At 38.7% G+C, this 72,089-nt stretch overlaps 1 protein-coding gene across 2 annotated transcripts; it reads left to right on the top strand.

The window, feature by feature from the left end:
• Nucleotides 1-33,791: 33,791 nt before the first annotated feature.
• Nucleotides 33,792-61,338, top strand: tprg1 (tumor protein p63 regulated 1). 2 transcript variants are annotated; one of them, XM_084128022.1, is made up of 6 exons: nt 33,792-33,992; nt 34,462-34,926; nt 36,055-36,146; nt 42,810-42,986; nt 58,000-58,153; nt 60,574-61,338. In XM_084128022.1, the coding sequence occupies exons 2-6, from the start codon at nt 34,477-34,479 to the stop codon at nt 60,766-60,768; spliced, it is 1,068 nt and encodes a 355-aa protein (XP_083984148.1). In that variant the 5' UTR covers nt 33,792-33,992; nt 34,462-34,476; the 3' UTR covers nt 60,769-61,338. The 2 variants fall into 2 exon arrangements, with proteins under 2 accessions (XP_083984148.1, XP_083984149.1); XM_084128023.1 differs by having other exon boundaries at nt 33,914-33,992; nt 34,471-34,926.
• The last annotated feature ends 10,751 nt before the right edge of the window (nt 61,339-72,089 follow it).

Here is a 72,089-nt window from a genome sequence, read left to right as displayed (position 1 = left end):
AAGCTTGACAAAACAAAAAAGACTCAAAAACCTACATATGTCCCTGTTGCAATGGAAGAACCAAGGCCACTGCATTGGCAACAAGGCCAACACAACCAGAAAAAAAAGAAAAAAGAAAAAGAAAAATGCTCTTGCTAGCTATTTTAGAAGTTCAAGCTGTCTACTCTGCATTGACAACCATTAATCAATTATGAGCCCTGCTAGGGCCCCTCATAAAGATGTACTACCTCGTGTTCATTTAATTCAGTCTGGCTGCACACTCTAACATCAGCGTCCAATGAAAGCAAGAGCTCTTAGTTTTATGGTTTCTTAGTAACTTCAAACTCTTTTCCCAAAACTCAGAACAAAGTAACAGAGAAGTCAGTTGCTACCCACTGAGTCAGGGACCATTAGAGGGTTGAGATATGCTAAGATATTTTTGTTTTCCATGCTTTCACACAATCAGTTTGCCACCCTGTGAGAACCTCTACATTAACGTAACAATGTTCTTCAGTTAAATTTAATGGCTGGTGTTCTGATTGGTATCTTAAAATAATTTTGAAGGCCTAATTTAGGTTTCTTTTGGTAGAACTTGAGGTCAATGCTGAAGTACCTTTTCACCCTTGCCGTTTTAGTCATGCAAGCCCTGACAACGTTCCTAAGTTCATCTCGACTGTAGTGTTCTATAGAATATCATACTACACTGGGAAAATCCAGGCCATTCCAGCTTAAGGTGGTCAAGCTGGGTTTTTTTTAACATGGAAGCTGGTTTAATGTTGATCCAAGGTGGTCTATTAGGTCAAATCTAGGTCCATCAGCTGTTAGTTCATTTGATCGACCAGAGTAGACCATTAAGAAACAAATGTAAAACCAGCTACAAATTGGTTTTACAAAAAAATAAAATGTTATGTCATTATTTACTCAACCTCATGTATATCTAATCAATGAATTAGTTGAACCAGTTCACAAAGACTCGACTGATTCATTCATGAATCAGATAAATGATTTGGTTCTTGACTCAATTTGGTCTTAACAGCCCACCACAGTATTACATTATCGGTGCAGAATTACTTAAACTTCATCCAAGCTTCAGAATTGTTGGAATATGGTGCATAAGTTGTATGGACTGTTTTATGGCACTTTTGCATCCTTTTTAACAGCCCCAGTCCCCATTCACATTAAAAAAAAAAAAAAAAAAAAAAAAAGTCACATGGGGTTGGAAAAACATGACGATGAGTAAATAATGACAAAATTTCCATTTTGTGACGACCTATCCCTTTTGGTTTTGTCATTTTATTTCTTTTTTTCCAGAAGAGTAGACCCACTTTTTTTATCTTCTTTGCTGTGTAATAAAGGATAGCAGACCATTTCTGTCAAGGCATTAATCCTTAGTCACTGCTTCTTATTCAGTGAAATGTGTTTGACAGCTTTCTCTTCTAGCCTGGCCTGCTCAGAAAGGAATGCCTCTGCCCTTCAAAGCAGCTCGATGCGCTTTCCCGTGTCACTCAGTTATGTCCTTACCTTTGATCCTTAATCACATCATCCACTTTCAGCAGCGGCCTGCACTGCACTGTTAAAATATATTCTCACCCATTTACTTTATTTCACTTGATGAGATACAATCGGTAAAAAAAATCTCAGCCCTTTACAACAGCAGGAGTTCGTGAGCAGTTCCTCACTCTCTTCCTGGATCAGCGCAGTCTTTGTGTAACTTTAACTAGTAAGCCGGTCTTGGACGCTGCCTGTTTTATATGCACCTCAAACCGCCCCTTAGATCCTGCTAAGTCCACTGACTTTACCCACCAAAGCACCAGGGGCCTCCGCTCCAGCCCCATCTAAAGCTAATAGAGTCTTCGTAAGTTTACAGAGATCCTTCACTCCATGACCTTCTAACCTTTAAAGACAGCTGCGTATCCGTGTATGTAGTGCTTCATATATTTCCCATCCCCCTCTTGAAAATCCACATTTATTAAAGCATATGAATATTGAATGACCACAGATAAATATGGTGAATAATTTAGCACGGCCGCATGGAACGCACGCTTGATTTAGATGAACTCAGTCACTCGCTGATGAGGTTCACGACACCCATGTGAGGATGCTGGTTGCTGCTGAAATATTCATCCCTTTTATGAAGTGCAATTAAGTTTCTAGATACTTATATGTTTGTGTATAAGTAATGAGATCATAAAACCTCTTTAGCCCTGAGCAGACATATTAATTATTATTCACCGTACCACTGTACTGTTTTTCAAAACATTAACATGCATTTGATCACTCTTGGTTAATTCAGTCTTTTTAAAATTACAGTGCCTTTCAATATGTATGTAATTCATGAACAAAGTGTGTGATTAAATCTAGGCCAGGTTCCTGGAGACCCTTTATCTAATAACCTTAAATAAATCACAGAGCGAGATTATTTTAGGCCGCGCCACTGTAGTACGATCGGATGCATGCATTTATTGTTGGGAGAATGTTCGCTTTGATAATGTGAAATTCTAACAAAATAAATGTTTAACGCTATGAATAATTTAGGTCTTTCTTATGAAGAGCTAAGTTTTTAAACACCCAGGACATAGTTATATATTTGTAATTTTGAAATGAGGAAGGGATAAGGAGCTAAAAGATAGCATGCCCATGTGGCTTGCATAAGTTCTGACAGCTGAGAGTACTAAAACAAGAAGCCTTCTTTGAAAATCCCTGGACTGTGAATTATTTGATCACGCATAATAACTTCAGCCATAAATGGTATTAAAGCTTAAAATGCATATCCTTTGGATAGAGAACAAAGTACGTCGAAACACAGGCGTGATAAATTATTCAGATCAAACTTGTCGAACTTTTCTCCCACCCCATGTTTGAAAGCGCATTGTGCAGAGATGCTTCAAACTCTCATTCTCCTCCCTTCTCTTTGTCTCGTATACACACTGTCTGCCCAATTGCACGTAATTTATGGTGATGCAAATTTTAATCCCTAAAGAGAGCTATGTTGTTAATACTGTGCATATGCAGAGACTTTTGAGAACAACATGCCGAGGATCACGATTAATATTTACAATTGGCCAGACTGGTTCATCTGAATTATTCTCATACTAAATGAAATTTATAAATTATAATCACTGTGTATGTGTATGTGTATGTATGTATATGTATATGTATATGTATATATGTATATGTATATATGTGTGTGTGTGTGTGTGTGTGTGTGTGTGTGTGTGTGTGTGTGTGTGTGTGTGTGTGTGTGTGTGTGTGTGTAACGTAACTTGGACATCTGAATAATAATACTCAACCTAAATTGGATCAATAACAAAAATGATGTATGTCTTCCCTGTGCCTCTGGTTCCCTCCTACACTGAACAGTGACGGTCTTGCTAACAATTTTGTCAAGGATTAAGTGGTCCTGCTTAAGGGGATTGTGGGATTTGGCAGATTACTGCTCTGACATTTGTAAATAAACAGTGGAATTTCAGTTCTTCAGATCCTGACTTGAAATCAGCGGGATGGATTAACCAAGATGCACTAATCAATTAATTAATAAAAACATGCTGACTGCTGGTACTTTTTTTTTTTTTTTTTAACACATATCCTGTTTTTAAGGCTTACGGAATAAAGGCTGTGGGAAAAGTGCTGTGTACAGTATATTGCCTTATCATTGCATCATGAAAGCACAAGGTACAGTTTCTGTATGGGTGGTCGCCCCAGTTTTAAAGAGTTTTAGGCAAAGGATATAAACAGTCTAGGGAGATACAACACTGGCCAGTTTGACACCAAGTCCTAGACTGCTTTATCAGCTAGTAGCTCTTTCCTGTATACAAATGCCTTATTGAAGTGTTAGTACAAGTGAACAAAGCTGGAATACTTTATAGATCAACCAGAACTCACAATGGAGACTATCAAGAGGGAGCTTGTTCTCTAAGAGGTTTTATGAGCATTTTGGTAACACTTTATTTTACAGTGTCCTTGTTACACATCTTGTGAGGTGCATTCAAGTCACTTTCATCGGAGCAAGATGGTGGTATACCTTCTCATAATTAACTACACATAAATACAGCAAGGTTCTTTTAAAACTATTTTTAGAAAATGAAGAACAATCAGGTGTGTTTTGCTTTTTTATGTTTTTCATTAATTTAGTCACTTTAAACTTTAGCGTATTGTTATTACAATGCTATCATATTTTGTGCAGGCAATTGGCTTATTTTGGTGTAAATATCACTGTGAAATAACTGTAAGTTTTGTGGCAATCTGCCATGCTACAGATCGGGGCTCAAAGAAAATCCTAAGCGTCCCACAGGTATTTATGACTTTGTGTTCATGTGTGTTCAACTCGTAAATACAATCTTTCCGACATGACTTGAACGGACCATTTGTACATGCTGTTCATTAATATTACTCAGTACTTAAATGTATAATTACAGTGTAAAAAGGACAGCATAAAATAAAGGGTAACACTTTATTTTACAGTGTCCTTGTTACATATGTTACATGTACTTACCATAGTAATAACAGTAAATTATGCATAATTACATGCGACTAACCCTCAACCAAATCCTAATCCTACCCTAATCCTATAGTAAGTACATGTAGTTGCTTAATAGTACTTAAATATATAATTACACTGTAACAGTGACACCTTAAAATAAAGTGTAACCAAATAAAGTGTAACCAGATTTTTTTTTTAACCAAGTGAACCTTTTGTGCAGTTGTTTGGTGTAACAGTTTTTCACTTGCTGTTTAGAGAAGATGTGAAACATGATGACTGTTCACAAGATGAACATCTGGTTATGCCAACCCACCAGCAATTTGTTCAAAGGTATTTTCAGCTGCAATTTTCATCAAAATCTTTCCCTCACCATGCTATCTCCCAGTCTTTCATAAGATGTTGTTATATATGCAAGACATGATTATAAGATTGTCTGTTTCATGACCCTCTTCTGCTTGTGTGAGGGAGTTGCCTGTGGCTTTGTTACAAAGGAATCTTTTCCTAAGGATATATAAATCAGCTGTATTTTACAAAGGCTTCATTCTTCAAAGTTTAGAGAGCATTGGGTTGTTTTCCCTCTTTTTCCTCATTCTTTCTGTAAGATTCAGATGCATGCATGAAAGTCTGTCTGTTTATGATTGTGCTTTATTAATTTGCAGTATAATCCAAACAAAGGCTTCCTCCAAATGCAATCACTAAATACCTAGCTGTAGAGGTGATGCTTTTTATAGTCTCACATAAATGTTCAACTCTCTAGCCTTATGAAACGCTCAAACTTGGCTTTTGTTTGCTTCTGAAAGACTCTTTTGAAAGCTGAATTTGCAGATGATTGGGCTGCTAGATTTTTTTTTCTTAATGTAGAACATTTATGTTTACATATTTAAAATGATTTATTTATTTTTTTCTTAGAAAATACATTTTAAGCACACCCCCTAAACCTCCATTCCTTCAGTCCATCTAAACTCCTTTCTGTCACAATGCTGGATCAATCCAGTCTGATAAAACCTTCATGCTCCTAGTCCATGTATTTGTCAGTCTTCTCTGTGACAGAGGATCTACCCTCTCTACAATAATTAGCTGCGCTCCGATTCACAGGGTCCCTACACTGCTTACACTGCTCCCAACACACTAAGCAGGGAATATCTGTAGTTCACTTGACTTGACAAAATTTGTTCATTGAAGGTAATGCCCTACAACGGCATCTACAATAACACAGACAAAAGTCACATTTGAGTAGAGGTGGGGTTTAGAATATAATGCCATAATATTTGTAGTAATACATATAAATTGATTATACTGTATATTAAGTATGGTAATTTGTATATTCATATATTGCAGTTTAAAAGTTTGGAGTCAGTTAGATATTTAAATGTTTCTGAAAGAACTCTCTTTTATGCTCACATTCAATAGCAGATTCAGCAGATTCAATAGTCTTTTCTTCTCTAATGTGACGTATATACAAATGAAACGGCTTCTAGAATTAGATAAAATGTAGGGCAGGACTGGATTTCGTCCTCGGAAATGAATAGGATCGTAGGAAGTTGGGCATTGCTACCTTAATGGAGGCAGATCTGAATGTCAGTTTGTGGGGGATATTTAGCCACACCCTTTGTAAGTCATACGTCATGAAGGGAACAGGGCTGCGGCTTATCAGGCAATGACTTTGCAGGCAGTGTTGTGCATGAAGTTACCTCACAAAATTTCGGACGTGACTTCTGAGGCAGCATAATGGTTTAATGATTAGAGATTTGATGAAAACTAAACGAATACTATTACTACAATAGTAATTTCTCGCTAGAAATGACATAAAAATTGGAAACTGTTGGTCAAAAACATACATTTACACACACACTGACCACCAACCGCAAATTTCAGACACCATCTTTCTTTTTTGGAAAGCACAGGATTGTGGGATATCAAAGGCAGCGAAGGATACATCTATGCTGCCTTTAAAAATTGATCAGATGAAGGTATCTCAGGAGACCGGAAGTGAAGCTAACATCTGATTGCGACATGTCTTGATGCAGTCCTACCTTGTAATGCATCCTCCGAATCCGAAGGCAGCATTTTTAAAGGGATAGTTCACCAAAAAATGAAAATTCTGTCAGTAATTACTCACCCTCATGTTCTTCCAACCCAGTAAAACTTTCGTTCATCTTCCGAACACAAATTAAGATATTTTTGATGAAATCTGAGAGCTGTCTCACTCTTCCATAGGCTTCTAAGGGATCGAAACTTGCAAACCCAGAAAGTTAGTAAAGACATTGTGAAAATAGTCCAAGTGACTACAGTGGCTCAACCATAAGTTTATCAAGTGACGAGAATACTTTTTGTGCGCAAAAAACAACAAAAATAAAAACTTTATTCAACTATTAATTTTCATCTGTGTGGGCCTGAATGAATTCACGTAGTGTAACAGCGCAGCTCTTCTGTGTTGTACATCACACGCATCACACACATGACTAGCGTTGGCCAATAGTGAGCCTATGTGGTGACGTACAACATAGACGCGCTGCGCTGTTACACTACGTGAATTCATTCAGGCCCACACAGATGAAAATGAATAGGTGAATGAAGTCATTATTTTTGTTGTTTTTTGCACGCAAAAAGTATTCTTGACGCTTGATAAACTTGTGGTTGAGCCACTGTAGTCACTTGGACTATTTTAACAATGTCTTTACTAACTTTTCTGGGCTGGCAAGTTTTGATCCCATAGATGCCTATGGAGGAGTGAGACAGCTCTCAGATTTCATCGAAAATATCTTAATTTGTGTTCCGAAGATTAACGAAAGTCTTACGGGGTTGGAACAACATGAGGGTGAGTGATTACTGACAGAATTTTCATTTTTGGGTGAACTATCCCTTTAAGCTTTCAGACGCAGCCCAGATGTCATTTAGAGGGGGAGGGGAGGTTTGTTTTTGATTAAAGATTAAAGATTTAAAAAAAAAATATGTGCACAGATAAATCATTTATTATAAAAACGGTCGGCAACATTCTGTAAAAATGTAAGAATTGTACATTTTGATTTCATGGTGACTGAAAATGTCACCTAATATGACTGAGTTCCCTGTGAATTCAACTTTGCATGGCACAACTGGTTGACTGGAACATACCTGTGTTGTGTCTCTGGCTCTCCATATCCAGGATCAAGACACAAGCAGGTGGCCAAGAAGGGATGTAACAACAGAGCACTCCAGGCAGTGCATGATAAAGTGCACCTGATGCTTGTTCTGCTTCGTCACCACTGCCATAAATCCAGCATTGTGTCTGTCCTTTGCAGTGACTTGTTTCCCCACACATGGCCCAGGTGTTGTTGAGATCCACATACACTAGCATCAGGGACACAAAAAAATGAAATCAATATTTAAAAAAAAATAAAAATAAAATTCTATCTTCAAAAATACTTATTTTCACTTGCCCCTGGAGCACTTTTCCTGCACAACCCAACATCAACATGCCAATCATTAATGCTAATTAATGGGAATAACTTAAGGATGGTGTTTTGGTATCCAAACCGTACAGAGTATATATCTGGTAAATGGGCTCATACACTAGCACTGATCATTCACTATTCTCACCATCCAGAGAATATTTGCATTTGAAAGATACTATTTTCAACTTGAGATCAGCTGGTGCGCATAGACAGATGCAGAGTCCACATTACAATGTAATTAGTCTTGCTTGTTTTTGCCACAGACACATTCACACTCATTATTGGACTTTTAATTTCATAACTCCTTATGTGGCTGCAAATGATGGTCAGTAATTGTGAACACAAACTGTGCAAGTTAAAGCCCCCTCTATGTCGAACAGCAGTCAGGTGTGTTGGGGGAATGTAGTTATAAACAAGAAAACATGTTCCTACAAGAAATCTCATCCGGACATGAATTGCCTTGACCTTTCAGTTGCTAGGGTGCACTGTTAATTCTAATATGTAACTATGACAACCCCCGCCTCTGCGAGCTGCTATGACGCACTGGCCAAATCGATAACACGTTGTTCGTAAATGTGCCCTGGCTTAACCTCTGGGTTCTTCAATTTATGTTCATTCACACTGCCTTACACACACACACAGAGCCAGGCAAGTCATCACTTAGCAGTGGCTTGCTTTTCTGCTTATCACACACATTATCTGAAGGATGTTTTCTGCAGCAATGCGATTGGTTCAGTCCTATTATTCGGAGACACAAGTGCCTTCCTTTTATTTTTGTGAAATGTTCATAGAGCCAATCAATAAGCAGTTCAGGGGGATCCATTCAGGAGCAGAAATTCCAGTCACAAATCTTGATTGTTTTTAAGTCTCATCCTATGCTTTGAAACTGAATGCACACCAATGCTAGTGAGTAAAAAAGATGAAAGGGTGTGAGTGTTTAATACTGGAATCTTGACTGAGCCCCTTCAGTGACACAGCCTTAAAAGATCCAAATCGCTTCATGCCTTGGGGGTCACGCTGTCAACATTTCATACAAGACATGCTTAAATATTCCTGACACCTTTTATCCTCCAGACTAGAGTGCATCTCTATGTTCTAAAAGGCTAGCTTCAGATGCCTTACATCGGCTTTGTGGGAACACATCGGATCTTGTCAAGTCTTGTTAATTATTCAGTTGACGAATGAAACAGCATCATCTTGGTCTTCATATCTTTCTGTCCTTTTTCGCTGTTTTTTTTTTTTTTTTCAGTCATCTTCATCCCTGCGTCACGTGAGCAAAGGTTTGTCACTTCTGTCTTGTTTGTTATTAGATTACACATGAAGTTGTTTCTCGAGTGTAGATGGATCATTTGATGGGACATTCACTGCTCAAAATTGACTTGGCAGCCATAAGCCCCCTGAACCCTTTGCCCTTTTAAAGTTTAATGGTGTCTCATGGGGCAATTCTGATTTCCGTGTTGTGCTGGTTACTCATATCCCATGCTGGCCAAGCATGTTTGGAATGCTCCTCATCTTCATGGTAAATCATTCAGAAGCTACATGATCAAAGACATCTGAAGATGTTGATAGCGGTTTAGGGTATGCGCAGTAAAGTGTTTCATTCCTCCCTTTTCCCAGCCGTGTGGCAGACTCCATACTTAAAAACCAATGGTGTGGATTAATCTCTACATTACACCTTGGAAGTACTGTACATCTTTAACATTTTTTTCTTCTTCTTACTGTAGTCTTGGGCAACCCTTGATGTGTTTCCCCCAAAACTATTTGTGGCATAATTTCCTAAATACAAAATTATACCACAAATGTTGCAGTCGGTCTGGCACAATCCGGAAATATTCTTGTTTAAGTTCCAATCAGTTCCCAAAGAATAAAATAAAAGTCCCACCCTGGGAATTTACTTCTCATTGAATATTGTGTCAGAGGGCCCTATTTTAATGATCTGAAACGCAAGTATCAAGCGCGAAACGCAAGTAACTTTGTGGGCGGGTCTTGGGCGCTGTTGCTATTATACCGGCGGGATAAATTACTCTTGCGCCCGACGCAAATCTAAAATGGGTTGGTCTGAAGTAGCTTCATTATTCATAGGTGTGGTTTGGGCGTAACGTGAAATAAACCAATCAGAGCTACATTGATTATGGCCAAGCATGCGCCCTTAAAATAGCATATGAATAACATGCGCAACGCGCCACTGACTTTAGACTAGGTTTTTCCTGGTCAGTGGCGGAATTGTTTTCTAAACCTGCAAAATAGCATCAGGGAACGTTTGCGCCGGAACACGCCTCCTCTTTGCGCTGAACCGCCCCAGGGAGCGCAAGTGTATTTCCTAGTTTACCAACATGCGTCTGTGAAGGGAAAAGTCCGCTGTGCGCGGGTGCAAAATAGGAATGATACATGCGTCGGTGTACAAAGTCAATTCACCCTTCGCAGGGTGCTTGATTGACAGGCGATCTAACCAATCATAATCCGCCATCCGCCATTTTGTCCGACAAAGCAGTCAGGAGAGATAGCAGATTAACATGGGAGGATTTGAATTTAAAAAACGGAATGTACTGACGCCTTTCCGCGGTTTAAAACAACATTCCTTCTTATGTTCATTCATGTTTATTTGATGCTATAAATGAACTAGAAGGAAGAGATGATCGGTTCACGAGCAGCTTTAACTGATGCTCTACAGCGATCTGTCAGACACATTTAAGAGCCACAAAACGGTATGTATCGTTTAAATTTCTTTTAAAAAATGACCAAATTTGAAAGGTGAGACTTTGTTTAATATGTTTAATATCAAAAGTTACCGAAAAGTAACCTGGTCTGTCCTGTCTGTCAGCGTGTTGTCAGTCTCCTCTCTGCTCCGCGATGTATTTTTCACTGCGTGAGAACATGGTGTGGCGTGAGAGCAGCATAGCTTGTCGGACATAGCGACAGTAACTAAGGGGGGCGGGTCTTTGCAAAGGGTCAATTGCGCTGGGTGCAAGATAGAGCCCACAGTCTCTTTCTCTTTAGGTAATGTATTTAATTTTCCAAGAAACATATCATGGGTTGCACAAGTCTACTCTACAGTACAGTTAGTAATTATTTCTCAATGTGTTCATACCTATTCATTCAACAGAAATAGCTGTTTCACAAAGTCAGACAAAATATTTAATAAATATTAATAATTCTCAGCTCATGCACATAGATGTATGGAATATCACATCTTTACAGAAGGTTGCCTTTTGAGTAGATATAGTATTTCAGCATAACCAAAGTTCCAATCAGATCCAAAAATCATGCATTCACAGCTGGTCGGAACTCCACTTAGACCCTTTTTTTTGTAAGTGTATTTGGTTGCATATGGTAATTCACATTTAAAGGAATAGTTCAGAAAATGTAAATTCTGTCATCAATAACTCATGCTCATGTTGTTCCAAAAACTGTATGTTTTTTTGTTTTTGTTTATACAATGGAAGCTAATGGGTACCAGTACTGTTTAATTACCAACATTCTTAAATAATACCTCCTTTTATGTTCCACAGAAGAAAGGAACAGGTTTGGAATGACATGAATGGGAGTAAATAATGGCAGAATTGTCTATCCCTTTTAAGTGAGGTCAAGGTACCAACTACAAATGTGCAGAGACGCCGCTAGAGGGCTGAAATTTCTTCTTTTAGACGAATACGATTGGAGTTATATTAATAAACACCCTGACGCTTCAGAGCTTTGTAATGGCAGTGGATTGCAACCATTGCAATTGGACTCCACACGGCTCTGGGGGATTAATAAAGGCCTTCTGAAGCAAAATGATGAGTTTGTGTAAGAAAAATATTCATATTTAACACGCTACAAAGTAAAATTCTAGCTTCCGGCCAAACGAACGTACGCAGTCTACTTGCGTATAAAGCACCTACGCAACTTGTGACGTCGGAAGTATCGTAGTGCATCATGGCAAAGCGTAAATATCAGCAGTACGTCACATTACTCGCATAAGTTGCGCTTTACACTTGAGTCAAATCCATATGTTCGTTTGGCCAGAAGCTAGTTATTTAAACTTTATAAAGTTTTAAATATGAATGAATATTTTTCTTACAAAAACTCATCGTTTTGCTTCAGAACTCCTTTATTTAATTTAATCTTGAAATATTTCGACTTTATTCTCAAAATGCTAGAATTATTTATTTTTTATGTTGCGGGGGTTGCATAGTTTATAACTTCTACCTCTAATCACCAATTATATAATTCATTCATGCATTTTGCCAGGTTAGAGTTAGACACAAATTTTCTTTCATGTTCTCTGGAGCCCCTAAATTAGCCTTAGCCCCCCCATATGTAAAACTCTAGTTCGGGCATTGGAAATGTGCCTATGTTTATTTGTCTAATCTGTTTTCTGAGAGTATTGACTTGCAGTTTAATCTCTCACAAAACCTCATTTTGATCATGAGTGCTTTAATGTTGCACAGCCTTTGTTTTCCTGGAAGGCTTGTTGCAGAATGTTTCTGATGTGAACTCAAAGTTCCCGTTCAATGATTAGTTGTGTTTGGTTGGTTTGGTCGATTGGTTTGCATTTTGTCCAACAGGATGAGAAGAGGGCTTCAGGCTCCCAGCCCAGAGGAGGATTTATAAGGGGTGTATTCCAACACACACTTGTACACGTGTGCACGTACTATCTGTATGTTCCCTGGCCACGTCATTTTTAGTCTCAGCATTTAGTGATCTGCACAAACATCTTTAAGTTTGTCAGAGTTAAAGAAAGAGAGAAAAACTGCTGCTGTTGTGGACAAGGAGTGAGCTGTTGAGTAACAGTCTAAAGGTTAAAATAATAAAGAAGAAATTGCACTTTCCTAATTTTTGTGAATTGATTTCTATGCCAATGCACTGTTCTGTTTCCATACATTTATGTGTATGTATGTTTTGTTGGTGAGTATATATACCTGTTGTTATTGTCAAAGTTCTAATTCTTCCCAGTTGTCCCCTTTTCATGTTCCTGTGCTCAGTTCTGGCCTTGCTCCAGGGTACAACTTGTACTTGGCTTCAAATGATGGCCAAACTATGACATCTATAAAACACACACACACACACCACCCAGCCAAAATAAAATGAGAACAGTAAGTTAAAAGAATGCTTCACCAAAGAATGAAATTTCTGTCATCATTTAATGACCCTGATTCATCTCTTCCTACTCCTTTCTTGCAACTGGCCAGTGCTGGAAGTTAGGGACATTTTTGCAAAAGTTTGCTTTAATAGCCAAAACTTCAACACTGGAATCAGATTTGCATGCAGGGCTATAACAGGGGCAGCTAAGTGTCAATTTTGTCTCAAAGTCTGTCTCAAAGAGGTTAAAAAAAAGTTCCTGAAATTCTTAAGAGCTCAAGTTCTTCTGTTTAGTTTTTTACCATGTGAAGCTTTTCAGCAATTCTATCATTTCTGTAATTGATTTAAATATCTTTATGAGGTTTTATTGTGTAAATGTCAAATACAGAAAGTCCTCTTTCCTGTTAAATTGCTAGTCTATTTGCAGCAGACTTAATACAATTATTCCCCTGCCGTGACCTATTTAAACCAAGACTGCTGCCAGCCATTAGTGTTGTGAGAATTCTCTAAGTTGCCACGTTGAGAGGTTCTGAGGGGTTGTATTTTTCAAGTACACACGTAGGTGGAGGTTCAGAGACCTACTGTTTGTCATCATTTAAACTGTATTTTTTCTGTTGCTATGGAAACATGCTTCCTTTTTTACCCTTTTATGAAATGGATTTGCTGCACCTCAAAGCATCCTTGTTGTTGGATGAGAATACAGGTATGAATTAAGTCTGGTTCAGTACTTATCCTGTGCTTTTATGCAATATTAACTGGTTAATAGCCAGTGACCGTGTGGTAATGAAGATTAATTGCCTGTTTAAGGCTGAAATGATAAGCCATAAAAATTTAACCTTAGGTTGATTTAAATGATTGGCTCATTTTTCCAGTAGAATGTGTCTACTACAGATCCACACACAATCCTAGGCCTTGATATGATACATGACCTACCTTTATGTGTAGTAACTTCTCTGTTAATATCTCATTAAATCAAACTAAGTCTGTATAATATAGTGCCAGTTATCCATGGAAATGCAGACCAGCTCACGATACGCATAATTTAAACTGCTTTAATCATTTAATTGTTGTTGCTAATTAAACAGAAATCAGGCACTCCATTTTACTTTTAATGTCTCTTTATTTGTGTTTACAACTTAGCAAGATTGCTCTAATTTCATAGGGTGACATTCCTGGAACTCTCTGGAATCTTTGAATTAATAATGAATTATGCTTCAGGAATTTCCTAGACCTTTATCTCCTCCCAAAGGGCAGAAACTGGTCAGCAGATGGTTTCAAATATAGCAATATGAGCAGATTCTTGGTGTATTGCAGTCATACTTTGATTTAGGTTTGGTTTGCTTAGATATAATGACTCATATTGACTAAAATTCAGGATACAGATTGTATGACCTTCACTCCAAAAACAAAAAAAGTTGTAAGTTGTATGTAACTTAGCTACTGTATTTTCTGTATCAAGCAGACTTGAATATCATTGGTAAAATACAACATGGTCAGATGAGAATACTCCACTTTACTTTTGTATTCCTCTAAGACGAGAAACGTTCAACTTTACCCATATGGATAATTAGCTACTGTTGTGCTTCCGAATCAATAAAAAATCATTAACGTACGTGTGTGTGTGTGTGTGTGTGTGTGTGTGTGTGTGTGTGTGTGTGTGTGTGTGTGTGTGTTGTTTATCCTTTCTTGTGAATGATATTCATTGAAGACCAAAAGACGAAATTGTAAACTAAACAACTATGCTTAAGCAATATTGCACGAGCAAGAGAGAGAGTTGTTTTCAAGAATAGAACGGAATCATCAGGTCACAGGTACGATGATATTAGGACAAGCAGCACAAATGCGAGTGTATGTTTCTTTTAACAGTTCAAAATAAAATAATAATAATAATGATACTTACATGTAGCCAGTTTCTGGTCTGTTTTTGTTACGCCAACGAAAATAATTCCAAACGAAGACAAAGCAACGTGAATCCTTCTCTGCAACGAATAGTGTGTTTCGTTCAGTTGTCGCCACCTACTGGCGTAATGGTAACCTGCGGAACTAGTCACTGAACAATGCATACTGAACACGCAAGCATAGACAAACATTAAAGTCACCATGAAATCAAAATGGACAAGTCTCTTTTTAATGAAATATTGCAGTATTTATTTAGAAGATTTAGCAATTTATCTATGCACATTCATAGATTGTGATGATGCATTTAACAGTCATCAGCATAAATCCTGCAAAGTTTTTTATATTTTCTTTTTTTTTTTTATGTATGTATATTTATAACACTATACTTTGTATTATATTACCTTTGCATCAATTGAAAAAAGGGGAAAAAAGTGTTAAAAAGTTAACACTGCTGTGAGGGTGTTTCTAATACAGTGGCTGTGAGAGTGACCGTCAAGTTGACATCTTTCTCTCTTCTGACTGTCGTTATCAATCACTCCATTGTTTTGTTCTTTTTGAAGTTGTGAAAACACTATTGTGGAGGGTTTTTTTTCTTTTTGGGCACACAAAATGTATCTATATTTAGTCTCTCATTCATTGCTATAGAAGTTTACACAACTTTGACAACTTTGCCCTTGTTATCTTTAATCAAAATAACTTCCACTCCCTCTTGCAATGACATCTCTTATGTTCTCTGATGACCTGTTTACTAGCACAAGGGTGGGACAACTAGTGATGGATGGGGAGTCGACTCCAAAAGTCGAGGGTCTGTCCAGCTAGCTTCCCTTATCCACTTGACAAAGTTGAATGAACTTCAAAATGGCGATGGGGACTCCCCAAATGGGAAAGTGCTAAGGGAAGTTCATGAGTGTATGTCTAATATTGTGGATTTAGTGTGTGTTAAGTGTACTTCGCTTTGGCATTTTTCTCAGACCTGGGACAGTCTTGTGCATGTCAAGTGGCCAAAACTGGGTATTTGGATAGGCCAATGACCTACTTTCTGGTTTATTTCATTCTGACATAACATTTGCTCACTGCTGTTTCTTGTGACCTCTGTAAAATATGTTTCTGCAACAACTTGGTAACGAGGTTGATTTCTACTCAAAATGTGTCATTCTACTCAAAAGGTTATGTCATCGTTAAATTTGACTAATTTCAACGCATGGACTGTCACGACTCCAGTCTTGTATTATTATAGACCCTTTTTTTATGTTAAGTTAATTGAGTCAAGGAGTCGATTCCATGGACTCCTATATGGTGGGAGTTGGGAGTCAGAGTTCCAGGTTTTGACTCCCAGAGTCGTTTGGAGTCAAAATCTGAAATCAAACATCCCTGTCACATGCGATTGCAAATTCAACCCTACATTATTTCTTGTTCGAGAAGCAGTTTCACTCGGATATACATCACAATATTCCCCGAGTTGTTGGAATGTGTATTAGCGCTCTTGTAAACACCAAGTGGCCAAACACATTTGCGGAACTGTTCTAATGCTTCTTGAATGTTTATGCAAACTTCTATAATAAAATGGTGTGCTCCTGAAATGCTTGAAATGTCTGTATGTGCATTTTGCTTTTATTTAAATGGGACAATTTATGAATGATAAAGGATTTCCTAATTTCCACAGAAATTCATTATTTATGTTTCATGAATAAGACACTACCTGCAAGTCCCAGCATACACTGCTGTTGTGTTACTGAGAGGCATAGAACTTACCCTTGGGGCTGAGTGTAAACACACACATGTCAGAGTATCGAAGCCCAGAGGGGCAATGAGCCTCCCACTTTCCTGACCTGCCTGTTGAATTGACTGGTTTCACTATCAAATCACATGAGCGAGCAAGAGAAGGAAAACTACAACAGGAAACAGTCCATCTTCTTGGAGATTCCTCAAATAAGAAGATCATTTCATGCTCAAGTCATTTAAAATGCAGGGTTACGTTACATAAGCCCAAGACTGATTGCTAATTTCTTATGGTTCTTCTTCATCTCCACATCCTGAGTTGCTCAGGTTGACAGGTTGCATTTATTAACAACAGGACTAAGAAAGAGTGTGGAGGACGGAGGAGACTGCAGGAGGTGTCATTTTTCATCGCCCGTGGTAAACTCATCGGTCAGAACAGAATCCGACAAGCATGTCAGAGCAATCTCCTCAGTGCCGATATCTCCGACTTCCCTTTTACTGCTGCCCTGCTCCGCGTCTCACGGCGCATCAGGTCCCAGAGGGCAAAAAGATGTGGAAACACAACAACAGTCAACAAACACAACCCTAGCTGGCTGATATACCCTCCTTACACCTGTCACAAAACCACTCTGCCTCCTGTGATTCTTCATCATGAGCAAAACAAGTTTTAGGTACCCAATCTGATTTCCCAAATAAACACTCTGAACAATTTTGAAGCTTTTCTCGCCTTTCTGTTTATTTCAAGCAAACAATACACATGAATCCTAAAGGAAAAGTAGGTCACTGGAAGGTTATTTTTAGAACCTAACGCACACTCCTTATAAATGGGCAACTGCAGATGCGGAGTTTCTGTACGAGACATCAGCCGAATGTATCAGGCGAACATACAGAGAGTCGAGATTTTCAATTTGCCGGCGAGTCGAGTTAGCTATTAATCCGGTTTCAAACTTTAATGCCCTCCTGCGGGGATGAGAGGCCATGTCAGAGCATAGTGCACGTGCATGTGCGTGTGAGGGGAGAGCTGCGTGGATTGTCTTTGATGGTCGAGGGACGTGTAGGATTTGTTAAACCCTCTAAGTGGACCTCTGTTTCATCAGCCTCTCAGCTCTTTTCCTGCTGAGGTGTTGTACTTTCACTTTGCTTTAGAAGGAGATGCTCTCATGTTTGCTGTCAGGTTTTTAGCTGACTGATTAAGGATGACACAGACATGAATCGGGGAGACATACCCTACAATTTGGCTGCCCAAATGCAGTTAGGCCACACTGTCAGAAATATATATAGGTGAGAGTATTACTTTGTTATACAGTGCATTACCACAGCCTATCCAGTCATCCAGCACACTGCAACCACACACAGTTACATACCCCAGCGCTTCAAACATATAAGGAGCCCAGGCCCAGTAGAGCGGAATACAAGTGGGCAACCAGGCTGAAAATGTACCGTAATCCTATAGGCATTGTGTAGCCCACAACACAAGCATCTGCCATTAAATCCAGAGATGCCGAATTAGCCTTATTCGAACCAGTTGGAGAATTTCTTGGACTGCTGAGCATTTACATTTACATGTGTCTGTGTCGACTTCCTCTTGTTTTGGGGAAATGAATATTTGACTTCAATAAAGGAGCATATTGTTCTTTTCACCATTATTTACGCACAGATCACCTCAGACTAAGCAGCGAGCGTGGAGAAAACTGGTTATTTGCATACATGCTCCACAAAGAGCAGGTGCAGGTATGTTTGTAGTTTGCCGTTGCCATCCAAAGGGTTGTGCGCACACATTTACAGAGTTTAACAGCAAGACAAGTGCAGCTGTGTATGGGACCATCTGGTCACGGAAAGAGGGTCAGTACACTTAGATACCTCAAGGTAAATACACATCTCACAGCAGATCACTCGTGCAAGAAGGAGAAGTCATTTAAAAAGGAAGCTTCCCTCAAAATCCCCCCAAAAACACTTTTGTTAATTACTCTGTGCCTAAATCTCACCAGTTTACACCACCTGACTAGCACTGACTTTTTTTTAATGCTTTGTTTGTTTACCTCAGGCCAAAAAAGTCAAATGAAGTGGAGAGATACTATGTGGGCCAGTGCAATAAGATGCAGCCGGAGTGAAATGAGGCAGAAATGCACAACCTTAAGCTGGCTTAGAGCAGATCTGGAGTTCTTGAAAAGGGTCAAAAAGTTACTCCGTCACCCAGAAATGACCTCAAAACAGGCAAGGGTCACAGCAGTGCTGTGCGTCAAACAAATCAGATGTGCCGCACAACATAGCTTAATTTTTTTGTGGACTTTGGGACAGAAGCTGCCTGATGTTCAGCACAAGGTGCACAGCCTCTAAGGTCAAAACAGGCCTGTATGATATTAAATCAGTTCATAACAGATCAGCATTTGGAGGATGAGATATTCTTTGTAATTTTTCTGCCTCATCAAAGCTTATTTTCATCATCGGATATTTTTAAGGGCAGGGATTAATCATCATGAGAGATTTTCATTAGGAATGTAAAGATATCGTGGATAGATTTATTTGACCCATGTCCCCCACAGCAGAGTCCATTCCAAACTTCTAATAGTAATCAGACCAGATCATCTCAGCGGAGGCCTGATCCATTCAGGTCAATGAGAGTCAACAGTATATTAGCAGCAGCAGAGGCAGCTCGAGCGCTCCCTCCTCAGTGTCTGGGTGGTGTACGAATCAAACTTGAGAGAACACTGCCACCCTGTGCCCACTGCAGGAACGAATCTCAGATCTGCTTCTTATGTGTGTTAGAATTGAGACCAGCTGCAGTTTTCTGATACTACACGCATTTTGTCTTCAATGAGTGCTGGCTTACTGGGGTTTTGGCCAGAGGTCAGCGTTTAGACAACGATAAATAACAAAAACCATGAAGCCTGGGTGTTATTCACCATTCATGTTTTCAGTTTCTATCTATGGAAATGCTGAGAGAGGAAAAGTATGTCAGGGTTTTCTATTCTTTAATGGTATAAATAGAAACAGATGGTTCTTTTAACAGCTTGATGCCTTCTAAGGAGGTTCAGTTCTGACATGTAATATTCATATGAATTCCTATCCTCTCTATTAATAATATAAATATATAATTCAAGAATATGGAATTATTCTGTTTTAGGAACAGCAATGAAATTTTTCTACAACACTTTACAATAAGGTTTGATTCTTTAACTTTAGTTAATGCATTAGGTATTATAAACTATTATTGTATCGCATTTATTAATCTGGGTTAATGCTAATGTCATTATCCAACTCAGTTCACTTCAAATTGTGTTCTCTTCCCATAATGTCAGGGCAGTGAAATCAATAATATTACAAAATATCACTTGTCTTTTAAACCCCAACTGTGCAAGCAACAATGAACAATGACAATATTGAGCAATAGAATGTGAAATAAATGACATAACCTAAATTAATAAATAAAAATGGAGATTAATTGCTGTCTATTATTTATAAAATGTCACCAGTGATTCACATTTTAAAGATTTATTGTTCATTTGCAATCATTTGTCACATTCTGTCATAGTGCAGCAGACTAAGTGCATCACATCAGCTTGTGCAACATTGTTTACCTTCCTGGACATACTGACTGACTCTGAGGAGCTGCTTTCAGGAGAGGTAGCTGTCAGCAGTCATTTGGAAGAGATCTCTCTGGTCAAATGTTCTTGTTCTCCACGTACAGGGATATACCGCTGTGCTCGGTAGCTTGTCTGCCCCTTACATGTCTTCCACTCTAGTGTTGATGCGATACATTCAAGTGGAATACAGATGGATGAGCATGAAACTGTACCCTCCAGACATATCAGGGCAAGACCACGGTGCTGAAGAGGCAGGTTACTGCACGGTCAGAACCCTGGAAGCAGTGATGATATGGGTCAGAGTGCTAGCATAATTAGCTCTGCATGTGTTAGACAAAATTGTTCAGAAAATTAATCCACATGCAGTTTTACCCCTGTACTCAATTCCATATTGTCTCCAGTCCATATAGGCCTACACAACATTGGGACACTTAATGATTTTATTAATAATATAATAGGCTATAATATAAAAGGCTATAATATAATTGTCATGTTTTGTGTTTTTCTGTTCATGTCTGAGTTTTGTAATTAGTTTTCATAGTGTTCAGTTCATGATTGCCTGTGTGCCCGTTAATTTGATCTAGTTTCCCAATGTGTCTTGTTGATTTATTCCTGTCACCTGTTCCTCAATTAACTTGTTAGTCTTGTCAGCTGTGTCTCGTTTCCTTGATTAATCCCTGTGAATATAAGCCCTGTGTTTGGTTCAGTTTAGTTAGCGTTGCGTTTGGATGGTTGTTCTGTTTTGTGTTATCCTGAGGTCATTGTTATTATTAACAATGAACTCAGGATAACACAAAACAGAACAACCCTTAAAAGTGCACATTTTACTGCTGCACTTGGATCCTGTTCCTACTTACCCTGCCTGCAACCACTGTGTGACAGAATAACAGACCGTTTAAATGGATCCAGCAGCTGCTAAAAGAATCATCCTCCTCATGCAGGGGAACCAGTCCCCAGAGAGGTACACACAGGTGTGTCTGGACCTTTGCCATGTCCCTTATGATGACGACTGCCTGTGTGTGCTTTTCCGGACAAGCCTCAATGCAGAGACAAGAATGCACTTACCTGGAAAGGAGAGTCTAGGGACTTTCACGAGGAACGTGGAGTGGGTTTTTCTCAATAATGGTTACCCATTCACCATCTGTGAGTGAGGAGGAAACCAGCGTGCCAGTCGCAGAGTCTGTTCCTGTGAGAGAAATTCCAGAATCTGTTCCTGAGAGAAATTCCAGAATCTGTTCCTGTGAGAAATTCTCCAGGCCGACCCTACCTGGCTTCCTGAACTGCCGACACTGCCCTGGCACCCTGAACTACCGGATCCACCCTTTATGGTGTGAGGACGCGCCTTCCAGGAGGGCGGGGTACTGTCAAGTTTTGTGCTTTTCTGTTCATTAGTTTTGTAATTAGTTTTCATTGTGTTCAGTTAATGTTTGCCTGTGTGCCTGTTAATTTGATCCAGTTTCTCATTGATTTAATCCTGTCACCTGTTCCTCTAACTCGTTAGTCTTGTCAGCTGTCTCATTTCCTTGTTTAGTCCCTGTGTATTTAAGCCCTGTGTTTGGTTTAGTTGTCTGTTAGCGTTGGGTTTGGATGGTGGTTCTGTTCCATGTTTGTTATCCTGAGTTTATTGTTAATAAACCTTTTACTGTTGCACTTGAATCCTGTCCCTACTTGCCCTGCAACTACTGTGTGATTTATAATAGGCTATAATTTAATACAATGTGTTGAGAAAAGCGCAGTATAAATCTGTGTATATATATATCAATTTCTATAAATCTGATCTTGTGTATATACAAACTTGACTTGATTTATCAGTTAAAATTAGCAATAATGTCTTTAAAAACAGTTTACAGAGTGGGGGTGGTAAATAAATCTCCCCCAATAAATGCATATATTCAAAAAAACAATGTATATTTGTTTTCTGATAATCTCACTGTAAACAGTTTTTCAAGGTTAGAAACTTTGGTAACACTTCAGTTTAGGGTCCAATTCTAACTACGGTTGCTTATTAGCATGCATATTACTAGGATATTGGCTGTCTATTGGTACATATAAAACACATATTAATTCCTTATTCTGCATGACCATAGTCTACATCCATAATCCTACCCCATGCCTAAACTACTTAAGCAGTTATTAAGAGTTTGAGGTTCAATAATTTGTTTATTGAACCAAATAAATTCAAACAATTATTGAATCGTTGACCGACTGTCAACCTACCCTGTTCGCTGCCGATTGATGATGTTGATAGTTCGTTTATAATGAAAATTGGACCCTATCCTGTGGAGGCAGTAAATGCTGAATCATTGGAGTGCACTCTCAATTTAGAACCCAGAAGAATAAAACAGCACCTCCTAAATCATAAGAAAACGCAGAGCAGGGGTTACGGGCGGAGATGCATCAGAGACAAAATGTGACATATTCGGCTAAAGAGGGAATGATTACTGCATTGCGCATGGTGTTGCTGGATGTCATCCAACTGAGTGATCAACTGCAAAGTTAATGAGGCCTCATAACCATGTTTTTACACCCCTGCACAACATAATCAGTGGCAAGGGTCACTCTGCATAAGAAACCCTGTGCGCACACACCCAAGCTTATAATCTTCATATCAAACAATAAATACAGTCGCACAAATGCAAACAACGGACATTCCCACCACACTCATGCATGCCCATGAATACACACCGAGTTCAGCTCATTCTTGCTCAGTAAACACAGCTGTGGACACCCTGGGGCATTTAAGGTTGTACAGCATCTGCTGATCAGGCACACTGTCCTGAACTTCATTTAAGCTTCACTGGCATTTGGCCCAACAAAGATAAACATGCAGTCGTATAATTGAATTACAGCGTCTCCGCCTGTACAGAGAAGACAGAAGATCGCCACATGCTTAAACTGTGCAACGAGGCATTTGAGCAGCAAGTGAACACATGGCTTTTGCAAAGGTTTGCTATTGCCAAAAAAGCAGTTGTGCACAGTGAACATAACACAAAACACATGTTCAGTGTGCACACAAATAAATGATTCCGCAGTACCTAAAGGGCACATAAAGGGGTCATGTGATCATGCAAATGTCTTTGACAGGTAAAGAGTTATACAGTATATGAGGTTTTAATTGTTTTCTGCTCTGAAAATCCACAGCCTCATTTGTCTATATACAAACAGTTTTGATGTTGAAGTGATGCTGCAATGGTGTATATAGGAAAATTAACAACCGTGTTGAGCAGATGGTAAAACATGGTCCAGTGTTTTTGTTAGAGATTATTATTCAGCTGCACTGAGCCTGTTCATTTCAATTAAGCTGAATTTACAATGTCTGACAATCCAGAATGAGATGTCACATTTCCTCAAGTTCCCTCTTGCGTGCTGTCATTTACTTGACCAAATAAGCATAATTTATAGTGTTTCTCCATGGTTAATAAAGTTATTTTATTCCTTGCTCCTGGGGAAATTTCCTCGCTTTATGGGTCATCAAATTTGATCCTGTTTAACATCACGCATATGGAGGATGCGTATTGTGGATAAACAAAATACAGACGTTATACGTTCCCAAGCATCAGAGTTCAAATAACATAATATGACAAAGCAGGGGTAGATGTAAACAGTAGTTCTCAGTGACCCATAAGATCTGTGTTATAGGAATACAACAAGAATGATACAAGATGCAGTTTGATCTGTAGACCACAGACAATATATCTTGTTTGAAGAATGCTCCATCAGTCTTCTTTCTAGAAAGCCATCTGCCTTGGAAGAGTCAGGATCTATTATGTTAGAGTAATGAGATAATTACTGACACAATATTTAGTTTGCAAACTAATAAGAGTTCGTGACAAAGCAATTTGGACTTGAGCTGAATGCAAAAGCTGCTCTGTGGTGGCTGCTGAGTGTATTTACTTAGATAAAGCATTTGAAAATAGAATCTTATCATGCGGGGGAGTGAGAAAAAAAAAACATTACAAAGTGTCTCTCTCACATGCACACAGTTATGCTTTTGAAAGGGAATTGTTACTGCACAGATTAATTTTTTTATTCTTTTTATTCCCATCCAGCAAGCTTTCTCTAACAGGCCAGTTAAAGAGCGACGTGTGGCCACGAAGCATGTCACGTCAAAAGCGATTAGCAGGAATGGAAAATGACACCTGAATAGTAAAGCCTTTTGATGCATTATGGGAGGCTCTAATGCTCAAGAAAGCAAACCCCAAACATCCCACTCAAATAATTGTTTGACTGAACATTTGAGGGATTTGATCGGCTGCTTGAATTGATATTTTTGGGAGGACACGTCTAAGGTGGAACATGAGCGTAAAATAAGAGTAAACTGCACAATGTACTATCTGAGGCCAGTGTGTGTGAAAAGCATGCAGGACAAATTGTACCCATGCCCCTCTCTGCCAGAAGATTAAGCATAAGTGTGAAATCCTAAATGCTGTCGAGAAAAATACAGTTGCCAGTTATGTCTTATTGTGTATCTGGAGAAATGTGGGTGGTTTGGGCTAGTTGAATTATTGATGTCAAAGATGGGAAAGTAAAAGCCTGTGTTCCCAGTCTGATTGGTTATTCAAGGTGTCCAGAATTAGATATTGAGATGAAGAGATTTATGAACTAATTGGTTCTACATAAAAAATCCTGTTGCTTGTGGTTGGAATCAATATGCTTTAGCCTACATAGCCTACTGCACAGCGAGGCAGCTACGACCAAAGCAATCGCCTCACTGTGCAGTAGGGAGGTTTCGTGTTCTGTTCAACGCCCATGGCCGTTTCTCAGTATGCGTTCTTGTCTGTACTTATGTTCTTGTGGACTTGTGAAACGTCATCAGTCGCTGCCCAAGTACTGTTCCAATTCAAAGTTCATCTTGCCAAGGCTGTTTCTCAATTCCAAGAACGCAATTTTCCCGCAAGGGTAGGACGCTAGGACACAGAACGCACCCTTGTGAGAATTGAGATGATCTGTGATCTTGCTGCTTAACTGACCATCTCAGCAAATAGTGATTAACGCACAATAAATACAACATAACATCACAACCAAATATCACAACCTATTAAACATTTATTTCATATTATTATAGACATTGTTTTCATATAAGTTAATATCTTTTTTATTTTACTGTATTTATGAGTAGCGTATGTGTTACCTATGCTTTGTCAATGTTAAAATTAATGTCAATAAAAATACAGCCGCTTTCTTAAAAATTAAGCAAGAGACGAACGAATGTTTATTTTCACGAGCTGTCATAGAACGAGAAGTTTAAAGTTACAAGCTTCCATACGTTGACCACCCGCAGCGCCTTCTGCGATTTTTTTAACGTTTCGATTCGTCTACATTCGATGTATCCTTGTTATCAAGAACACACCCGTGTACTTTCTTTTTTTTTTTTTTTTGTGATCAATTATTTATTTATTTTCTTACACAATGGAGAGGAAACACCTTCACAAGATAAAGAGAAGACCTTAGACTGATTACATCATCATTGAAAATAAAACAGAGCGCAATTAAAATATTGCTTATTCTGGTGTCTGTTTCTCTTCCCCTCTCCATATCCTACCCATCCCAAGCCCACCCTCCAACCCCTAACAAGATTCGCTCAAGGTATTGAACAATTAATAACAACAACGAAAAAAAAAAAAAAAAACCTGCGTCCCCTGTACTTGCGTTCTTGAGTATTAGAATTGAACTTTGACGGTTGAAGATGACGTAGTATGAGAACACAAGGATGCAAGATCGCTGAAGAACGTATATTGAAAAACAGCTTAAGTAGGCTACAGTTTTTCATCCCCGGATGTGTTCTTGATCCGCCCCTCTTATTGAGGATGCATTGAGAGGTGACTTGTGCAGACTTGAGTCAGCCAGGTATCCCAGAATGCATCTCGCACCAACCAGCAAGTGTCAATAGCGGGCAAATTCCAAACGGCACTGGCCCTGGCCCTGGCCCAAATGACACACTTTTTATGCACTTTCGATCTTGTGGACTTACAATGGCTGCCGCGTGCGCGTGTCCTTTAAGTCCATGAGACCGGATGGTGTCCCAAGTCCCATTTGTCATTTTGCAGACTTCTTCCCGACAGTCGGCGTTACATCACGAAAGTGCGGACAGGAAGACCACAAGTTCTTAGGGTGCCATTTGGGACAGGGCCATTTTTGTGAACCTAAAAGGGCACTTTGGGAAGGGGACGCCATTTGTAGGGTTGTTCCAAATGAAAGTGAACAACTGGATCCCTTCACGCGGGCCCTTCCAGGCCGTTGGCGAAGGGTAGGCTACTTCAAGGAAGTAAATTTAGTATTTATGGTCATGTGACCCAGCAAATACTTTAAAGCTAGATGCGGGAGAGTTTAAGTTAACTTACAAACAAAGCAATTCAAGTTGTTTTGTTTTGTTTGTGATATTTCAAACATTTTTGTCATGTTGTTCAAATAAGTTTCATATATAAGAAATGTGTTAATGCAGGGTCCAAAGATGAGACGGCAAGTTTTAAAGTTGAGAGCAGATCAATACACTCACACACACATATATAACGCATAATTTAAAACCTTTTTTTTTAAATGTGTATTTATTTGCAACAGTTATGTTAACATCAATAATAAGAAAATGTATGTCGTAAGAACAGCTTATGGACACCGTGCTGCATTCTCATGGGAACATCCGTGAAGATAATAGAGAAATTTGCTCCCTTCCCCAAGTGCCTTCCTAATGGCTACATAACGGCACGCAAGTGCCCTGCTCACTCCAAAGTCCCACTCCGCACTTAGGGCTCTGCCCTTCGAAGGGAGTAGGCGGGCATACAGTAGGGATGCTCACTTCCGTTTGGAATTTGCCCGTAGGCGATATTTTTTTTCCCAGGACGGTAGGGGAAGACTCATGAATATTCATTACGGAAGTCATCCCTGATTGGTCTTAACCCCAGTGACGGGTAGGTTTAGGGGCGGGGTTAGGGAGGTCATAAGACCCCCAGTGGCAGGTAGGTTTAGGGGTGGGGTTAGGGGTAGGTCATCAGACCAATCAGGGATGACTTCCCTAATGAATATTCATGAGTCTTCCCCTACCGTCCTGGGAAAAAAAATATTGTTGCCCGTAGTAAGTTAAAGTCTGCGTGAACCGGAAGTTGCAAACGACTTTTCTCCAGTGTTGTGACGTATTTCCCAGTGAAAAGGAATATTGAACAGAGGGCAGGGTTTTACTCTAGCGCTCCTCCTCTCCATCTCTGCTCATAGCAGACTAACGGTTTGAGGGGAGTGGTTAAGCGTTTCCCAACCCAAGCCGTCAAACCTATGTAACGTGAGGGTTCGGTATGTGGTGGTATCACTCTTTATGATAATAAACAGCAGAATGGAGACAGAAGACTTTCTCAAGCGGCACTTTTACTGAACACCGTCACAACAACAACACTTCCTTATACAGCCTTTCACGTGACGTCACTAACCAATCAGAAGTAAGAACTTAGACTGAAGGCTTGTTCGACTTCATACAGCTCTGCGCAGACCGATCGGCAGCTGACTTGAAGCATTGCATGCCGGTTAGAAATTTTGTCCGACTTGATACAGCGCCGACGCCACGTGACTGTGACGTGTTCCATCAAAGTACCGCAAGAGCGATTCTAGAGTAGCCGGAGAACTCAGCCAGCGCAGCTTCTCGAGAGCGGCTGCACTGGGCTGCACGAGGGCTGATGACGACACAGCTGTTTCACGATTGGCCGAATTCACTGCATGACAACGATCACGTGTGTTTCGTGTTTATTCGAACACCTTTAGTTCCTCTAAAGCTCACAAATCAGTTTTATATAACAGTAAACACTCTTTCATGTAGTTGCGATGGTATATTGTGCGTCATGTTTATCAAATGAAAACTGATTAAAAAACTCCACTTCATTCATAGTAGCTTATGTTGAACTTTATTCTTGTTCAAACAGACGCTGTATGAAGCTGTACATAAAGTATTGAATGAAAATGTCTCTGTGTATTATTTGGCAAATATTGCATTTATTTCACTTCAGCTGTTGTAAAGTATGCAAACACCACGTGAGCAGTCACTACGGGAACCAGAAAGTGTCCTCGCGTCTCCGTTTGCAGCTCCTCCCCTATTTTTTTTACAGTCTATGGGCTACTCTCGCCGATCGGTTACATCCAGCCGCAGCCGATGTCGAACCCACCTTGAGATAAACGTGAGTGAATCAGAGGCAGATTCAGCAGAATATCCTTACTGTATTAAATATGTAAACACATAAATATGTAAATAATTAACTGATTAAACATTGTAAATATACTTCTAGTAAATTAACTCAAATATAAATCATATTAAATTCTAAGCATTACAACTTTACAATATGAAATATGAACTCCACTTCTAAACCTTACACCTACATCATCAGAGAATGAACGCCATTCCAGACCGGAAGTAACTTTTCAGACTTTGATTAAAGATTACGACGGCAAACAATTTTTTTCTGTGTATTAACTTGCACGGATTAATTTTTCACCACAAGACTATATGCGCTAAAAAAAGTAAATAGGGTCAATTTTGATTTCAGTTAAACATGCCCCTGCGGGGCCCATACTGGCTTTTTGCTGGCACAGTGGGCTAGGGCCAGCCCACACCAAACCTAAACAGGCCCAGTGTGGGCTTGCCCAGGTGAGGCCCACAGCTTTGGGCTCACCGCGGGCTAACTGTGAGCAGCCCACACTAGCGGGCTGCCCACATTAAGCCCATGATGGCCCATTGTGGGCCAGCCCGTTCGGGCCCAGAGCAGCTTTTGTACCTTTGGGTCCATGCAGGTTTTGTTTAGGTAGCCCACTTTCATTACGTTTTGGCTGCTTTTTAAAATTGAATGTGAAATTCAATAAGACCTTCCATTTATAACTCTGCTCAGCAGGAAGAAAAAGAAAAAATCCATTATTTGCATTGGATTGTGTCTACAAGACAACGCATGATCCCTTAAAAACTCTAAGAACAAATCTTACTTTAAAAAGCCTATTATTTTTACTGGATATGATGTTTGTAATGTAATTCAAAATTAACAGTGTACGATGCAATTGGTGGTAAAAATCTGGCTGCCTCATAATTTTAAAAAAAATCTACCAACCTAGTTCATTTTGAATCCTGCATATCAGGAATAAAACAATAGGCTTTTAATTTATTTGAGAAGGTCAAAATGTAAAGTTATTGATGGTACAGAGATATGAAGAAGAATAATTAATAATAATTAATAGGCTATAATTTGTCTAATGAAATATCTATTTAAGTATCTATTTTTCTATCCTTAACTCGGCATTACAGTTTAAATTACATTAAATAAAAGATAAATACATGCGTGTTAAAAGTATCCAATTCCGCGCATGCGTCGAACATCAACTACGTATTTGACTAATCAACGTCATCGCGCTACAGGCTGCAGTCGTCACTTGCCGAAGTTGCCGCCTTCCTAACGGTTGTTTCTGCTTTCACAGTGGAATTCTCCTGACTCTGAGGTGAGTTTTAATTGTAAATTGAGTATTATCTTTAACAGTAAATATTTGCCATAGTGTGTGTTTTCTGCTATTATTGTATTTTAAGTACCTATTGTTTTTTTTGTTAATCCAGACCATATGTTTTTGTCGAATGACAACGGAGTAACACGTTAGGTTGTCAATAAACTAAAGTTAACGTTAGTTAGCTTATATAGGCTAAATATTGTCCTTTTCATCCCGTTTACCATATTCTGTATGTTACCACGTCAGATTGTCACAGTAAACTGCTAAAGTCTAAGGAAAAAAGTTCTTAAGTTATAACTACGTTCGTCTAACGGCTGTGCTCTGAGCACACGAATTTTGAATGTGGACGATTAAAATGGCTCCACGATCTGCTTTTGAAGATGGTAGTATCGTGCTACAGCTGGTTATGTGATATGTCTATAGTGAAAGTAAACATTTGAGATAAAACTACTCGGTTACTATCGTAACCTCGGTTCCCTATACGCAGTGGAGAAACTCCTTTTCCTCGATTTACTGAAGCCTATAATGTAAATGCATTTTTGCTGCGGCACAGCACATCCAATGGCGCGGGCGCATCTGACGTGTGCGCCAATGAGCTAGCATCACGCCCATTACACGTCAGAGCCCGCCAAGGGGGCGCGGCCTTAGCCTATATTAGTCCCCGAAAAACGCCATTTTAGCAGAAAACATTTGAGAGAAAACTGGATGCGTGGCTGTATAGAGCAGCATACAGGTCTTAAAATGACAGCATCCTAATATTAAACATGCTGTCGCTTGTCCTTAAAGGGATAGTTCACCCAAAAATGTCATTATTTACTCACTGTAATGTTGTTTCAAACCTGTATTAATTTCTTTATTGTGCAGAACACAAAATACGATATTTTGAAGAATGTGGGTAACCAAACAGTTGCTGGTCCCCATTGACTTCCAATGTAGAAAAAACATATACTAGCCACTGTGGACCAGCAACTGTCTGGTTACCCACATTCTTCAAAATAACTTTTTTCAACAGAAGAAAATCATTAGGGTTTAAAACAATTTGAGAGAGTAAATAACAGATTTTTGGGGGTAAAACAGTTAACTATCCCTAATATAACAAAACACAAAGAGAAAATCACCCACTGCTCTTGACTAAGATCTTTAACACAGTAGATTTATTAAGAATCTATGTATAATTTATACAGTGAAGTCTAGTGTTTTATTGTTATATTTGTTAATTTAATTTTGTACTTGAATGCTACTGTTAAATACACCTAAGGTAGCTGAAAAAAATAAAGCACTGTTGATTTAATTTGATTTCATCCTCCACCAGCGAGCCACCCTCCACCAGCGAGCCACCCTCCACCAGCGAGCCACCCTCCACCAGCGAACCACCCTCCACCAGCGAGCCACCCTCCACCAGCGAGCCACCTTGCACCAGCGAGCCACCCTCCACCAGCGAGCCACCCTCCACCAGCGAGCCACCTTGCACCAGCGAACCACCCTCCATTAATAAATTGTTACTTTTTTTGTATGTTTTGCTCACATCAGGTGCACAGTGGTTAAAGACTCCATGTGTGTCAGAGAATATACTGCAGTGCACACTACACTACACACTACAGAAGACAGCTGTCTATACCCTCACCAGTCAGCACTTACATTGCAGTACACACTACAGTGTTCAACACCTGTTATAGATGATGTGTAAACGCATGAATAAATCATTTACAACACTCTGCATCCCCTAATCTAAAGTGTACACTATTCATCACTTGTAAATGTGTTACACAGCATTCGTAGATAAGATTTGTTGATCTTATGCCTTATTGAGTCTTGAAGTGGTAATCTACAAATGAAGTGTAACACATTTACAAGTGATGAATAGTTTACACTTTAGATTAGAGGATGCAGAAAGTGTTGTAAATTATTTATTCATGCATTTACACATTGTGTTGAACACTTAGGGGCTGTTTACACCTGGCCACTTCATGCGTTTTCTCAGATCGGATAGCTATCTGATTTATCAAAACGATTCCATTTACACCTGGTCACATAAATGTGTTTTTGCGAAACGGATTTAAATCCGATCTTCAATTCCCGCACTATATGCAGATTTAATGGAGTTCACATCAAAATCAAAGATAGAAATCAAAATCAATAAGAGAGAGCGGCAACATTCCTGGTAAGATCATTTTGTTTCTTTACTTTTAATGATGATGATTGTGTGTTAAGCGCCAATGACTTACTTTGATTTGCGTTAGTTTGCACGTTGGCTTATATGAATAGATGCTCAGCTTCTCATCTGCGGTGATGCGTGTTCCAGTAGCGTCATCATATCTGGCTATAACATTACATATAGCCTATAACGCGCTCTCACGTTTATTTTTTTAGCATTTTTGGGAGGAGTACAATTTACATATGTGTTTTCAACAACCAGATGCATTTACACTTGTCCAGTTTTGTCTGGAATGCGGCCCAGACCTCCTCCTGAAGTGGTTTGAGCGATCGGATTCAAATCCGTCTCGAATGCGTTTCGGAGGGCATTTACACCTGATCTCTTCACGATCGGATAGCTATACGATCAGAGAAAACGCATGAAGTGGCCAGGTGTAAACAGCCCTCCTTACCTGTTACAAATGATCTGTATGTGTATACAAGGCATTTACAACACTGTCTGCACCCTCTAATTGCTACATACATACAAAAACCCCCCCCATAATTTATTAAACATTTATGAAACGCATATTCATGTTTTGTAAATGATTAGTTAATCATTAACTAATCAAATGTAAATGACTGTATACAGTAATTAACATAACTTATTAATCATTTATGAACGCATAGTCATGTTTCGTAAATAATTAGTTAATCATTTACTAATCACTTGTAAATGACTTGTAATGGAATTTACAAAACATACATAAAATGTTAGTATATCACTTGCTAATCATTTATGAATGTTTTGTAAATGATTAGTTCATCATTAACTAACCACTTATACATGACTTACAACTGAACGTTATTATAAAGTTACCAGTATTTTTTATTTTTGTTTATATGAATTATTTTATATTTGTATAGATAATTTTTAGTCCCTTTCAGAGTGTTAAATTAGTTTTATTAACCTGTATTAACCTGAATGTTTTATATTTTGTAATTAATAAATACATTGATTTGAAATCCCTTTGACTACTGTACATTTTTTGACAATACAGACATTAGTTATGTGGTGACTGCATCCATTTCAGATGTATAGAATAATTGTTTTTCCAAAAGACTTAGTTATAGTAGCCGAAAAGTATTTAAAGTGAAAGTGATTTATTGTTGTAGATTAATAGTGCGGGCCCTGTGTGGGCTTAGTGAGGGCTTCCTGGGGGCTAAGTGAGGGCTGCCCGTGCAGGGCCAGCGCTAAGGGGCCAACGTTTTGCCAATGAGCAAATTCTCATGGGCGCTGGCAGCCCGCTGGGGGTCCTTAGGCTAGCCCTAAGTGGGCCCGTAAAGGGCCAATGCAGGCTTGTTTGCAGTAATACAAAAATACTAAATTAAATACCCGCGTAATTTAAAAATACTACTGTTATAATGTGTCACGAAATGTAGTTTTAAGAGTTTTTCAGGGAATAATGTAGCTGTTTAAACGTCGAGCCAGTGGTTGATTTAGAAATATAATGCATATTTGAACATTTGATCTGATGTTTTCGGAGTTAATCACCGGGCGCTTAGCGCTCATGTAACGTTACGTTACCCCGCCGAGAACAGTATTAGGCTAATCTTTGGTCTCATGAATCTATATCCCTGCTAATCGTTTTGGCTGAAGGGCAAATTTAGGCTCTGTAACTTGACTTGTTTGCTTGTCTTTATTTCTTATTGTATAGCTTCTTATTCATTTTACTACTTTTAAAACGGCTATTATTGATAATTAAAACGTGACGTTTAACAAAAAGAGAAAGGGTTGTTTAGGTCATATTTCATTTTATTATCAGATTATATGCACATATTAATATGTTTTATATTTTTCAAATGTAAAAGAGGCAGGGTTGTGTTTATATTATGTTTTATAAATACATGCAGTGAAGCCTAATCAATGTACGCTTTGCCTGAACCACATTTGTGTGGCTATGTTTTAAGATTTTTAAAATGAAAACGAAAGGAGGTAGCGTGCTGTTTTATAACATATTTCGTTTTATTGTTGACTAAAATATACGAGCGAGCTGAGAGACGCCATCAAGAACGCTGCTGTTCCATTTGCAGAGGTTCGTTCTCCTGAGTCGGCCCTGACAAGTCCAAACTTTGCGTACTTTGCGAAACGCCCATCTCTTCAGATCACGGAAGCAGGAAATAGTTTCTGGTGCTCCTGACGCAGAGTCAAACCGTCTAGTAGCCTAAAACATTCAGCCATCGGTAAGATACAACATTTATTGCCCTCATTTTATAACAAATCTATAATAGTAGTCCTATACCTAACTTAAGCGGTGTCATATAAGTTACTTCAATTGTTGTTACAGAATAGATATGGAAATTGTAAGAATTAGGCTACATGGTTTAGATTGGGATATTTCATTCTTTTAATAGTGAGGGCAAAACATAAATAAATAAACGTTTACGACATTTACAGCCTTCAACAGGTGTTTTAATTCATTATAAAAAAAATCGGTTCATAAGAGTTTGGATATCGGACTGCTTATTCACTTAAAAGAACCGACACAAAAGATTTATTGTCTGGGAATCGAACTATTGTCGAACTGCATGTTTCATGCCGTTGAATACGTTTTGCTTCTTAAACTTAGGCCTATAAATATTATTTATCATTTATGCTTTATGTATGTTTTTAATGACAGCTTAATCTTAATTATCTTTTCAAACGAACTAGGCTTTTTAGGTCACTATGTCTGAGAGAGATGAGGAAACATTCAAGTCTGTGGACTTGAAGCAGCAAACTCAAAAGTCTCCAGTCACTATGTCAGAGAAAGATGAGGAGACATTCAACTCTGTGGACTTGGAGCAGCAAACTCAAAAGTCTCCGGTCACTGTGTCAGAGAAAGATGAGGAGACATTCAACTCTGTGGACTTGGAGCAGCAAACTCAAAAGTCTCCGGTCACTATGTCAGAGAAAGATGAGGAAACATTCAAGTCTGTGGACTTGAAGCAGCAAACTCAAAAGTCTCCGGAACCAGACATCCATCCTCAACAATCTCCCAGTGAAACAGAAAAACCCAGCACACCTGCTGCAGAGGCCAAGGCAGAAACCACCCCCTCTCCACGTGCCTCTGCAGTCAAAGCTAAATGGAAAACATCTGCAGAACAGTTTAAAGTCAAGAAATTTTTTGTTCTTAGGGTAATGTCTACTTTCTTTTAAAGTCTCATCGAAGTCTCTGTTTTCTGTGTTGACCGCAAATCGATGTTCTACTGTGTTTATAATCATTCTGACACATAATCTACACTTCTTTCGTATGTTGAGTGGTGTGGGGCAAACAAACCATGGTTGCTCTGCAGTACAATAGAAAACTGCTGACCACACCTTTTGTATGAATATCCTCAACACCTATTTAGCAAACAATGATAGTCTTAATACTCTTCACTCGTCGAGTACTGACATATGTCTGCCAATATTCAGTCAAACATATATTCCTCACCTGCAGAGATCACTGAAAGCTGTCTTCCTGTTTTCTGTTTCCTCAGTCTACCTGAGGACATTTGATTAGCAAATAGTATCTGTTGGCCTGCTCAAAGACCAGATTTTGTTTTGTAAAACTGGTGAAATGGGATCACTCATCCATCAAAACCATTGTTCCCACTTACTCTAAAATAGAAATCCATTTTTATGACTAAGCACTATATTGTATTGTGTTTATTGTAATCAGTGGCATCTTTGTCTCTGTATTCATGGTGTGGTACAACACTTAACAAATTAATAGTTATTGTCATAGTAGTTAGAATCAAATCTTATAATATTTAATTTAAATCAAACTTATTTTGAATCAAACTGACTCGCCAATGAATGTTGCTTGTAGATAATTTGTAGGAACTTTTCAGGTTACATCTGGCATACAAAGCACATCAAGGCTTATTATTTTTAAGTTTTAATCCATTTCAATGTTTCTTTCATATGGACACAATGTGCACAAGAATATTATGAAATGCTAATATTTGGTCAGTGTCAAACACACCTTTTTGAAAAACATTTTTTATATGAACATTGGAAGAACATTGTGAACGTGACATTCTCCACTTCTCCAATGATTTACTGAAACAAATGTGTACAGTTATATGGCTTCAACATCACAGACATTGTTTAAAAAATAGTTTCACATAATAAAATTGTCTTGTTAAAGGAACTTAGAACAAGTTTAGTTTGCGGAAAAACATATTTTAATGTGAGCACCCTCTAGTGGGTCCTGGCCCCTAATGCACAGATGTCACTGGCTGTAATATGTTGTAATTGTTGTGCTATGTCACATTTTAGCCCGGAACATTGGACCAAGGCATTGAAGATGTTAAATCTCTGGTGGATCCCACAGAAGATGGTGCTGTCCAGGGTGTTTGGCTCATGGCTGAGTAAGTTTTTTTTTCTTTTCTTTTTTTTCTCTAAAAAAAAAACACCCTAGTTTAAGAGCACTTTTGAAGTAACCAAATATTGACTGCTCTGCTAATGTGCAACATTCACGTGGAGTAAGAGAATCTCAGTTCTTTCATCACATGGCACTCATTCCAGGACGCAATCCATTATCTCGCTCTGTGTTCTGTAAATAAGTAAAATGTACAGGAAATAAAGTGAAATAAACAGGGAGCAGAATGGAGCTGCTAAAATACATTTTGATAAATGTGTTGGCAGATGACAACTTCTATCTGTCTGTGAGCAGGCTTTCAGGGAACAGTTTGAAGGCTTTGCTCTGATAATTAATAATATATATTATATTTCCCATGGTTTGAGCTTAGGCTTGAAACAAAAAATGAAGTTCGTGGAATTCATTATTTTTGACTGATATAAATTTATTATGATAGACATTGTAAGAAATAGCTTTAGCTGTACCTTGCCTTTTCGTGCTGTCAGAACAAAGACACTTAATAGGCATAATAGGTTAGTTGCGTTAAATTAGCTTTAAATATTCTTGTATTCCACATGTGTTCATTATCAAAGGATTCCTATAATTAAATGCATTATCTTGCCCTGTGCATGATTATGTGCATAATTTAAAATAAATGTAAAATAAGCTCATACAAAAATTTACAGTACCATGTAAAAGTTTGATATACTTTTACTTCCTTATAGTAATACATGAAGTAATACCATTTCATTGCATTTTTAATTTAAAAAGATACATTATTATTTGAGGCTTAATCACAAAGCCTTGTATGTGAACAGTCGTCCAACTCTTTGAAAATCTAGCAGTAATTTAGGGCTCCAGACTAACATTTGGGAGCAGTAGCACTGGTGCCACTAAGTTCTACAGATGGTGGTGCCGGCTCCTGATTCGGTAGTGCTGGGGGAATTTTTAATCATAGTTAATTTACTCATAAAATTACTACTGTTTTGCATTAATAAGTACAGTTACTAATAATACTATTACACATTTGTTTATTGGAAATTCAACAGTAAAACACTGAGCTTGAATTGAGATGCAGATAAAATTAACTTATTAACAACAGTAACTTGCAAAAACCTAAAATTTTTGTAGGGAAAAATTTAATATTCTACGATTATTAAACGTACCATTTTTCTTCTACATTATCATACTGAACTGACCGACAGCTTCAGTGATTATAAAAGGAGCGCTCTTTACTTTTACTTCAGTTTGTGTAATTCAGTCACAATTTGAAGAAACGTCCAACTCTTCCACTCAATAAGTGCTCCTTTGCCCCCATCTACTGGTTATAGTGGTCATTTCATGTCTTTTTTTAAAAAATAAAAGTGTTTCTCTGCCACAAAGTGTTAGGGCCATATTTTACAATCTAAGCGCATGGTCTAAAGCGCACTGAAATCCACTTTTGCTAGACGGGAAAAATGGTCGGCATGCCAGGCGCATGGTCTAAAAGGGTTGTCCCTATTCTCTTAATGAGTAATGGGTGTGTTTTGGGCTTTACATGCAATAAACCAATCAGAGTCTCATCTCCTATTCCCTTTAAATGCCAGCTGCGCTCGCGCCATGGCGGATTCGCCATTTACATGTCGGAATTTGATAGTGGAAAGACTGAACGCGTCTCTAGAGAGCAAACGGATCTGCTCGTGCGCGAGGTTAAAGAGCGCGAGCAGACCATCTACGGGACAAGCCGGATTCCATCATATACTGTATTAATGTACACAATAATAATATTTTACATTGTAATCCTTTTATTTTTAATATTTGGCATGTTTGTGTGATGCTGCGCAAGCAGAGTGTATGCGCGTTGTGGACCCGCCTATAGGTGCACATTACTAACGCGCTCTTTAAATGACAAAAAAAAATATTGCGCCATTGACTTTAGACCAGGTTTCAGGTGGTCAATGGCACAGTCTATTTCAGTTGCCTCAAAATAGCAATGCGCCATCATTGCGCCTGCCCTGAACACACCTCGTTTTCAGACCAGCACGCCCATGGGCGCACAAATGGGCGCAAATGCATTTGCTATTTAAACAACGTGGCGCTGGACTAGAAAATGATAACTGCGTCGGGCTGAAACTAGCAAAAAACACTCGCGTCGCGCCTGGTGATATATTGCGCCGGGTGTATGATAGGGCCCATGGTTTTCTTAAAAGACATATTTAAAAGATATGATACTGGATCTGAATGAATTGATAAAGCAGGCTCGCTCGGCTTATTTTTCCAATCTTATGTCAGGTAATAAGAAAAATCCTAAGGTCTTGTTTGACACCATCGATAATCTAACTGCACCTTCAGCTCCTCTTGTGCCTGTGTACACACATGAGGACTGTAACAACTTTTTGTCGTTTTTTGTGAGCAAAGTACAAGACATTAGGGCCAGTGTTAAAGTTCCCCTAATCACTGTGTGTTCTACTGAATTCTCAATGGTGTTGTCTTGGTCGTCCTTCACTCCTGTCAGCCTACAGGATGTGAAGACCTTAATAGGAAATATGAAACCGTCTTCAAGCCCCGTTGACATTGTCCCAACACCCCTGTTGTTAAAAATGTTCGATATTGTTGGCCCCTGTGTGATAAAAATAATTAACCTGTCACTTGCATCTGGCTCAGTCCCCAGCTACTTCAAACACGCTGTGGTAAACCCGATCCTTAAAAAGCCCAATCTTGACCCTTCAGAACCTAATAACTATAGGCCCATATCAAAACTTCTATTTATTTCAAAAATTTTGGAAAAAGTAGTGGCATGCCAGCTGACCTCCTTTATGGAGCAGCACAACTTGTTTGATATTTTTCAGTCTGGTTTTCGAAAATTGCACTCCACTGAAACAGCTCTTATCAAAGTCTCTAGTGATGTGATGATGGCAGCGGACACTGGCTGCTACACTGTACTTGTACTTCTCGATTTGACTTCTGCTTTTGACACGGTAGATCACAGTATACTGATCAACCGGCTTCATAATGAGATGGGACTATCTGGATCTGTCCTCCAGTGGTTCTCTTCCTATATTCATGACAGAACCTTTAATGTTGCTATAAACAATGTACAGTCAGATGTGACCAATTTGTCCTGCGGAGTGGCACAAGGGTCAGTTTTGGGCCCTATTTTGTTTTTACTGTACATTTTGCCACTTGGTCATATTATGGGTTGTTTTAAAGATGTATCGTATCATCTCTATGCCGACGATGTCCAGTTGTACTGTTCTTTCAATGATGCTGAGTTCCATCGTTTGTCACTGTTCTTAGAGTGTGTGTCCTCCATCAAAGACTGGCTGGCCAATAACTTTTTGCAGATAAATGCAAGTAAGACTGAAACACTGATCTTTGCTCCAGACCACAAGATCCCGCTGATCAAACAGCACCTTGGCTATCTTGGCTCCTCTGTCAAATCCAGCCTCAGAAACCTGGGGGTTGTGTTTGACCAGGCCATGTCTTTGGAGATACACTCAAAACAGCTTGTCCGAAACTGCTTTTATCACCTTAGGAATATCTCTAAAATACGCAAAATGTTGTCAAAGAATGATCTGGAAATTATTATTCATGCTTTCATATCAACTATACTTGATTATTGCAACTCTGTCTTTACCTTCTTGAATAAGTCAGCTCTGAACAAACTGCAAATGGTTCAAAATTCTGCTGCTAGACTATTAACTGGTGCCCCCAGAAGGTCGCATATCACTCCCGTTTTGTTGGCTCTCCATTGGCTCCCTGTAAAATTCAGGATTGATTTTAAGATTTTAGTGCTGACTTTCAGGGCCTTAAACAGTCAGGCCCCACAGTACATCAAGGACCTTTTGAACCCGTACTCCTCTAGCCGCACTCTTCGGTCCTCTGGCCAGAACCTGCTTATGGTCCCCAAGACTCGTTATAAGACCCGAGGGGACCTGTCTTTTCAGTCTGTTGCCCCCAGACTGTGGAACGCCCTGCCCCTGTCTCTGCGTCTGGCAGACTCTGTTGACTCTTTTAAAAAAGATCTGAAGACTTGTTTATTTAAGAAAGCTTTTGGTTGATGGGTTTTCACTAGTGTCACTTTGATTTTACATATGTATATACATTTTTTATATTTTTTTGTTTTACCTTTCTCGTGTACAGCACTTTGTGATTTTATCTGTGAAAAGCGCTTTAGAAATAAACTTTACTTACTTTACTTACTTTCTTACATCTTTTAGTTTTACAAATCATCACATTAAAAATAACATTTAAATTGGATAATATTTAGAGCTTTGAAGTTCTGTAATAGTGTGAAGCACTAATTCACTCTCAAGAGGTTTTAAGAACCCTGAGATGAATAATGGAAAAAAAATGAAAAAATTCTGCCACAATACCATGGTTACAGTTAGCATTACTACATTAAATCTATGGTGAATGTTGGTGATTTGTGGACTGGAAAAGCCTTCTATTACTTGTTCATTCATGGCACAATGTTTCTCCTGGTTTCCATGTCAGCACTGTTTGATCTGATATCTGTAAATTTGAATGCTTCCTACAAGATCTCGCTGTGATGTTGTTAATTCTGCGACGAATTCCAACGCTTTCTCGCTGGATCTCCCAGCGCTGTGTAGTAATGGTGTCGCGTGTCTATTATTGCTACGAGCTGATAAACGGTCCACACTGCACAGCTCAAACGAGTGGCACGGTTTCGTTCCACTTTTGTTTCATTTGCTGTTTGATATTTCTCATATGCAACAGAAATAGCACATCTCAGTTGGGTAACGTGATGGTGGAACCAGTGCGACCTCTAACAAAATTTAGTCGCACTGGCAGAATTTTTTTCCGCAAAAAGTCTGGAGCCCTGTAATTTAGGGGTAACGGAAGACTGTAGAGTTTAACAAGTCTTGTGACATCAAGGGCAACTCTTACACTATGCTTGCAGTATTACATCCAAAGGCCTTGGGGCACCGCTGAGAGTCAGAGGGCCTGTTAGTTGTGTTTGTGTCTATGTGGTGTGAAAATGTTTGTGCTCTTTCACACCTATTGTACGTCATCGGACCAACATACTCAGCCAAGGTGAAATTATTCCATTTGCCTTGTCAGAAGTAAACAAGTAAAAAGTATACCTAAATAAGACACCAGGGTGCATAAAGGCCCTTTATTTTAGTAAGATTCTCATGTGTTGTTTCTGTCACTGTCCAGATCTGATGTTGGGAGTAAGGGACAATACATTCAAAGTCTTATGTGTTTTTACCTTACCTTATTTTACCTTACCTTACCATCACTGAGTAAGTTTCACAATTCCTTGCTGAGAGAAAGTTTTAAGAAATGGAGAACATGTACAGCCTCTCGCTGTCTTTGTCTCATGGGCAGGAGCTCTCCATACATTCAACGTAAGGCACTTTTCACTCGCCAATTGGGGCGAAAGCTCCTCAAAGAAATGAGATTTGGTGTTTTGACAAAAAAAAAAGAAAAAAATCATATAAAAAGTAGCTTATGCATTAGTTATGCATTTTCCAAGCACATATCTTTGTTTTGACATAACATTGGGATCTAAAAATGTGGGCATACATATTTTAAGAAGAATGCCAAAGGCAATTGCAGATATGTTGTAGCTTTTAGAATATGTAGGCCTATATAATTGAAACCCACATGCTTATAGAAAATTTAGTGTGGATGAACATAAAATAAAATAGTTTGGTCTCTTTTTCTTACTAAATAGGCTGTAGGTTCAAACAGACCTACTGCAGCTTACAAATATGTAATGTTTCTCTCTAAAAAAAAAAAAGTATTAACATCTTCAATGAGTTTTCAAATTGGGGTCCGGGGAAATGCTAGGGGATCCATGGAAAATTTGAAAGAAAAAATGCATTCTATTGGCAACCATAGATTTTAACAGTAAGAACCAAAAGCATATAATCACATTTGCATTGTTTTGTTAAAAAAAATCCCATTACTTCTGACAGTGAAGTTGAATGCTTGATTTTGTTGTAGCCATGTTTTTAAAGACAGTATTCTGCCTTGAACTGTACTCTTATATTGGATAGAATAAAAGATACACTGTCAGTTTAATACAAAGTAAATATTTTCACAAACATACTTGACATGGAAAAGCCTGCTGTTGCCATTTAGAATAACTGGTATAGAAACAATACTGTGATCTATGTGTGCCAAACTAATCTGTCAAACTCTAAATTAACATAAGCCCAAGCACTTGTTTTAGAATTCTTCTGTGCTTGATCAAAGCTGTGGAAGGATTGTGAGCAACAGATTTATGGGAATGTAGGCCGGAGCTGGTGTAGTTACATTGATGTACTGTATGCAACACAGCAGAGGTCTGCAGTCGGGCCCAGTAGGGGACCCATGCTAACATGTTTCAAATAATTAAACTCATGTTAATTAAAGATGCTGTAAACGATTAAGCACTGTGAAGTTCCTGCCAGACTACCACAAACATACTGTTGAGACATATTTCAGGGTGAAGCAGCAGAGCACTAGTACGTCATCTCAGTGTTGTCAGAGTAGTCTAAAGCAACAGTTGCAGAAAAGTAGCAACTGCTTATGAAGTTGAGTATTGTTCAAGGTGCTACTGCATCATCTATCAGAGTACTGCCCTCAAGGCTTTGGCTCTGACATTGGCCAGAATTTTAATATTGTGCATCTTTACAAGTAATACCCATATTTTTAATGCTCTCTCCCTTTTCCTGTGTAGGATCGATCATTGGAACAATGAGAAAGAGCGTTTGGTGCTCATCACAGAGAACACCCTTCTCATCTGCAAGTATGACTTCATCATGCTTCACTGTCAGCAGATCCAGAAGATTCCACTCAACTTCATCGACCGCATCTGCCATGGTACCTTCTGCTTTCCACCAAATTCCCTCCTGAAGTGAGTAACACCCTTTCCTTCATCAGTATCATTTCATTCCTTGTTGAAAAGGTCACATCTCCCTAATGCAACAAAAAGATTCTGAACGTTCTTCATTTGCCAGCAGTTCCTCAACTTTTAACCGTACATCTGATTTTCATAGTTTCTGATCAACTGTGACCATCAGAACCAAAAATACAAGCACGAATATTTTTCTATGCTTCACTGATTGTTATTGTGCCACCTGTTGCCATGTGTAATGAAGCCTTGTACATTCAAGAACCCTCAGAAGGTCTTTTTCTAAGAAACATCTTCCACACTGGCTTATTGCCAGTTCTGCTAATCAGTTGCAAATTCCTCCCCGCCTTTTGCATGTCATGCTTAATTACATGATAAGAGGAAAGTCTGGGGAGAGATAGAGCACAAAGAGAGGTGCTCCATATGTAGATGACAAACTTGCAGGGCTTGTCGAGAATGAGAGATGGACTTCTGTTCTGCTTCAGTAAGGACATTGTGGATGTGATAACTGCAAGTAAACAGAAGCCAGTGTTACTTTATCTGCTTGGTGGTCTTAATAATAGCTGGACAGTGGACACCTGGTTGAAAATAGTTGGTTATTGAAAATAAATATGATTATTAGATACACTACTGTTCAAAAGGTTTGGGGTCAGTACAATATTATTATTCTTTTTTTGCCATACTTTTATTCAGCAAAATTGACTTTTGCATTGTTACAAAAATAAATAAATAAATATAATCAAATAAATGTTGTTCTTTTACTTTCTTTTCATTAAATAATTCTAAACATTTTCTATTTATATTTTAAAAAGTTATACAATATTACTGTTTTTAATGTATTTTTTATTTTATTACTGTAGTAAATGCAAAATTGATTTATATTATATCATTTTTTGTTATATACTGTTATTGCACATCAAAATTAATTAATTACTGAATTAAGTCATTGGATTTATGTCAGTAACATTTTCATAAGACTCATAACTTTGAGTTGCCACTGAAGTACCCAGGTGTTCCAACTGGCATCAGTTACCTGGAATATTCTCACATTAAAGCACTTTGTATGTTTGTGAATATTTAAGCCAATGGCTTTTGACTCTCATTCATTTCTGTACATTTCTCCATCCTCCATAAAGCCTTAAACAGACAAATGAGGAAAGTCTGAGACCATGAGTCATTTTTCCTAACCGTATTAGCAGTTTTTACAGGGTGATAATACCCACAATGCAGCAGGATTTGACAAATGGTATCAGAGGGGAAGGAGGCCAGAGCCTCTTTTCTTCTCTTAATTTTTTTGTGGAGGGATTATGTGAATAGAAATGGGATGTAAGGAGGACTTTATAATGCAGGGAGGGGAGAGCTGTCAGTATAGCTCTTGTGTAACCGATTAGTGGTAGAAATTAATGTAGTCCTTTCATCCAAACCTTTTAAAGCTGGCTCAGGGGACACCAACCCAAGTAAAACTAATTTGATGAATAAAACGTAATGTGGCATGAAGTGCTTAGGAGAGGCAGGCCGTATTGGGCTGCCTTTATCTCCCCACATTACATTCAATTATAAATAAAACGCCAATGAAAACCACCCCAGAGTGCTGGAGGAGAAAGGCAAGCTTTAAAGCCACTCTCTTTCTTTTTCCTTTTCCTTCCATTTTTGCTTAATTTCTTTCCATCTCCCTCATTATTTTGTCTTTTCGCAAACTTAATCTCATGCTCAAGCCGTCTGCACTTCTTTCTTTTAAACAACTATGCATGCAGTTCTCCCCTCATGTTCTCCTTTTTACTCTCAACACACCACTTAAATATTATTCTTATTGATAATAGGCTGTCATTTCAACTACATTTATTTGGTCTCTTCAGCTTTAATCACTCCAGTTGATGAGTCCTTCATTCTGTTATTGTCAGTCACCTGTTAGATGTTTTTGTACAGAACCCAATTTACAGTACAGTAGTGGGACAGCAGTCATTGTCCAGCATCAGTCCGATGAATTAGTGAATATTGAGTGAATGGAATAAATCATGTATACAGCATTGTGTTGCCCCCACATCACAATATAGTTGCATGCATTTGTGCATTCTAAGGAAACTTAAGGTGTGTTCACACTTCAATTTTCTTGTTCTTTTGGCCAAAGGAAATTTAACTTTAAAATTTAAATTTAAAATACATTTAACGTTGGTTCACTTAGTGTTCACACTGTCATTTTTAAGACCGAACCTAAAGATACAAAACAAAAAGATACAGCTTTTATGACATATATTTTGAGACGGAACTTACCGAACATCTAAACCAATACTGTGTGCTGGGCTAAATGCGCTAGTTGTAAGTGCGTACATGGTATTTTTACCAGCTGAGAACTCGTGAAGAGCTTATAAAATGTGTAAAGGAGTCAAAACTACCAAACTAATGGGTAACATAGCTCCTTTGATGAGAAAAACTGTGTCCGAAATTGCAAACTGTCTGAGTAGGTACTACATTTGAGGGAAGTATATGATTTTGGACACAGCGCAGGTATGCTTGAGTATTCTGTCCTTTTTAGGGTCGCATATTGTGACATCACATCCTGTTTTTGGATAGTTTAGATGTCATTTGTCTTTTGCATTTGTATTTCAGTCAAATCGCACCTTTTCTTTGGAAATTGACCCTTTCAGTGGTCTCGGTATGCTTGTTTGGTATGCACCAGGTTTCAAACTTATTCAAATGGACCGCACTAACAGAGTAATCGATCGCACCAGCCCTTACGAAAAAGAAGTATACTTCAAGTTGAAGTACACTTAAGTAATGTTCAAGTATATTTTTAAGTATACTTTATGTAGTAAGTATACTAATATCAATGTGTACTTGTAGTAAACTTGTAAGTGTACTATTTCAATACTGCTTGGGACTAAATTGGCCCACTTTTAGTATATAAAAGTATATGTTTAAGAGTAAGTGTAAGAGTAGTAAACTTTAAGTACACAACTAGGTTTCTCATTTGTAATGCATACTACAAGTGAACTTATAAGTATACTAGTAGTTTACTATTCTAATACAAGTTTCATAAAGAAAGGCAACATTTTAATAGACTACGCCTTGATCAGATTCAGAACGATGATCAAAACACAGATGGAGTAGATCGAGTCCGACACCCCCAGAGCTTCACAGTCGTTTTCTCTTCATTGGTTACGCTTCATTTCATTTGGTAACATTAAGCAGTTTTAATTTACACGCTGTTTAATGTTTGATGATCACGTTATTTTACATTTGAGTGAGCAATCTTCTATCACTTGTTTCAGCTTCTTCTTCTCCTGTGTTTTGATCCGGAGATTCTGTACTAGTAGAAGATGTGTCATAGCGCCCCCTACCGTATAACAGTGAAAACATGGATAGCTGGAAAATTCAGTCAATGGTGGGGAAAGAGTAAAGTAGAATTAAAGTAAATTCCTATACACTACCAGTGGACTAGCCTACACAAAAATCCAGATACGCAGAATTAGAAACATATCTGTTTCATATCAATATCCTAATCAACATTTTCAAACAATGTAAGCTTCATAAGACTGTAAATGAAAAACTATGTAAAAAAAATATTTAACAGGCTACTTGATCAACAGAGTTAACACAACTACAAGCCAAGTATACTTTGAATACTTAATTATACTTTAAGTATATCTCGATCAAAAGATTGAGTACTAGTACAGGCCAAATATACTTGGACTTTTCTCTCAGTATAAGTCAAGTACACTTAAGTGTAATTTTAAGTATATTTCTGAGAAGTACATAAAGTATATTTTTGAGAAGTATATAAAATGTAGACTGAAAGTATACTTTCTTATTTTTAGTCTAAAAGAAGTATACTAATAGAACACTTGAATAAACTACTTTTTTGTAAGGGAGAGTCTGTTTAAGTTGAACCAAACACACCCTCAACACACCCTTGGTGTGTGACGTTTTGTGCAACTGTGTTTGTGTTGCTTTGAGCAATTGGATGTTGACACTTGGGTCATTAGTTTATCAAAGTATCAGCTGAATATTATTGTAATATCCCAGACAGGATGATCAGGACCCCATGGGTTTTGTATCATCTGACAAATTTTCTGCTACCACTATGAGTATATTACTGGAATATATTACCATTTTGTTACCGATATGGATGTGTTCTTTATTAATTTGTCAGTATCAGTCAAGATTAACTACCATTCAAAAGTTTAGTGAAATATTACAATTTTAAACAGCTGTTTGTAACATATTTCGAAATGTAATTTATTCCTGTGATGGCAATAGCTGAATTTTCAGCATCATTACTCCAAACTTCAGTGTCACATGATCCTTGACAAGCCATTCTTAAATGTTGATTTGGTGCTTTAGAAACATTTCTTATTATTATCAATGTAAACTGTGATTGTTTTTTTTCTGTGATTCTTTGATGATTCACAGAAGCATTTATTTGACAAATATTTTGTAACATTACAAATGTCTTTACTTTCACTTCTGATCAATTTATTGTATCCTTGCTGAATAAAATTATTAATTTCTTTAAAAAATCGTAGTGACCCCTAACTTTTAAATGGTAGTGTATATCTGCCAATATTGTATATTTATGTCCACCTGTTTTCACATTTAGGTTACCTTTATTGTCATCTCTAATAGTATTTTTATGTACTGCATAATTTTAGAAGATCTCAATATGAATATCCATTTTTCATATTGTACGTAACGTTGTGATGCCTAAATTCAGCTGTAGAATTTAAAACTATTGATTTTAATTTTGTGTATAGTATTTTTTACTTTTTTTAAAGTAGTATAGAATTTAATTAATAACATTAAAATAATTAACTATATCAGCCAGAATTTGAATGTGCATTCCTATATTCTCAGCTCTGAGAATAAACATTTACTCATACATAAAACCTTCAAGCCATCAGATTTCCAATAATCAGTGCAGAACATGTGGGAAAAAAGTGTGCTGATTATGTGTGGGCTTTTGCCATGGGTCATTACAGTGATAAATGATTGGACTACTGAGAATGAGAGAGACAAGCAATTCCAGAGGACAAATCCCTTTCTGTTTTTAATTTCTAAGCTTCTAAGACAGTACACCTCTTAAGAAAGAGCACTGGATGGATATTCATACAGTCCAGTAATTTTTTTTATTTTATTTTTTGCATGATAATCAGATTTATTTACAGTGCAGCCCCAAAAATGCAGTGGCTCCACCATGACCAAGTTCTATAGTAAGGGTTTACTCCAGATGTCTGTAGGCCACTGATACCTTCCCTTAACTGCAGGGAGAATGGTTCACAGTGGTTTTGAATGAGTCTTAGCCTCAGCGTGGTGCAAAGAGAGTTCATTCACTGTGGCTGTTTTCAAAAAGTGCTTTTCACCCAGACTGTCTAGACAAGGTAATTACCCATCTACCCTGCACATCACTCATGTGTCCTCGGTAGCTCGTGCTGACAAGAGCCTTTTTTTGTGTGACTTTTTTTGACGGAATGTTGCTATAAAAATATATCTAGCATTTGAGGTGTAAAGAGGATGTTTATGAAACATAAAATGTGTCAGACTTGGAGGCAATTTTCAGCTTTCTGTCAAATGAAAACATACAGAAAACGAAATATGAAATTAAGCATGAAGATTGTCATTACAAAACTTGGATAGGCAAAGCGATAACCGTATATTTCCACAGAGAAGACGTAGAGAACAACTAGTTTTCTATGTTAATATACTTTAAAATGTAATTTATTCCTGTGATGGCAAAGCTGAATTTTCAGCAGCCATTACTCCAGTCTTCAGTGTCACATGAAGTCTTTCTAAAAACTTTGATGCTCAAGAAAGTTTTCTTGTTGTTCAAGAAGTTCTTGTTGAGTAGAAAGTTCAAAAGACTGTATTGGGTGGAATATATGAAGAGTTCAGATGCAAAAGCCTCTAAGTGCTATCTGAAATTTTCTTCTAGAATGATCATTTTTATCAAGCTTGTATATTTAAGTTCAGTAATTTCACTTTAATGGCAATGAAAATGCCCTATGAATTGTCATTTAAGTGAAATTACTGAACTTAAATATACAAGCTTGATAAAAATGATCATTCTAGAAGAAAATTTCAGATGGCACTTGTAGGCTTTTGCATCTGAACTCTTCATATATATATATATATATATAATATTCCACCCCACCACATTATTGGACATTTGATAATGAATCATTTTGTCAGCAGAGGGGGCAATTTCACACATTTAGACCAGCTGTGCACAACGTCCTCATCCAGTTCATATCCTCCCACAATTGCACCGTAACTAAAACCAACTTGCACACATTACCTGATTAAGAACAACATTGCCGATATAACTTCTGAATTACTTTAAGCTTTTTAATTTTTCAGATTTCCTAGACCTTGCAATCAATCTGAGCTGTTTCCATTAAGTGCACTGGGTGGGGTAAAAACTACACAAACAACAGAACTGTATTGAAGCATTCATTGTGATTGACTTCCTGGGAAGGATTAGCTAAAGTTTACATAGGGATTTGTTAACCATTTCTTAACTATGTGTCAACATGCTAGTGCTTGCCAGGTCATTTACTGTATTGACTGTGTCCACTGCGCGCATGTAGAATAATGTGTCAGCACTGTTTGGACCTGAGAGACTCTAGTTTGATTTGTCATTGTCAGGAAATGGAAGCATAGCGCTAAATCTCTAAATCTTGTGGTGTTTTACAGTATATGGAGAGCGCTGATTAATGCCTAATTGCAATAAGATATGCCTACGTAAAACAGAAGCATTATGATGCATAATTTCTTGGCATTTACTTTCCTGGATCTTCACCTCCTGACGGAAATTAGTCACTGGGATAAAGCCCCACCTATTTTTGCCTCTCACCCTTATTCTCTTGCTCTGAAATATTTTGCATGAATTTTGTTTTACGATCATGTCAAGTAAAAGACTGGTTCACGGATGGCCCACCACAGTGAATGGCCGTGCTGCTCAATCGTAGTATCTATTGAGCAATCTGGGGATTTGTTTGTTGGCTCTGGCACTCCGTGAGCCACTTGCCCTGACAGCTGTAGCAGACCTCTGATATTCATCTAGTGTGTTGACTTACTAGTCCTCAGCCATACATAAGTGCAGTCGACCGCTACAGGAATTTCAAGACGCTGCACCAGAGATTAACTAAGAATACATTTGAGTGTGTGTGTGTGTTTCTTGTTGTGTTTATTTTTGAGTCATTCTACAATTGAGGTGACATTTCAATCTGGAAGTTGTTCAAAAACTAAACTCATCAATGATAAATTAAACCAATTGTGCTATTTGATTTGAATAATTGTATCTTCTTGTGTCATTCCAGATTATGATAAATGATTATAGTTAAAACAATTTACCATTGACTGCTATGTTCTTGTCAGTGAGATTGCTCCTTATTAAAGCTAATAGCAACTAGTAACATTTGTGACTTCGCAAAAATATATAACTCATTAGGCGTTCAGTGGCACTGATGTAATGAGGAATGAAGCTTTTTTCTATAAAGGTTCTTTTTGGTGTATTGCAATAGACTAGATTCTAGCACTGAAGGATGAAATGGCATTCGAAAATTTCTCCAATGACCCTAACAAGTATCCGGTAAGCCAACCATATAAGGGCCCTGATGTCACTGAATCACTTTCAGAGATTTACTTGTCACCATTTGCAGATACCTTTGAAATCAATGAGTAATTGCGTATAATGAATCACAACTGTTGCATAAGTGTCCAAAATCTCTAAATAAACCACAGTTGTTGTTTTTTTGTAAGACTCCAAAACACAGAGTAAAGATTATGTGTATTTGGCAAATTTTTGCCCGAACCCAGAGTACTCCCCCCATTGTTGTAAGAGTATTTAGGACTAGAGGTGAGGAGATGGGGTGGTGGAGAGATGCTGTTAAACTGTCAACGAATGGAGGTAAGTTTGCTGTATATATACACCTCTTAACTCGTTGATTGGGTTGATTAACAGAGTGTGCTCCACTCGTTTCTAATTAGGTTTGATTATCTGAATGTGCTCCACCTGGGTTTAATTAGGTTTAATTATCTGAACGTGCTCCTCCCGAACTTTGTTAATAAAACATCATTTAGAGCAGGGTTCACCAATCTCGGTCGTGGAGGGCCGCTGTCCCTGCAGAGTTTAGCTCCAACCAGCTCCAACACACCTGTTTGAAAGTTTCTAGTATGCCTAGTGAGACCTTGATTAGCTGGTTAAGGTGTGTTTAATTGGGGTTGGAGCTAAACTCTGCAGGACAGCGGCCCTCCAGGACCGAGATGGGTGAACCCTGATTTAGAGTGACAGTTGCTTTTGTGTAAATATGAAAAATAAATAAATATTAGTGCTGTCAATCAATTAAAAAATTAAGCAATCAATCACACATTTTTCTGTAATTAATCACGATTAATCACACCTAACATTAAAGTTTTTAATATATTTTTATATTAATAATTTCACATGTAGAAACAACAAAGACAGTAGCCTATATTTTAAATATTTGTTTAATGTCATATTTTTATGAAAGGCATCACCGATACCAATACTGCTAGTGATGTGTCTATGAAATAGATTTTTTTTCTCAATTTTAGCCAATAATCATAGCTATTTATCATTACAGTCTAATTGAAAGCCAAACATTTCTTAAAAAGCTTAATATTTATTAAAAAAATCTAAATTTTTTAATTTAAGTGAAGTTAAAACAATATTCACATAAACCCATTATAATTAATGTCACATATACATGTGCCCTTCAATATATCAGGGCTCAGTTTTTTCTATTGGCCCAGTCAGACCAGTTCAGATTTTTTCTTGCCCTGTCAAAATGCACAAAAAGTTATTATTTTCATTGTTTTTGACCCGTGTAACCTTGTAAATAATGCTTTAAGATTTTTAGGTAGGTCTAAGGATATATACAGAAATTTAATAGTTATAAAATACCTCAGTCTTCACTGCATAAATTATAAATTAAATGTAGATTAATCCTTATTAAAGCTACAAATGTTATTCAGTCAAGAGCAGTGAGTGATTTTCTCTTTTTCCTTTGTTCTTTGATTATCCTTAATGACGAACAACAGCAGGTTTATTGGGCTACTGTCACTTTAAAACTTGCCGCTCATGATGCGGATTTGACACACATCTCATTTTCTCACTACTCTTCACATTCATTTAAGACTTTATGTAACTAATTTAAGACTGTGCTTGCGAGGATACTCCACAAAACAGGCATTTTGGCATAATTTTGTTTTTGTCCGTTCAGGCGCTGTCTGAAGTGGCTTTCTGTGCGCACGAGTCGTGTGTGTAGGTCGTAATTACTGCAATTACGTGATTTGTAAAAACTTGTAAAAAGAAATCACGTCCTCGTAGAGCTTGTAATTGCAGCTTGTAAGATGGGAATTGTCTGAGAGTTCCTACTTGTACCATGCGACTACTGTACCACCTGACCACCGCAGATTTAGTGGTGCCATAGAAACGCCAGTAATTCCCAGTCCGAGGACGTGAACAGCTCTGAATATAATTTCACGTGTTGTCATCTCGAGACTATGGTAATAACGACATGGCATGAATGCAGCATAGGTCACACAGACAGGAAATTCACAGACGCGCCAGTACAGCACTACTTTCTCTTTTGTGTCTTATCGCGCTTGAATGGTTTAAAAGCATTTGCATGAATAAGACTCTCGTCATATAATGTAACGCTAGCCAATGGGTGACAGGGAAAAAAACGGATGCTGCTTTAATTGAGTTAAATATTTTAAAGTTAAACTGAAAAAATGAATCATGTGTTACGGCATAGACTGTAAAAAAAAAAAACATGGACGTAGTGTCTGTGACGTCACCCGTAGGTTTCTGAAGAGCATTTTTGAAGGCCAAAGTGGGCGGAGCCTGGCGTCGACATCTTGGCAGCATGTCACCGCGTGTCACTCCCGGATAACTGAAAATGGGCAAAGAGGCGGGATTAGCTGAGGTGACGGCTAACAGACAGCAGACCTGTCACTCAAGTGGCCACACCCTAATTATGCAGAACTTTAAGGCTTAATATAATTTAAAGGAGTGGTATAATGCCCCTTTTCACAAGATGTAAAATAAGTCTTTGATGTCCCCAGAGTGTGTATGTGAAGTTTTAGCTCAAAATACCCCACAGATTATTTTTTACAGCATATTAAAATTGTCCCTTTTGAGGGTGAGCAAAAACGTGTCGTTTTGTGTGTGTCCCTTTAAATGCAAATGAGCTGCTGCTCCTTCAAGAAGAGGGCGGAGCTACAACAGCTCGTGTCCTTAGCCGCTTGCAGACATGCACTAAAATGTTAGAAACTGTTCTGCCTTTTATGTTCAAAGTCGGACAATGATGGAGAGACTCTTGAAGAAGTGACATGTAGAATGCAACAGGACGTTTTTGAATGGTTAGTTGATGAATTTATGTTGCTGATGTGGAGTTAACTATCTTCAAGTCTTTGATTAGCATATTCTGTCATGATAATCTATAAAATCGCTCGTGTGGGAACTGTTGTAAGATGCCTACAGAGTGACATGCTATTGCATTTGTGTTACGTACTGTATTGCATGTGAAAAGATGGATGCGGCAGCTTGAGCAGACTCACAAATGTGCTCTAATACAACAACTCTTCCTCTTCTCAACATGGACTGCGTGTTCCTGGGGGCGGGGTCTATGTAAATTATAGGGTTAGTGATGTCAATAACCCGGGAGGAATCTCGTGTAGTCCCTACCAGCCGTTTGTTGTAGTCCTTAAAAAACAATTTCTTTAAAAGCAAATATCTTCTTTTGCTTTGAACTTTGAGCATTGTAACTTTACAGATGTTGTTTATACTCACAGCAACATTACACACTAAAGTTAGAAAAGTGAAATCATAATCAACCACCCCTTTAAAGAGGATGTTATAAAAAAATTCACCCCCCTCACAGTTGTCATGAAGGGCAAAATTAGCTATAAAGACCAAAACCACTTTTTGTACCAGGCTGTAAACAATTTTTTTTCTGCTGTAAAGTTGGGCATATTAACATTGGGGGTATATGGGATTGACTCTCTTTTGGAGCCTGTCTCTAGCAACAAGTCGATGAATTGCATTTTAAGTCACTTCCGTGTTGGATTCAAGAGAAGACCGGAAGGTTGCCGCTTGGTTAACGCGTTAATTTTGACAGGCCTCCTAATAAATATAAATTGTACAAATACATTTTTTAACTTGAATTTTAATAATTATCCTTTTTACAAAAATTTGATGTTTCAACACATCTATGATTATTACTTTCTTTAAACAGTATGCACTATGGAACAATAACACATTTTCATGGTTAAAACAACTTTTAAAATATTTGTTTTATACAATTGAATATTAATAAAATGAAATATTAGTTATAAGATTATATATACAATCTAAAGTGTTTTAAAATATTCTGTATTTTGTATCACTTTTTTAAAAATCACTCTTTTTCATTTTTATGTTTGAGAAATGTTCCTGCAAGTACTGTACATAAGTACTGTACACTAAATCTAATGTTTCCTCTTGGCCATTATTCCAATTTTATGGCAAGCAGGAAACATCAAATTTAGTGTGACTTTATTTCTAGGAATGCACTCCTGTGTGTAACGTGTCTTGGGGAAGCTTCATGCATGACAAATCTTAGCATCCATTTTTCACCTTTTCTTTTCATCCCTTCCTTTCCCTCCCCTTCTCAATCTTTCTCAATCATGTAGAGTGATGGAATGAAATAGTGTGTGTGTGTGTGTGTGTGTGTGTGTGTGTGTATGTGCGTGTGTGTGTGCGTGTGTGTGTGTGTGTGTGTGTGTGCGTGTGTGTGTGTGTGTGTGTGTGTGTAAGAGAGTGAGTGGCAATGATCAGTGAAAGCTCAAGCCTGTACCACAAACAGTGAATGTCCCAGCCCGCTGGCTGCTGCAGCCCAGCCCTCTGCCTGTCTCAACTGGCCCGCGCGAACTGATAGCTTACCTCTGGAATCATCTGGATCAACTCACACACACACAGTAAAATACACAACTGCTTTGGCACAAACAATGTATGCGTGTGCACTTGCTCATGTACACACAAAAGCACACTTTACGCTTTTAAGCAAACATACAAAAACCTTACATACTCAACAAAGTCAAATTTTCAGCCTTTTTTCTGAGTCGGGCTTTGTGCCGCCCCATGATCACCTTTCTTCTCTTTTTCTCTCAACACAACAGTTTATTCAGCAGGGTGTAGCCCGCGAGACCTCAGCAGCCATTGTCAAGGTCTGAGAGTGTTAGTGTAAACACAGGCAGCATCGTGAGAGCTGGAGACACAGCCTTGCCCTGTAGTTATGTTTTTTTTTATCTAAAGAGTCACTCTTTCTCTGTAGCTTTAAGGTATGTGTGTTTGGCAGGAACTGGTCCTGCTTAAGGTGTGTTCTGGAGTCTGTTGGTTTTTGCCAAAATAAGACACACCTGGAAATGCAACAGGCACGTTTTAAGCAACTGTGTGCACATGTTTGCATCAATTGTCTCGTGTTGAAGATATGCATCTGAATTCATAAAAGGCTATGCTTAAAGATTCCAAGCACTGACACCTCTGTGTACTCTTAAAACAAAGGGTCACATGCTCAAATGAAAAATCATAAATTACACATACTTAAAGGAACCCCCCCCCCCCCCAAAAAAAGCTTTTATCATTTAATTACTCAATATTTTAGTCATGATTTACCCACTTTCATTTCATTCCATACCTTAAAGCCTTTCATTTTTTGTTTCTGTGGTACAAAGTAGCAGGATATTGATGATAGATGATACGTTTATTTCTCATGTATCCTCCCTTAATATATGTGCAACATATATTATGGTATCATATATTAAAATCATATGATCATGACTGTGGTTACTAAACTAATCAATTCTGCGATATTAATCAATATTTTTTACTTAAATTAAAGATTTCGATTTAAATGATTTAGATGTGACCATTTTTTTTATAATTCATAATTGAGAAATATTTCAGTCAAGTGGAGGGGAGAGTGAATGTGGAGAAAAGTATGTATCCATCTATCAGCTAAACAAAAATTAGACCTCCTGAGGCTAAAGATTGAATGCTTTGTAATGATTACAGTAGATTCTTGACTTTACCTGGAGCCCAGTCTGTCTGTATGAGAGTGAAGGAGGGCCGCTAGGTCACTGGTTATGTGGTTACGTTTGTTTAATGGCTATGGTGTTGTGCTGAAGGGCATATCAGTCTCAGCGAGACACATGAGAAGTGTTTTTTACAGGCCACACGTTTATCAAATGTCACTAGCGAAGCATAACTGCTTTTACTTCCATTTCAAAAACTCTATCAAGGATAGAAAGTTCCTGAAATTGAATTTATACCAAGCTCATTCCATTAAAAGCTAGCTTTCATGAAGTTAAGAAAACTTCTCAGATTTCACAGATATGTTTGGTTACTAATCATTCTGTAAAGAAGTTAAAAAACTATGAAATGTGTTTTTTATACTGCCTCATTTAGACTATTATAACCAGGCATGATGTGTCAGATTTCTTGTGAAAACGCTGTGGGATGCGGCACAGTAACAGCCAATCAGAACATATTCAAAGTTTAATATACATTTACGAGGAATGTGATTTTAAACCAATGACATTTCACTGTGGGCGGGGCTACCCGGAGCAATGACACAGAAATAGAAAGCATGACAAAAACTCATATTAACAGGAAAAACTATTTATTGCTTGTTTATTTTGTTGCACCAATACATGATGCAATACTTACAAATTGGTGTTAAATGAAGAATGTCTCTTAGTGTGACTGCATGGACATTTGTAGAAATCACAGCCTTTCATTACATGACTGATGGAGAAACAGTACATTGTCTGTTGTGAAAGATGCTTGTAAAACATGGAAGGGTGCCAACACATTACAAAGAGCGAATGTTTGGAGGTTTTAAAGCCCTGTGTTTGCTGCCAGGCACTCTCTTGTCTTATGAGGTTTCATCAGCCTGGAAAATAAAGACATCCCCTCTAGGCTTTTCATTAAAAAAATATTTACTTAAAATGGCAAAAGAGAAAGGCAGAGGGGATGAAAGAAAATCTGATGAGCGGAGGGAATTGCCTCTAAGCTTAGCAAACATTACATTGGGCTGTAAATAAAGGAGGCGACCTGAAGAGAAATGGTGACAGTTTTGGCAGGGAGGGAAGCTAGGGGGTCTGGGGTCAAGCTGACCTAATTGAAAGCATGAAATTGTGAATACCTTAGTAGATAATGCACTTGTTAGTAGTAAGGGATTACAGATGTTGCAACAAAAGATATGTGCCACTTGTTCCTGTTTTGTACCAAGTGCTTTTTGTGCATGCTTCAGCAAACTCATGAAACTCATTTATTTATTTATTTATATTTGTAAAATCTGCGTTTCTGCATTTCCATAGTGTTTTTCTCTGCTCTCATCGAATCCTCACACTAGACTTGGAATCATTATGTCAGGGGTTTTCAGGGACCCCCAAATGTGACTATTCTCTTGTGAGGTACCCCCTTCCTAAAATATATTTTTTTCTAGTTCTATTTATTTATTCATTTCTATAATGACACATGTAATAAATAAATAAATAGAAATAGAATAAATATAGATAGAAATAGAATAAATAAAAATAAATAGAAAAAAATGAATAAATGAATAAGCATAAATAGAATTAACAAACAAATAGTAATAGAAAATATAGAATAAATAAATAGAAATAGAAAAATAGAAAGAATAAATAAATAGAAATAGAAAAACAGAATAAATAAATAGAAATAGAAAAACAGAATAAATAAATAGAAAAAAAATAGAATAAATAAATAATTAGAAATAGAAAAAATAGAATAAATAAATAGAAATAGGATATATAGAAATACATTTATTTATTTATTTATTTTCTCTGAACTTTTCTGTGGATCCCATAGCATTTCCTTGTAGAGTCCCCTGTAGAGTTTATTGTAAATGTAGATTTCTCTAGCAATGCTATCATCTATCTGTCATTGTCTTCCAGCATACAAGCATTACGATATGTCTTTGTTTTTCAGGAGAGAAGGTGAGGGTGTGCGGGTGTTTTGGGATAAACTCAGAGAACCATCTTTCACATCTCGTTGGAATCCTTTTTCTGTTGACTATCCTTTCTGTTCATTCACCTATCACCCTGTCAGGGGTGCCAATGAGCAGCTGGGTCACCTGTGTGAGGTGAGTATTACAATGCAACACACAGAACATGTTTATCACAGTCAGGTCTCATTCCTTACCTCAGACATATTCCTATAAGATCTTCAAACTATCAGACTAAACCCAACCATTAAATGAGCTCAGTTAGCCAGTAGCCACTCTCAAGACCAGTTACTCATAAGTGTTACAGAAGCTGCCAGATGACTTGCAGAGGGGGAGTAAGAACCCACAATTTCTTGGAAGTCGCCTTAGGAAGAAATGACGTGTTCAGTTAACATTAGTGGTGCAATATTTATTTCACTACATGATTAAGATTTCAAAGAATGACAGCTTGAGGCTAGAGGCAAGGTTACTTAAGGCAGCGTTTCTCAAACTGGGGTCATTCGAAATCATATGGGGTCAGTGGAAATTTCCTGCATAAATAAATTGACGTAAGTTACTGAATATAAGTATTAATCTATGAAAGGCTCACCAGTTCCACCTGGACTTTTTTATAGTTTATAGTTTATCTGTGTATATACATGCCATTAAGTAATTTCCTGACAATAAAAACATTTGTGATCCAGGTTTAAAGAGGCCGAGCACCAAGTTGATCATTTAGATTTGGCGATAATTATAGTTTATATGCCATTGTTAAAAAAAATGAGTTTTTTTACCATTTGCTTACCAAACACCTTTTTATTTTATGTGTGCAGGTTTTTTGGTATGCTTTTTTTGCTTGTTTTTATATGCATATAAAAGCAACCTCTTTTGTTTATATCTATCTTTCCCTTGTGAAAAAGTACACTTTAGCATACTTTTAAAAAAAAAGTACTTAAAGTACCTAATAATACACTTTAAAAGAATATACTGTAGTGCGAACGGAACGTAATGTTTTCAGACAATTATGTTAATTGCAATAAATGAAAATATATTATTACTTAAATTTATTAAATGCAATTAGCTGAAATTAGCTGAACTAGAGTGCCTTTTGACCCACTTAACTAGGACTTAAGTACATCTTTATATATAATTTCATAATTTCTTTACTGTCTTTGAAATATATTTAAAGTGTACTGCTAAATGTACTGACAAACATTTATGGGACACTAAAATATACTTTAATGTCACTTGTATGTTATGTATTTAGATATATTTATTTTTAATTAGACATTTTTAATGATAAAATTGTAATTTACTACATTTTTAAATAAATTAAACTTGAAATATTGGGTACAATGGGGCTAAAGACGTACTGGGGTAAAAGGTGCATTTTACTTTATTCTCTATTATTTGTATGAATAATATGTGCCTTTTGCCCTATGCTGGTGAGCCTTTTACCTTGTGTGTGGGATAAAAGGTCCAGCTTGCCATCTCATACATTTTATACGTTTTTTAAACAAACTAACCACTTTTATGATTTATTTTCACACAAAATCTGTTGCTCCATCAATGTTCAATAAAACATTTTCCTTCAATCATACACTATGGGAGTAGTGAAAAGCAATTTTTTTATACTTAGGGTGTGCCTTCAACCCCGTTTTACCCTAATACTGAATAACACACTACAGTTACTTTAGTATGTGTAGTATGTTAGCCAACATAAAGTAAGTGCACTTATTTAAAGCATGACAAAACATTATTAAAATATAATGATTTAAAATGATAATAATTAAAAAAATTATTACATTATCGGCAAGGATAGAAATAAATATGTAGGCTACTTTTAAGATTTGAAGTTCACAAGTGCACATTCAATACAATTAAGCTCTTCTTTTTCGCAAGGGATATGGAGATAAACTGATATTCTGTTTTGTTGTTGTTATGCTAACTATCTGAAGTAGCCCTTATATTATGTCATGATCATCTTTGATCATCTAACTATCTGAAGTAGACCTTATATTATGTCACATTCATCTTTTTGGAGTTAGGGGGCCCGTAGACAGTTTGAGGTCAAGTGGTCATTGGTTTAGAAAAAGTACATAATTTTTAGATACATAAACCCCAGATTTAAGGCTGTATCATTTAATTAGACAATAAACAAGAAATAGTCCAAGTGCGTATAGAAATATCACTGAAATGTGAAATTAGATTTGTTTTGGTCCCTGGCTCACTCAGCGTCTCTAAAGTATGTATGTAGTTCAAGGTGTGAGCGAAGGGTCTTATGCAGGTGACCTCACAGATCGCATAACCAGTCATTTGGACTACGGGGGTGTCTAATCCCACAGCCACACATTCCCATTCCTCACATTCCACCCCACCTACTGAGGTGAACAGCAGGTTCAACAAAAATGAAGAACGGTTGATAAAAAAAAGAGAAAATATAAACAGGATTGTTTTGACAAGCAGAAACCACCAACCTGACAAACATGAGTTGAGCCAAATAAGCATATAAAAGTTGTTTTTGCCGTGTGTTTTAGTACTGAATAAATTACTTTTCCATATTTTTCTTCCTTATTTAGATTGAAAACTTCAGGGAGGAGCTGACTTTAGCAGCGCAGAAAGCCCACAGCAAGAATCCTGTACCTGGAAAAGCCAACGGGGTTCTTGTGCTGAATCAACCCATTCTAATCGAAGCATATGTTGGTCTGATGTCTGTTATAGGCAACCAAAACAAGCTGGGCTATTGCTTAGCACGAGGCAATATTGGTTTCTGAGGGAGTCTTCCAATGATTGTTTACACTAAGTAATTCTCTTGCACCAACAATTTATATTTTAATTTAATATATTTTAAATATACGGGAGGAATGTATAATTTTTGTTCTTAAAATACGTTTATCTATACTATTAATGTCCATCAAACCTTTCAGTTTCATCTAGTTACATTAGCACCAAAATGTCAATCAGACATTTCCTTTTTTGTTGTCTTAGCATACAAAGAATGTTTTCCCTCCTCCTACGACTTCCTGTGTAGAAATATCTTGTATTTGGTATGTTATCTCTCAGAAGAAACCTCACTATGTGTTTTGTAATGTGCCTTTTCTTTCTGTATCTATGCTGATATCGTACCTCATCATAAAGCTTCTTACAAGCCAATTGATGCATAAGGGTATATAAGTCATTTTTGTTTGATGGTTTAGGGTTTTATTATTACAGCAAAATGCAGTACTGGATTTCCCCATATTGTGTAATTACTACATTCACTCAGTGGTCTTGTTATATTTCTTCATCAGAATGTCAAACAAACTGTAAAGCCTTTATAAAATAAATGCTAATACTGAAACATGCTTCATTAGTGCTGAAACTGAAATTAGTGTTCCTTAGCTGTGTTTCATTTATCTGACTAATTTGCTCCGTTTTTATTTATTGGGCATTTCTAAGGTGGGGCCATGTCAACAAGCTTGAAATGTATAAAAATGTATATTTTACATTTAAGGTATAAATTGTAAATTTTTGTCGAATTGTCCCCTAAAAATTGGCACCAGCATGGCCACCCCAATTAACACGGTGACATAAGTCACTGAATGTGGATTATTTTCAGATTTTTTATTACAGATTTTCTTGATTGCTAACACGCAATTCATGAAACAATTCACCATTTTCTGACAAAATATAAACAATCTCATAACTACACACCAATTTTTACAAACCTCAAACTTCCACATCGAACTCAAATATTTAGGTCAAAAACAAATTCTCTTTTGTCAGAATCAAACTTTGGCCCCAGATATCACACAAATAACAAATAGACTGACTATTTTCCTGCCTGGAGAAAACTGGTGAGATCAATTCATAACACTGTAACAAACACCTCATATTGGAATTCAGCAATGATTCTGCAGCTCATTGTCTATTACAGTATACAACATAAATGAAAGAGTACAGATTCAGTAAAATACAATAAGCTTTAGGAAAAAAAAAAAAGTTTCATTACACTACTGTAAAGTGATCTTACAGTAGATGAATACCAAAGAATTGAATAAGAACTCTGTATGCAACTCAATAGAGTATACTGTCAATTACAGTACACTAGAAAATAAATATATTCAGCATCCTCTGCACCTTCGGCCAAATTTCATTACAGCATTTTACAGCAGTTCTTTAGCAATTTCTTGGTCTTCTGACAAGAGACTCTCTTACCTCCCTGAGGCAGTCGTCTCTCATTTCTGCAAAAAATACAGTACATGTAAAAAATTAATTACAAATAAATTTGACAATTGTGAGTTTCCCTCATCTAAAGCACTGTTACTGTGTACTGTAATTATACTGTATAACATCTCGGTGACGTATGGTAACCCTCGTTCCCTGAAGAAGGGAACGGAGACGTACGTCGTGACCGACGAATAGGAATCTCGCTAGAGAGGCCAATCTACTTCGAGTGAAACTAAACAAGCCAATGCACATTGGCGTGCAATCATTTGCATCAGCTGTTCAGCCACGCAGCGTGGGTATATAATGAGCAGAGGTGCGATTGCAGGTTTTTTTTGGAGGATCCAAGCCTGATAAGCTGGCCACCCTGGTGCCCCGGCTGCCCCTCTACCACTTCTTGCCTGGAAGGACAATAGGAGAGGGCTTACACAGAGTGTATCTATCACTGTTGTTCTGTGATAACCCACACAGTGAGATTTTTGGATAACACTGGGAAAGCATGCCCTTTCTATGGGAAAGGGGAACGCTGCGGAAGCCACATTCTTCGAAGGAGTTATGTGGAAAAATACATATGAACTAGCCCGAAGATTGCACTGCATATGAATACTGGGTGACTTAGCCCAAGGGAAAGACACAGGCTTCGATTAGGAGCAGCCGTGGAAGAATACACATATTGGATCCCCGTAGGGTCACACATATGGGACCCAGCCTAGACCCGGTTCTCAAGGATTCAACGGATGCTCCGCCATGTCCGGGCCGAGGGTGTTGGAGGACTCAAAGGTTTTTCACTCTTGAGCAATAAGGAGCACAGTAGGGTGCAGCAAGCCGTTAGAGCCGGGCCTCTCAGTGCTTCTACCCGTTTAGGGTGAGAACACGGGAGAAGACCAGCTCTACACATAGGCTATAAAATTTAGCGAACGTGTTAGGTGTCGCCCAGCCCGCAGCTCAACAAATATCTGTTAGGGAGGAACCACGTGCCTTCGCTCCAACCCTTGCTGCAAGAAGGAAAGCATGGACCCTATCGAACATCTTTGGGGGTCCTCTCGGCGAGAAGAACACCACTCGACAAACAGGTTCCACTTCCAGGCATACACGTCTCGTGGACGGCGCCCGTGCAAAAGTGATGGTGTTAAGTACCTCTGGGGGTAAGTCACCTAGAACCTCCGCATCCCGTCCAAGGACCAGACATGGAGTTTCCAGAGGTCCGGACGTGGGTGGCATAGGCTGCCCTGTCTCTGACCTGAGTCAGAAGGTCCTTCCTCAGAGGAATGGGCCAGGGAGGGACTGTCACGAGGAGCATGAGTTCTGGGAACCAGGTCCGGGTGGGCCAATAGGGAGCCACCAGAAGGACCTGCTCCTCGTCCTCCCTGACTTTGCACAGAGTCTGCGCAAGTAGGCTCACTGGGGGAAACGCATATTTGCGGAGGCCAGCTGAGTGTTCCCTCGGTCAGGGAGTAAAACAGCTGGCAGTGGGAGGTCTCAGAGGAGGCAGACAGGTCTACCTGAGCCTCCCCGAACTCTCTCCAGATCAGCTGAACCGCCTGGGGGTGGAGTCGCCATTCTCCTGGGAGCACAGCTTGTGAAAGCTCGTCGGCCACACGGTTGAGCACACCGCGGACATACATGGCGTGAATCGACCTCAGATGCTTCTGACTCCAGAGGAGGAGATGGCGGGCGAGTTGCGTCATGCAACGGGAGCGTAGACCACCTTGTCGGCTGATGTACGCAACGGTCGCAGTGTTGTCCGTACGGACCAGCACGTCCCTGCCTTTTTAAGAGGCTCAGAGTGAGACGTACTGCTAGCAACTCGAGGCAGTTGATGTGCCATTGCAGTTGGGGGGGCCCAGCCACATCCCTGACACTGCATGCCCGTTGGCACCCCAGCCGGTGGCAGAGGCATCTGTGAACTCCACAGCATGTCTGGACACCTGTTCCAAGGGCACTCATGCCCACAGGAATGAGGGGTCTGACCACAGGCTGAAGGTCTGGAGGCATGCCGGTGTGATTGTCACCCGGTGAGTGCCGTGATGCCACGGCCATCTCGGGACTCGGCCGTGAAGCCAGTGCTGAAGCGGTCTCATATGGAGCAGCCCGAGCGGAGTTATCGCTGCTGCCATATGCCCCAAGGGCTGGACCTTGTACTGATATGTTAGACCCTCGAACGCAAAGCGCAGAAACGGCCTGTGTCGAAGAAGAATCGAGACATGAAAGTACGCGTCCTTCAGGTCGATTGCTGCAAACCAATCTCAGGGACGGATACATTCGAAAATGCGTTTCTGCGTGAGCATTTTGAACGGTAGCTTGTGGAGACTCCGATTCAAAACTCGCAGGTCCAAGATCGTTCGTAACCCACCGTCTTTCTTGGGTACAATGAAGTAGGGACTGTAGTACCCTGACCTCATATCGGACGCAATCGCATAGCTGAGCCTGATGGTCCGAATGAGTCAGCGAGACAAACTGGGGAGCGCTAACCAGGCTCGCAGAGACCATACAAGCGGGACCAAAGGGACTGTAGGCTTACCCACAGTGGGGCAGCGAGGTGGAACACAGGGTCTGGCTCAGGAGGCTCTCTCTGGGAGGCGGCCTGTAGCGGAGTCTGAGTGTGCTGAGCAACACTTACCTGGTTCCACAGGGCAGGAGGTGCAGGAGGCGGCTTGGTTGCATTCTCGAACCGCACACTGCTGCCCGCTGGCGATAGAAGAGACAGATGAGAGTGGTGAGGAAACTGCTCCTTTATTGAGAATTTGGGTACCACTGGTTTTGAGGCCAGCGGAGGAACACAAACAAAGGGGAACAAAGGATTTTCCACCCGGCCCTCGGGGGAAGGAGCAGTGCGGTCACCATCTCCCGAAGAGCAGTCCCATCCATCTCTGGGTCGCCGTCCTAGGGCCGCTTAGCCTTGGCTTTGCCGCCCTTCTTGGCGGGGGTCTGGTCGGTCGGGCGGGCGGACGGGGTGGCCTGCCTGCGTCTGGCTCCACGGCGCCGGTTAGGTGGAGGCTGCTGCTGCGGTGCAGGAGCAAGGGCAGACGCAGAAGGCCGCCCCCAGCGACGAGCAGACTGAGCGGGCAAGACTGCTTTTGTACAGCCGAGAACTGCTGGGCAAAGTTCTCGACCTCCGGGAAGAAAGGCACTGGGGTGGGTTGCTGAGAACCAGCGCGCGCCACCCCGAGATACCAATCATCCAGCCTCGAGGGCTCGGGACACGGTGGAGGGTTCCATACGAGCCCGATCCTGTTGGCGGCCCGGGAAAGCATGGCCATCATCTCCGGGTCCGACTCGGGCACCGCTGGCACACCCGAAGGAGGCAGTGGCGCCGAGTCGTCATCTGTGGAGAGGTCTGACCCACCCTCCGATGCAGAAATCGACATCTGTTCATTGCGGGGAGCACCGAAGGAAATGACTGGGACACACCTCGAGGATGGTCCAGCACATTCTGTTGGCGGCTCTACTGGCTGCAGAGCGTGAGAGGGATGAGGGTTCCTAGGGGGTTGGTTCCCCGAAGGAAGTGCGCTCACCGTAATCCTCAGGTCTCCCGAAGGAGGCAGTGGCGCCGAGTCGTCATCTGTGGAGAGGTCTGACCCACCCTCCGATGCAGAAATCGACATCTGTTCATTGCGGGGAGCACCGAAGGAAATGACTGGGACACACCTCGAGGATGGTCCAGCACATTCTGTTGGCGGCTCTACTGGCTGGTCTACTGGTCTCCCGTGTCAGTGCCCGAAGCAACCCTCTGAGGAGGGTTAGATCGAGGCAGAGGCACGGGGACTCCGCCCCTTTGCAGGAACAAGAGTCTCGACCGCAGCTCCGCGATGGTTATCTTCCCACAATGGGTGCCTGACTCATCCATGAAGGCTGCCTCAGCGTGTTCGAGGCCCAGACATACGAGGCAGCGATCGAGACCATCCCAGGTAGCATCCAAGGACCATCCCAGGTAGCGACCACATCCAGAAAGACACAGATAGAATGTTATCTTTAAAAAGACGCGTTCTATCTGTGTAAGCTCTTTTAGGGACTGCTCTCATAGGTGCTGATGCACGCAGGGGAACGGTCACCGCAAACACAGACAGGAATGTGCACCTGTCTGTGCGCTGTCTCTCTCTTGCTGGTGTGGTCTTACCAGCCGTCAGAACAGCTTTTGAGCGCTCTCACTGCGCACCTTACCAGCTATAAGAACAACTTTTTGTTTGCTCATATAAACAAAAACAGAAAAGACAGGAAGAGAGAGAAAGACCACTCGTGCTGCTGTGCTGTGTTGCCCGCACCAGAGTGGAGAGGTCCGAAAAAAGCTTGCTCGTGGTTCTCCTGTAGAGTTGTAGAGAGCATCGAACAAAAAACTGAAGTGCAATCGCACCTTCTGCTCATTATATACCCGCGCTGCGTGGCTGAACAGCTGATGCAAATGATTGCACGCCAATGTGCATTGGCTCATTTAGTTTCACTCGAAGTAGATTGGCCTCTCTAGCGAGATTTCTATTCGTCGATCACGACGTATGCCGAGAGTGACCAACTGACCCTTTAGATGATTCCTTCAGCTCTCTCTCCAATGTTAGGATGCATTTTCTAATGCATCTATAATCACCTCTGCTCCTATTTATATTATCCTGAGATTCTGATTGATGTATCATCAGTTTTGCTACATAATGTTTACTCATGGATAAATGTGTTATTTGAGTTCACATTGTGATTCTTGAGTTAATTAAATTCTTAAATTGTGTTTTATGAATTGGAATGTGTGTAAAAACAGGTCAGTTTTTCTCAGTCGATTTGACACATTTCTTCAAATGAATGTAGTTGCTCTCAAAACAATTAACAGCACACTAAACACTCTTATGTTGATGAACCAGTTAAATATTCACTGCTTAATGAAGCACTGCCATTTCATTTATTAAAAGTAAATGATATCATTAAAACTAGGTGTGCTCTATTGTTTTTATAACGTTCAGCTATAGACGCACAAATACAATAATGAAAATGTGTTTATCGAACTTTTTCAATGAGGGGTTTTGTTATACAAGTCCCCCCCAACCTCATAATTTGAGGTTTTCACAAAAATGAAAATGCCCTCGTTTAGCACTCCCAATGCCCCAGATAGCAATTAAACATCTAAAAGTGTCTTTATTTGTATGTTTTCTGAGAGGAGTACCTACCTTTCCTTTGTCCATGAAAAATGCTGTTCCCTTTCAGTCGGTCACGTTCGATGCCACATCGGTGACCAACGAATAGGAATCTAGAGAGGCCAATTTACTTGGAGTGTAACTAAATAAGCCAATGCACACTAACTGTAGCGCTTTGGTAGGGATTCCTATTCCTATGAAAGGGAACATCTCGGTCAGGGAACGGAGACGGCACGTCCCGTCGCCACAGCTGCTGTACAGGCCACTGACTCGGCTCCACAGCAAAAACTTGAAGATGCAATGCACCATCTGCTCATTATATACCTGTGCTGCGAGGTGGAGCAGCTGATGCAAATATTGCATGCCAATGTGCATTGGCTTGTTTAGTTACACTCGACAGCACGCCTCAGACAGACGCCTCAGACAGCGTGTGATCCCGATATAAACATAGCTTATACACAGAATAACAGTAGCCTAATTTCAAAATATCTGTCTTGGTGAGTATTCTCGCAAACATTATCTGTTATGCACATTTCTCGAAAACCATCACCAACTTTCTCAAAACCTTAAACACAAAAACAAATCTTCAAACTACATTCAGAAAACCTCTGACTCTTTTGGCAAAATCAAACAATTGCCTCAAAACCATTTTATATGTGCACTACTGCAAGTGTGGCATTGTACTGAATATTGTATAGTATTGAATGTATGTATATTCAGCACTTGCATACTGTGAAAATACAGTGACTGTAACTGCAAAAAAACTGCAAAAGCCAAAATGAAAAGCATGCTACAATACACTCAAAAGAGTTGTGCAACTTCAAAATCTCAGTCAATGAGAGATTAATTCTGCCTCAGCATCATGTCTTTGTGTTGGGTACAGCCTGAGGACTTTGTCCAGGTCACATAAGCAATGTTGTCTCTTTACAGGCAAATGGAAAAACCCTCTGGTGTGCTGGATCCAGCCTTGTCAACACTGTCAACACTTTGCTCTTCTTCGTCCTCATCCTCTTCCTCCCCATTCACCACCTCTTACACATACTCTTCATCCTCTCCCTCTTTATTTGTTTTCATTCATTGTTGGTATCATTCAGTGCAACATTTTGAGTCAATTTTGGCACATTTTGAACTGACTTATATTATGTACAGCTGGTTTGGTCACATCTTTAGAAATGAGTGTGAACAATTTTGAGTCATTGGGCCCTATTTTAACGATCTGGATAAACGACTCTTGCGCCCGACGCAAATCTAAAATGGGTTGGTCTGAAGTAGCTTCATTATTCATAGTTGTGGTTTGGGCGTAACGTGAAATAAACCAATCAGAGCGTCATCTCACATTCCCTTTAAGAGCAGGCTTGCTATTGCTATTATAACAGCGGATTTGCCAGGCGCACACCAGGAGCGGTTCACAGCCGAGGAGACCGACATTCTCGTCAGGGCCGTAAAAGACAGAGAAGTGACATTGTATGGGGATGGGAGAAACACACCCAAATTAGCTTCGGTTAAACAGGTGTATAAAAATGTGGGTAAATGTGTAAGCTAGATTTATGCCTATTTTTTCACATCTTCATGGACACAACAATGATTTCCCTCGTGTGTTAATATTTTTCCTTGTAATAATGTATGGTTTTCTAAAAAACTGCTGCGTCTGTGTGTAGGCTAGATGAGATAAGCAAAGTGCATGCGCGTTGTGCACACACTACATTGATTATGGCCAAGCATGCGCCCTTAAAATAGCATATGAATAACATGCGCAACGCGCCACTGACTTTAGACTAGTTTTTTTCCTGGAATTGTTTTCTAAATCTGCAAAATAGCATCAGGGAATGTTTGCGCCGGAACACGCCTCCTCTTTGCGCTGAACCGCCCCCGGGAGCGCAAGTTCATTTCCTAATTTACTGACGTGCGTCTGTAGAGGGAAAAGTCTGCTGTGCGCGGGTGCAAAATAGGAATAATACATGCGTCGGTGTACAAAGTCAATTGCGCTGGGTGCAATATATAGAGCCCATTGTGTGTAAACTGTTTTGTAGTTGTGTTTAACTTTTGCCTGCTTGTGTTTAGCATTTTGAAACATAAGTGCATCACAGTGAAAAATGTGTTTTAGAGAGTGAGAATGTGTTTAGAGGTTTGCAAAAAGAGTGCATGAGATTTGCAAACAGTGTTTTAACTACCTGAACTTGTTTAATGTTTTACAGAAAGAGTGATTTAATCGACAAATTAGTTTAGGCTATTGAGAATTTGGTTCAGAGAATGGGGTTTAGTTGTTTAGCAATTCAGAAAAACTGTAATAGAAAATAACAATAACTCATTTTTGAAAATTTGTTCATTGTGACTCATTTTGCCAGCATGGATCACATATTGTGCAGTAGGCTAATTTTAGTACTTTCATATCATAAATCTTGTCTTTAATAGGATTTTTCTCTTCAAATTTAGATTTGTAATTTTAATTTATAATCTTCAAAAGATTATAGTCACATATAAAAGATTATTATTTTATGCTGAAAATATTTGTATTCAGCTACTTTTATAGTGTTTTTTGTTTTTTTTAATGTAGTGTATTTTGCATTGCTAGCAAATATATAAACATTATTTAGGCTATGCAATAAAATATAAGATAGATAAAGCTTTATTGATCATTTTGGGGAAATTGGATATTAAATGACTGACTCTCCTTTAAGAAAGCATAAGTAGAATTGGATTAAGACAAGACAAGCAAAACCATTGTTTGTCATGCATGGTCAATTTTGAGATTTTGCTTCTATAACATGTCTAGTTTCATGGGGTGATAAAAACTTTGTAAAAACCTGTAACTCTAATCAGCTAAATGAAACAAGAATTTTGAAATCCAGTGTTATGCAGTGTTCAGATTTCTGGTCTTGAAATGTATGCAAATCAGTGCATAATTACTAAGATAATCCTTGTTTACATATTTAAACATAACATTTCAGAATGTCTTAATGTGCTGTGATTAATTAACTGGGGAAGTATGGTGATATACATTTTTTTTAACCCTATTTAGCTGTGGTGTCTTGCTTTAAAGTCATCATGAAACTTACAATAGTCTTTTCTTCTTCTTGTGATGTATGCCAATGTAAAACAGCTTCTCAAAAATAAAAAAATAAAGTAGGACGGGACTTAATCTCATTTAAGTGAGAAGAGAAGAGAAGAGAAGAGAAGAGAAGAGAAGAGAAGAGAAGAGAAGAGAAGAGAAGAGAAGAGAAGAGAAGAGAAGAGAAGAAGAGAAGAGAAGAGAAGAAGAGAAGAGAAGAGAAGTTATTTTAATTAAAGATTATGATGGCACATTAATAAAAAAAAATCATGGTATAAATAATTTATGATAAATACTGCAATATTCCACAAAAACCAAGAACTGTCCATTTTGATTGCATGGTGACTTTAAATAATAAATACATACAAAACTTTTTTTCTTTTTTTTTTTTAAATATGATGAGATTGCTCAAAAGTGGCTTACACAGTGCATCATGGATTGTGCAAGAGAACATGCAAAATAACATGCAAAACCTGTTTTTGAATAAATGTAACAATACAGTAAACTAATAGATTTGATTTTGTTGTTTACTAGCTTTATGCAGCGCCCTGCTGTAAAGTGGGATCTGCACTCATGACCGGTATGTGTGGAGAATGCAGACTTACAGAATGTACACCATAACTCTGGTCTGGCAGATGTTACGTGTTAATCTCTTGTTTATCTGATTACATTTCTGTAGGCTGCACAATGGCACAGTGTATGCTGCTACCAGATCCCAAACCAGAAGCTCTGCGAATATGTGCATTCTTTCCATTCATCAACCTCCCACAATATCCATTTACAACTAAACAAGCTTATACACACTTGCACATGACACCAACCTTTCCTAATGTAATGATGTACAGTTCACAACATGATCGTTTATATTTTTGTCTTTGAAGGCTCAAAGGGTTAATGCTTTTCCTACGAATGTGGGGACGTGTCTCACAATCCAGGATCAGGCACTGCTGTCCCCTCAGGCCATGGTTTCTCATCCATGGTATCTCCACCTCTGCTCGTAAAAGATCTACAGAGTAAACCTTGGATCATATGCCAAATAAACTAAGACCGTTTAAAAAGAAACAGAATAAAACAGAGTGATGACACTGCTCTGTGTGAGTTGGATTTCACAAGATGATAAGTGAAAGATAAATAATATTGCTCTTTTTGATGGGCGTGTCCATATTAGCAGTGAACCTTGTTATTAGTGTTGTCATGGTGGCAAGATATATCACCTTATCTTCACTGTACTGTGCAGAATCCAATTGGTTGATTTCCCTTGGAAATAGTGAAATAAAGCAGAGAGACCAATATTGTATCACACTGCTTTTCATAAGTGCCATTTTCATATATTGACTTCAGTGAATTGAGCTCTTTGTGGTCTGCTTTCTGTGGTTTTTCTTCTTGCATTTTGTAAGCACTTTTATGTCATCCCTGTAATTGCGGTGTTGTGTCGTGAGCAGTGTTTCCATGGAGGCTGAACAATAATTGCTCTTTCAGTTAAAAAAAAAAACAGCCAATAAATAAGAGTGGTGCATGTGCCACCTCCAAGAAATTATTTAAATTGTCAAAATATTATTCTAGTCTGTTGCACAATCTAGGCTGATTTGAGAAAGTGAATTGTATATTCTAAATGCATGACATAGTGTGGTTATATTTCTCAATGAGTCATCTTTGAACTTTTATGTCTATTAAAAACATTTGACAAATAAATTATACATAATCTAGCTTGAGGCCATCAGTGTAG

The sequence above is a fragment of the Abramis brama genome (genome assembly GCF_963993115.1).
Source record: "Abramis brama genome assembly, chromosome: 11".
Classification (NCBI taxonomy): Eukaryota; Metazoa; Chordata; class Actinopteri; order Cypriniformes; family Leuciscidae; genus Abramis; species Abramis brama.
This window is presented reverse-complemented; position numbering and strand designations above follow the sequence as displayed.

What these genes read in the sequence shown, in the direction of transcription:
- tprg1 (XM_084128022.1), top strand. Translation starts at nt 34,477, where the DNA reads ATGTCTGAGAGAGATGAGGAAACATTCAAGTCTGTGGACTTGAAGCAG. An exon ending in CCACCAAATTCCCTCCTGAA is followed by an intron (nt 42,987 to 57,999) that starts GTGAGTAACACC and finishes TTTGTTTTTCAG; the next exon opens with GAGAGAAGGTGAGGGTGTGC. An exon ending in AGCTGGGTCACCTGTGTGAG is followed by an intron (nt 58,154 to 60,573) that starts GTGAGTATTACA and finishes TTCCTTATTTAG; the next exon opens with ATTGAAAACTTCAGGGAGGA.